The sequence below is a fragment of the Rhinichthys klamathensis genome, unplaced genomic scaffold (assembly GCF_029890125.1).
Source record: "Rhinichthys klamathensis goyatoka isolate OS25496 unplaced genomic scaffold, OSU_Roscu_1.1 h1tg000270l_1, whole genome shotgun sequence".
Taxonomy (NCBI): Eukaryota; Metazoa; Chordata; class Actinopteri; order Cypriniformes; family Leuciscidae; genus Rhinichthys; species Rhinichthys klamathensis.
The window spans coordinates 1,995,077-2,056,024 of record NW_026606790.1 but is presented as its reverse complement, the minus strand read 5'-3'; the positions used below and the strand labels follow the sequence as shown (position 1 = coordinate 2,056,024).

The 60,948-nt window shown below is 37.8% G+C and overlaps 6 protein-coding genes and 1 long non-coding RNA gene across 12 annotated transcripts; 2 read left to right on the top strand and 5 right to left on the bottom strand.

Moving 5' to 3' along the window:
- Positions 1-3,430: 3,430 nt before the first annotated feature.
- btc (betacellulin, epidermal growth factor family member) lies at positions 3,431-10,350 on the bottom strand. Its single transcript, XM_056268276.1, has 6 exons — positions 10,137-10,350; positions 9,635-9,739; positions 7,746-7,863; positions 7,517-7,663; positions 7,274-7,407; positions 3,431-4,364 (listed from the first exon to the last, which is right to left on the bottom strand). Exons 1-5 carry the CDS (start codon positions 10,174-10,176, stop codon positions 7,275-7,277), a joined length of 543 nt encoding a protein of 180 aa, XP_056124251.1. The 5' UTR covers positions 10,177-10,350; the 3' UTR covers positions 3,431-4,364; position 7,274.
- Positions 10,351-12,995: 2,645 nt separating this feature from the next.
- Positions 12,996-20,650, bottom strand: hpse (heparanase). Its single transcript, XM_056268271.1, has 12 exons — positions 20,408-20,650; positions 20,179-20,318; positions 19,515-19,643; positions 18,772-18,945; positions 18,476-18,647; positions 18,314-18,361; positions 18,134-18,227; positions 17,895-18,001; positions 14,340-14,454; positions 14,102-14,226; positions 13,855-14,007; positions 12,996-13,299 (listed from the first exon to the last, which is right to left on the bottom strand). Exons 1-12 carry the CDS (start codon positions 20,623-20,625, stop codon positions 13,140-13,142), a joined length of 1,635 nt encoding a protein of 544 aa, XP_056124246.1. The 5' UTR covers positions 20,626-20,650; the 3' UTR covers positions 12,996-13,139.
- Positions 20,651-21,003: 353 nt separating this feature from the next.
- helq (helicase, POLQ like) lies at positions 21,004-30,578 on the bottom strand. Its single transcript, XM_056268262.1, has 18 exons — positions 30,154-30,578; positions 29,494-30,073; positions 29,215-29,393; positions 28,820-29,020; positions 28,426-28,498; positions 28,234-28,331; positions 28,060-28,158; positions 27,826-27,971; positions 26,464-26,703; positions 25,986-26,127; positions 25,221-25,325; positions 24,923-25,133; positions 24,559-24,716; positions 24,018-24,116; positions 23,545-23,718; positions 23,001-23,114; positions 22,765-22,899; positions 21,004-21,212 (listed from the first exon to the last, which is right to left on the bottom strand). Exons 1-18 carry the CDS (start codon positions 30,346-30,348, stop codon positions 21,129-21,131), a joined length of 3,033 nt encoding a protein of 1,010 aa, XP_056124237.1. The 5' UTR covers positions 30,349-30,578; the 3' UTR covers positions 21,004-21,128.
- A 653-nt stretch (positions 30,579-31,231) lies between these two features.
- mrps18c (mitochondrial ribosomal protein S18C) lies at positions 31,232-32,451 on the top strand. Its single transcript, XM_056268278.1, has 6 exons — positions 31,232-31,357; positions 31,629-31,687; positions 31,796-31,879; positions 31,967-32,024; positions 32,115-32,174; positions 32,302-32,451. Exons 1-6 carry the CDS (start codon positions 31,285-31,287, stop codon positions 32,376-32,378), a joined length of 411 nt encoding a protein of 136 aa, XP_056124253.1. The 5' UTR covers positions 31,232-31,284; the 3' UTR covers positions 32,379-32,451.
- abraxas1 (abraxas 1, BRCA1 A complex subunit) lies at positions 32,383-36,174 on the bottom strand. Its single transcript, XM_056268277.1, has 9 exons — positions 35,956-36,174; positions 35,731-35,821; positions 35,591-35,627; positions 35,200-35,266; positions 34,889-35,085; positions 34,676-34,795; positions 34,043-34,127; positions 33,833-33,947; positions 32,383-33,116 (listed from the first exon to the last, which is right to left on the bottom strand). The coding sequence occupies exons 1-9, from the start codon at positions 36,040-36,042 to the stop codon at positions 32,740-32,742; spliced, it is 1,176 nt and encodes a 391-aa protein (XP_056124252.1). The 5' UTR covers positions 36,043-36,174; the 3' UTR covers positions 32,383-32,739.
- A 959-nt stretch (positions 36,175-37,133) lies between these two features.
- Positions 37,134-46,968, top strand: gpat3 (glycerol-3-phosphate acyltransferase 3). Of its 6 annotated transcripts, none has more exons than XM_056268251.1 (13): positions 37,134-37,228; positions 39,148-39,345; positions 39,651-39,717; positions 40,303-40,597; positions 42,354-42,428; positions 42,635-42,724; positions 43,305-43,398; positions 43,485-43,600; positions 43,685-43,740; positions 43,944-44,029; positions 44,109-44,237; positions 46,455-46,534; positions 46,786-46,968. In XM_056268251.1, exons 2-13 carry the CDS (start codon positions 39,202-39,204, stop codon positions 46,901-46,903), a joined length of 1,350 nt encoding a protein of 449 aa, XP_056124226.1. In that variant the 5' UTR covers positions 37,134-37,228; positions 39,148-39,201; the 3' UTR covers positions 46,904-46,968. The 6 variants fall into 6 exon arrangements, with proteins under 6 accessions (XP_056124226.1, XP_056124224.1, XP_056124223.1 ...); XM_056268249.1 differs by having other exon boundaries at positions 37,153-37,228; positions 39,145-39,345; XM_056268248.1 differs by lacking the exon at positions 37,134-37,228 and adding an exon at positions 37,635-37,674 and having other exon boundaries at positions 39,145-39,345.
- Positions 46,969-47,010: 42 nt separating this feature from the next.
- On the bottom strand, positions 47,011-47,516 carry LOC130102265 (uncharacterized). The gene is made up of 2 exons (XR_008809171.1): positions 47,185-47,516; positions 47,011-47,146 (listed from the first exon to the last, which is right to left on the bottom strand). It is a non-coding gene; the product is annotated as an uncharacterized LOC130102265 (long non-coding RNA).
- Between the last annotated feature and the right edge of the window lie 13,432 nt (positions 47,517-60,948).

Below are 60,948 nucleotides of genomic sequence, written 5' to 3'. Positions count from 1 at the left end.
AAAAAACCCAATATAATTTTCCATTGGCTTTTGGATTATTGCAGAAAATAAGCTCTGTGACTAACAAAAGATTATGATTCTTACACATTTTATTAATCAATAATCACAAATGAACAACTTTTATGAATTTTGAAGCCATAAAATCGGCAGAAGTAAAAAGCTAAACGAACTACTGTAGACCACGATCGCATGACTTAAACATTTTACCCAAATGTTTGAGGAATAATTTGCAAAAGCATGATCATGAACACAAGGCGGTAAAATTGGATTAGTGAGTATGAGGTGACCTGTTCGGTGTAATGACATTTATGTTCCTGACAATCTCTGTAGTCCCATTTAGCCACTTGTTAGCAACCACCCTTTTCCACACAAGCAAAAGCTTCAAAAAAAAATCACAAGGGGGTATTACTTGTCAGGGTTTTGTTTTGTTTTTTTAGTGTTCACTTTCTGTTTGCTGGTTTTCCCAAGTGTTTAATTGATTCATCTCATTCACCTGTTCCTTGTTAATTAACTCATTAGCTCCTCTGTACTTAAGCCCTCAGTTTCAGTCTGTTCCTTGTCCTGGATTGTTTTATGTCTATGTTGAAGTGGTTGTTCTACTCTATCTTCAAGTTTATCTCCTGTGTTTCCATTTACAATTAAAAGACTATTTAGTTTACTACATTGTCATGCACTTTCATTACAGCCACCCACCGTGACAGAATCCAGGACCCAACAAATACCTTATTCAGACGGGACTAGTTTTTTAAAGGACAATTGAGTTACAATTATCACTCAACGTCTGTAACATTTCATGTACTGATTCAGGCAGGACTAACATCTCAGTGTTTATTACAGAGGTGAGTGTGTTTTCTATATATGGGTGTTATACAGAAGGTCATCTGCTGTGCTTGTGTGAATATGACATATATGTATTGTATTATTTGTTCATAACATTTCCCTGAAAATAATTGCACGTGTGTCAACCAATCCAGTTCAAGCATTCAACTGCTCCGTATAGGCCTAAATTAAAATTTATTATAAAAACCCTATTTAAGTACATTTCACGAGTTCGTAGAAGTGGCTGTTTATAATAAACCCACACAAGTAAGCAGAGAAATCTAGACCTGACACTGATATTAAAATGGGTAGTCTTTGCAGTTTCCACGATTTGACTATTTATTAATTTTATGTTGTTGGTTTTTTTTCATCTGACAGCATCCATATTGAAACTAAATGAAAGCATGCTGAAGGTAGGTAAAAAACGCACGAGGAGAAGCGTTAGAATAATACAACATCAGCAACCACAGACATTCGCATTCGGACGGGATTAGATTTCTCAGAGGACTGTTGAGTTTGCCAAAAAACAGTAGGTAATTTGCTCTGGAATTTTTACAGAGGTTGTGTGAGGAAAAACACAGAGTTGGCAGATTCAGATGGGATTAAAATCGCAAAGTACGTCTGTGAAACATGAATTTCTCTAACAACCCCCTGGAAAAGTCCTGTCTGAATAGGGCTAAAGACTCAAGCATGGATCTTACTGAGGCTAGAAAGAGGGCTGAGGACCATCTCCTGTACACCATCTGCCAGAACGGTCAGCCACTAGAGCGGTATGTGGAGGACTTTTTGGAGTATTCCCATCTGGTGAGCTGGAGCAATTCTACAGTCAATGCCTGCTTTCGGATAGGACTGGATGATGATTTATTTCAGTTTCTTGCTCCAGCTAAATGTTATCTACCCCTAGTTAATTATATTAACTACATCCTCAGGCTAAATGGTTCTGATTTCGTGATTAAGTTAAAGATGACACTACACACGCTGATCCAGTCCCATCCTGAGAGCATATGGGCGCTCCAGCTCACCCCGAGCCTGCTACCGAACCCTCCACATCTCAACTTCAGGACCATCTCACCCATCCCTCCAGTCTCCCCTCAAGCCTGGAAGATGGGTTTGAACAGCACCGACCTAGCAAAGGTGGCTGATCCTGCAGTTATTTCCATCCGGCTGGTTCTGAAGACATCTTCCCCTCTCAGGTCCTAACATCCAGAGTCTGCTCCCAAGTCTGTTCCAGTGAGAGAAATTCCCGAGTCCGTTCCAGTGAGTGAAATCTCAGAGATGGTTTCAATGAAGGAAATCCCCGAGTCCGTTCCAGGGACTGAAAGTCTAGAACCCGCTCTAGAGAAAGCATTCCCAGAGCCTGCTCCAGAGTCCGCTCTGGTTCACAACCCCATAGCTCCTCCCAAGAAAATTTTGGAGGGGGCGCCCCCTTGGTTCCTTGAGCTACCGGCACCTCTCTGGCTCCTGTATCGCCGGTATCACCCTGGAGCCTTCCTAGCCTGCCGGCTCCAACCTGAACACCTGCCTGTTACCTTCCAACACTCCAGGTGGCCCGTCCTTCCTCCCCAGACTATTTTTGGCGCGGGGTGAAAAAACTTAAAGTAATTATTCACAAATCATAGTTCTTCTAAAAACTGTTCATAAGAATTCTAACTAATTGTTTTTTGAGTTTGTTTCGTCAATGAATCAGTTGATTCAGTTCACAAAAGCAGTCTGAGTGATTCTCACAAATCGGACTGATTCTCGAGTTCAACTTACTGTCTCACTGATGAAGATATCATATAGCTTTAAGAAGATTTTTTTTTTTCTGAGAGAAAAAAGGTGAGTGATCTCTTATCTCCTTCAGAAAGAGTGTTGTATCGGTTACCTATTTCATTCACTTTGAGACACACCTTACATTTGCGTTTCCTGCTGCTTTAGTTCAGGGGAAATTCAGCCAATTGAGATATTCGACACAGGTCATTGCTACAGGTGGAACAAAAGTTTAAATGGGTCTTAAATCATATGATCTATCACAGCTTTTACATCTTGCAACAAAAAAATACTTTTGAAAATATCAAAAACTCAGGCTTGAAATCAATGCATACTGTTGTCTGGTTAAGTGATGTTCTGTTACATTTGACACCGCTCTGATAAATATCATGGAAAAACTTCTGCCTCACAAGGTTCCACCAACTGAGGTGCTGGATTCCTGTCGTTCTCCAATCACTGACATCAAGCCAAGAAGAGCTATTTATGGCTGTGTTGAAACACGAGGTCTGCCCGTGCTGGTCACACCAGCCAGTTTCTATTGGCATCAGCACAGACTGAAGCTTCGAAAACTTATGAGTAATAAAAGTTCTTAAGACCTCTTCAAAGCTTTATCTATAATGATAACGGCAAAATAATCCCACAGACTGGATGTTTGAGGGCAGTTGAAACTAGGGCGAAAAACAAACAATTAAGCAGATGGAACATTTTTTTGGAAGCAGGGTTGGACGACAGTTTATTCTAACCAAGCACCTTTGCACATTCCATGGACATTTTCCACCTTGGCGTGAAGAAATGATCAGTTTATGTGCCACATTCACATTGTTTACAGAACATAATGCAACCATTTACATTTTACAAAAACAAATCCATCACTTAAAACCACTGGAGCACCCACTGAAAATCAGACTTTCTTGTGTAACAATACTCGCATGAATTTATAAAGACATTTTAGGGTATAAAGTAAATATAGCTTTGCATTTAAAGAAAATCTTAAAAATGTTTAGTGCTTCGAAATCTGAACAGCATTTGAAACATACTCCTAGCTTTACATCACCAGCGAATAACATATTTCCAAACTGTATCTAACCGAACACAAATATATACAATTATTCTTTTTCATTAAAAAAAGTTTATCAGTAAATATTTTTGAACAAATTGCAAATCTTTTTATTTATTTATTATACTTTTCTGTCAAAAAGCTCAATAAAGAAAACAAAAATACTTTTTCACATATATAGATGGTAATTTTCCTCCACAATTTACTTAATATATTCTTTTAAAATCAAACAAAGCAAAACATTTTGTATTTACATGTTAATAAATAAATCAAAGTTAATAGAATATTTTGGTCCGTTACTGTCAGGAGAACTACTTTCAGAAACTGCTTAAACTGTTATAATTTCATTTTTAATTTAACATTATATGGATTTTTTTTTTCAATATTCTGTGCTTCGTATGCAATAGAAATAGGCCTATATCTAAACCAACATGGATAGGCTTTGTTTGCATTCAGCATATTGAACGGCACCACTTTGTCACTACAGCCAGTCTGAAGGCATATTTGTTCAGTTCATCGACACTTTTTTTCTGAAAAGTATAAAAATCTTTTGTGGCATGAAGAATGAGGTAAACAGTAGCATACAGATTGGCAAAGGTTGCCTGACACACCATATCTCCCAAATTCATTTAAAGTCCACTCAGGATTATACTGTAAAGCACTGCATTCATAACTTGGCAGGACAAGTCCACATTTCCAGGCCATTCCCAACCCTGGCAGGATCACTTCCCTGTTTTTACTGAAACAAAAAAGATCATTAGACCCATCTATTTGAACTAAAAGTTTACCTGACTTTCTAGCAACCAAGGTCAGAACAGCGTCACAATATTTCCACACGTCAAACAAGCATTTCGCTTATTGTGTCCATACTTTCCTTTACAGAGCTTGCTGTGCACATCTAAAATGCTTTTGGCATGAACTAAGAGAGGATGACAAGTCAAGGTCCTTGAATGGTATGAACAAACTGTCATGCAGTTTTATAGAGCTTAGTGCAGAATACAGATCAATTTCTTATTGGAGCAAATATTTAATTTTATAATAAGATGGACATTTTGTTTAATAAGAATCAGAGAACAAGTGGTTATGATGGTGGATCAAGCATGAAAAAAAAATATATATATATATAAATAAAAAGACATATTCTCTAATTAAAAGGAGAAAACTGGCGTCAACACTTGTGGATCCAAATCCAATTTTGTGTTATTCTGATCTTTAATGCTCATAATCTTTCGTTTTGGATTTGGATTCGTTTTGGATGCTCATAAGTTTTGAATTGACATAAGGGAGAGTAAATGGTTATAGAATTAAAAATGTTTTGGGTGCACTATCCCTTTAATAAAGGCTAGACAAATTCATCAGATGCCAATATAGACGGGGCCATTTACACCACACCATTTTTAACTGAAAATGGAAAACTTTTTATGCGTTTTGGCATTTCATTTATACGAGAACGACGTTTTGAAAATGCAAGCTTTTGAAATCATGATGCGATTTTGAGAAACGGGTGATGTCATGCGCATGTGTATTATGTGTTTAGTCTATAGGCACGTAGTGTTTCTTTACAAAGTGACATTGCCAACTACTGGCCTGGCATGCAGAATACAGCGTTTTTAGCCATTTTTGCAGATCCTTGTGAACGGCGATCGTTTTGACAACGTTTTCGTCTGTACGCGAAAACAGCAAAGGAAAAACTTTTTCTGTTTTTAGTACACCGTTGTCGTATAAACATACCCTATAAAAAAATGTAACTAAACTATGTCAGATAAAAGAAGATATGACACCGATTTCATTAAATGCAGGTTCATTTTAACCTGGCCCTAGCCAGATGAATTTCGCTCCGCCTAGCTTCACTCATCCATCTGGAACCGATCCATTGAAATGGCGTTTCAGAAGGCTGGGCCTTATCAAAAATCCTTGCATATGATTGGATAAGCCACTTGTCTGTCATCTTTATCGACGTGCTATTTCAACCACTCACACCGAAGCCAACCCGTGAAAAAAAAAAGCCTTAAGAGCCGTTCTCTGATGTTCTTTTAATGAAACAATATTAGGTAGATTGGACAACACGGATGAAATAGCAGCATCAATGTTAAAGGAGCTGTATGTAAGAAATTTATTTCAATTAATCATAAAATGGCCCTGAAATGTCACTAGACATTAAGAAATCATGTACATTTCAAATACTTATATCACTGACAACAGTAGTGTGGCCAGGATATTGTCATTTAAAAAGTGCAGTTGCAGCCCTCAACTGATGTTGATGTTGTCATGTTGTGTTTTGGTCTGATGCTCCACCCTCCACCTATCTACCAATCACGAAGTCAGTAGTGTTGCGGCATCCGGGTTGCCAGCTCTGCTCTAGTTACCACAGCTGCAGCTCGTCACGTTCCTGCTGGATCCTGCAGCCGATCTGGCAACCTCGAGTGAGGGAGGAGGGGGAGGGGATACACCACTCTACAGTAATTTGACAGTGATTGCAGTGCTAGTTTTGGCCACAATCTTACATACAGCTCCTTTAACGCTTGTTTCCTTGATGCGAACCGCCATTGTTGTCTGAATCAAAACAGTCTCACGGTCGCTTCTCCACTACGTCACATCTATGAAACTCCCGCCCTGCGTCCTGATTGGCTAAACCATAAAGTTGGTTGGAGAAATCACTCTCAATGGAAGAGGTTCCAGATGGATGTGAGTGAAGCTAGGCGGAGCGAAATTCATCTGGCTAGGGCCAGGTTAGGTTCATTTAAAACAAAGATAAATGTGGTTTGTACTAGGGGTGGGAATCAGAGGGTACCTCACGGATACGATACATGGCTCACGATACCGATATCACGATACAGCAATTCTGCGATAATCAATATATTGCTAGACAATCCTATAATGACACATCACCATATCTGTCTAACTATGAAAACAAAATGCTTGTGAAAAGGTTAAGTGCAGGTTTTCTCTCTTTATTCAACTCCAAACTGTTAGAAAACAACACAAAATGTTCTAAAAAACTTTTTATGTAAATTAAACATTTTCAAAGAGATCAGGGTGATGGAGTTGCAAGTGGCTTTACATGTTCGTGGTATTACCAGTGCACTTTACTTTTACCAGGCAGTTCTTGTTTATTGCGTACTCTGTCGATTTTGTTTGTCCCATCGATGGTATAAAAGCCGAAGTGCGTCCAGACTTTGAACTTGAACGTGGCTGAGGCATCTATTATTTTGCTCGCACTGCTGTCTGCCATCCCGTTAAAAACCTCTTTTCGAGGAGCCATGAAGTAGTGATGCTAGGAGCAGGGAAATCTATTTATAGCACCTTGTTTTATTAATTAGAATATCGATATTTGGCGCCAGTGTAATGATTCTCGTATGGCATCGAGAAGGACAACGATATATCACCCTATCCTAGTTTGTACTGAACACAATGTGTTTTATGCAGTGAAATATTAGTTGCAAACAGCATGAAGAGACATTCAGAAACCAATAATAAACCAATTCATTAAAATATTTTGTTTTGTATGATAAACAATTTCGGTATTGCATTGGGATTTCACTTAAACTATAAGAACCACTGTTTTCCATGATCTGAACAGACAGTGGCCCTAATTCAATACGCGGTTAATGCAAAATGAATGAGGCAAATTGAAGAATAAATACTCACTTCATACAGCATTAGTGTCGCATGTGTCGACCGGAGCAGCTAAAGCTTCATGTGTGTTTAGTGAACTGAGCTTCTCATCTTCATCACTTGTTTCCTTTTTTCTCTTCTTCTTTCTACATGGTTTATATCGTTTACTGTGAAAAAGTAGGAAGACGGTAAAAAGAACAACATTAAAGATTAAATAAACACTGAAGACCGACACTTGAAGGTACAATGCTCTTAATAGTGCAACACATCACTCACTGTGTACAGACGTATATGAAGACGATGAGCAAAATCAGAAAGACCAATCCTGCGACCACACATGCGATGACTATTTTTCTTCGTTCTCCCACATGGTAATTAAGATCAAGATATTCGCACCTAGAGCCAATATATCCAATTTCACATCTGTGCAAAAGTATTAAAAAAAAATGATTCAACTTTTACTTGAGCTCTGATTGGTTGAGTGATGGACAGGTCAAAGTCTCACCTGCATGAAGGAGTGTTCTGTTCCTCCACAAAACGGCAAACACCATGGATACAGTAATGCTTATAGTCCTTTGGACACTTAGAGAAGTGACCACTCCATTTGTGGTCATCTTTTAAATCTGTATAGATTTAAAGCAGGGATACATATCACCATCAAACATGTAAACTAATGTTCAAAACTACAAGATCAATCATTTCTTAATGTTTTTGAAAGCTGTCTGTTATGCTCAACAAGACTGCATTTATTTGGTCAATATACAGAAATACTGTTAAATATGGTTACAATTTAAAACTGTTTTCTATTTTTTTTATTTTTATTTAAAGCTGAATTTTCAGCATCATTACTCTAGTCTCCAGTGTCACATGATCCTTCAGAAATCATTCTAATATGATGATTTGGTGCTCATGAAATATTTCTTATTTCTATCAATGTTGACAACAGTTGTGCTGCTTAATGTTTTGTGGAAACTGTGATACTTTTTTTCAGGATTCTTTGATTAATAGAAAGTTCGAAAGAACAGCATTTATTTTGAAATAGAAATTTTAAAAAAGCAATTAAAAGCAGTGTAATAGAAACAAAAATTCTGTCCAATAAATGTCCATGTTATTATGGCCGATTTTAATGTTATACTATTTTATCTGATGAAATCAAAAATAAACACCAAAAACTAAAATCAGTCAAGTGAATTTAGGGATTCATGAAAAAACTTTTGTTAAAGATTACATTTAACAGAGTTATTTGTGTTTTTAAAGGTAAACTTTGGCAAAGGTAATCTAAATGTAAAAATAACAGTCAATAACAAACATCATCTCAATGTAAGGCTGGTGCTTGGTTGGGCTCTTTGTTGTCACATGATTCCCAGTTTCTCTTGTGTTCATCCCATGTGCTTTTGTTTTCATTTGTTACGTTTTCATTGCGTTCAGGTGTTTATCATTTGCGCATCAGTAGTCTATGTATTTATAGCCCTCATTTTGCCATGTGTTTTAGTCTAGCTTTGTCATCATTTGATGCTGTAGTCCACTGCTGTGAGTTTCATGTCCATGCCATGCTTAGTCAAGGTAATGGTTAAGTTATTGCTTTGTTTGTACGCTTTTTGAATTATGGAATAAACTGCATTTGGACTCAGAAAACTGACTCGACTTTGGTGGAACCGTTACAGTCTATATATTGTGCATCCTTAAAATACAGAGTAATGTTATTAGGGTTGTCCGTTTACTCATTTACAATATTTTGTGTGCGTCGTTATACAAGGCACTGTAAAAGCCAAACTCCGTTCAAAGGACTGAGCTAGAAAAGAAACCGCTCTACAGAAACTGAAACTTGAGCTCTGACTTCAGAATGAACTAAAAGTTGTATGGGAAAGGATCTAATTACAACCTCTCTGGCCACATGCAACATGATCTGAGGGTTACCAGCTATACAGAGATGCTAAACTTGAGCTTGAGAGTATTATCTATTCTTAAATCAAATTACAAGGTTTGAAGGGGACTAAGAAGCTGAATTATTATCATAGTCCAATTGTCCTCAGTTAACAGATTATAATATCCTTCATGTTAAGCAAATGCTTTGACAGAATTGTGTGATCAAATAACACCAGCTTTTTAATGCTATACAAATATATTTTAATCTAATACCCTATTTATCTCCTAAGCTGGTGGTCATGCTATCAAGTCTTATGTCAGGCCCAGGGGACCTTTTTTTTTTTTTTTTTTTAAACAAAAGCGTTTCATCTCATGTCTTCAAAGTCAGTGTTAGTCGAACCCCAGCACAGCTTCAAAACACGCTTTCTGCATGAGGTGGAATGTTGAAAGAGGAGCAAATGGAAAATATCTCAAGCTTGGCTAGCCCATTATTTGAGAAGAACAGGTTGGGGTGCCATTGACATTTACCTGTGCAGTTGCTGCTGTTGTCATGGGGATTGCAGGACACAGTCCCATTCGCCTGTGCATTTGTGGTATTCCATTCAGCCTGGGAGTATTTGCATAGGACAACAGCTGAGGGCAGACAACAAACAAATCACAGGTGGCTCATGCATGTCTCCAGAACTGTGGGATTAGATTGCTTTGCAGGATTCCAGGCAAATGTTACACTGGGTTTATAGGCCTCTTAATCGTGGTTAAACTTTAAAATCCCTCCCTCTATGATTAACCAGTAGAAGGTCTTCTAATGTGATAAACTAAATTCCAGTGCTAAAAATAGAAACTGGCATAATAGTGTTAAAGAAGTTAGACACTCAACTCTTGATGTCACGAGCACATTATTAATAAATACAATAAAGAGCTGTAAGGAAAAGTTGGCAAACGGGTACTTCTACAATCTATAGCTGCTTTGTAGACAAACAGAGCACAGTTAAAGGCGTTGAATAGGCAAAGCAACAATGGTGAATCGTACCTGTGATTATTCCCCAAATCAACATACGCGTCCTGTCCATTTGTATTTCGCGTTGCGCCTCAAACTGAAGACTTCGATCCCCGTGTTGCTTCAGATTCAGTTGTCATGTCGTTCATTTTAGAGCGATTATTTTATTGAGTCGCTAATAACTTTTCAGCAGTCTTCCCAAAGTTTCCTTTCGGGTTTCCTCAAGCTTAGAGGAGAGACTGACGGATTGACTAAGGCGTGCGTGGGGAGGTGCTAGTGAGTTTCCCCCGCCTTTATGTGTGAATGACTTTGGAAATGTATTAATATTATGCCTTTTATTAGGCAAAGGATTCATATTGATGCATATTGCATAAAATTGAGCATTGCCTATAATGACACGTGGATACCATATAATTACTTTATGATGCTTATAGCCTACATTGCAAAAACATTTCACTTTCAATCACAGATTAGCTCCATTTAAAGATTACAAATAGGCTACATGTTTTCTTTTACTTTTTTTTTTACACGAAAAATAGTTTGATATAAAAAAATAAAAAAATTGGCATCCCTTACTGTAGTGTAGACCATGCATTGAAATCCCCTGGACTCCAAATATACATAGCAATATAGACAAAGAATGGCAGCAAGGTTTAGAGAGAGAGAGGCCAAACACACTTAGTCATTTTTTCAGATTTTTATTGAGTGCTGAAAATTTAATGACCTAGCATCACACCATACAATCTTAAAGTGGAGTACCCAACTCTGACAGCTTGTTGAAAAAAGAAGAAATCTCAGAAGAAAAATGAAAAAGAAAGAAGTCAGAGACAGAACGTTTTCAGATTATTGAGCCACACATTTTGAGAAATTTGAGAGAATACAAAGTTCTGTCAATGTTCATGTATTTTAAAGGCTAGCCTATGTTTATGATTTATTACATGTTTACAAGAACGGGAAAAAATTAACACACTTCATATGTGTGCCCTTGGCATCAAAAAGTTTGAAAACCCCTGGTTCACTGAGTCATTAGTGTAGGGTGACCCGATTTCTCGGAGTTGAATACGGGACAGACACAGAACGGGGGGATGGGGAACCTATAATATATAAAAAAATATATATTAACGATGAAATACGGGACAAAACATGATTTTTTCATAATAAGTCGGGACACTAAAATTAGAGTTGAAATACGGGACTGTCCCGGGAAAAACGGGACGTCTGGTCACCCTACATTAGTGTGTAGATACTTCAGTAGCCTAAGGGTAAGCCTGAGTCTCTGACGTTCCCTAAATCCCCTCATGTTTCCAGACGGCGCCTCCTAATGAAGCTGAGAGTCTATGGACACCACGCTGCTGGAGTGAGGCCTTGTGTTCATTGGCCGCATAGATTGGCCGTGGGATTTCTCGTGGGAGATGAAGAAGACGTGTGACTGGCAGGGGTCGCCAGAGTCTGCTCTCCCCGTCGTACACAAGCCGTGTATTACCAAGCTCCTCTGCAAACAACGACCCCTTCAGCAAATGCCATGCCCAACTTAGCACAGACACCGCAGAGTTCATGAGAGATGCATGTCAACCATTTTTTTCAGTCAAATGTGTAGGCCTACTCGTATAATGCTACAGACTGATGGCATATTATTTATTTATAATTTAGAACTGAACAAGTAATAGGCTACAAAAGACTAGATACAGTAACAACAACAAAGATATCTTGAAAACAAAGATAAAACCATGAAGAATATATTTTCACCAGCTAATTATGTAGCTACTATACTACTATACCCAAACTTTAAAAGTAAAAATCAAAGGGTTTTATGCTTCCGTAAATCATATTATAACATTATATGATACTAAATCATAATTATGAAGAAAACAGTCAAATTTGTGTGATAAAATGGTTATAATTATGACAAAAATTCAGATGTTTATTTATTTTTTATAAAATGGTCCATATTTATTTCAGAATTTTGACTGTCATACTTATGATTTACCATAGCATTTTTTTTTTTTAAATGTTTTATTTAATCTTTGGGGCAAAGGGTATGCCAAATAAAAGATAAAGGATTTATCCCAAACTAAAACCTCAACATTACCAACAATAATGCCTGAGGTCTTCATAAATACATGAACTGTAATGTGGCCTCCAAAATTATTCTTGACCAATTCAGGCTCTCAACAGTAGTAAACATTGCCACCAGTTGGGCAAAACCACCCATTGCAAGGTTTTTTCTTTATCGACTAATTTTGATTCACAAAATGAGCGTTTGAGTAATTTAACCTTTGCATAATTTTCTATTATTTGGAAATTCTCTGCAAAAATATTTTTAAATCCCCTTAGCAAACTGACAGGTGATACAATGCTCTTTAAATATTTGTTTAATGTTTAAATGACAAAACTTGTCATACAGTAACAACCCTCCTCGACATTTAAATGAATTGATTTCTTTCACAGATTTACACAAGCATCCAGAGTGTAGCATATTTATCTGTACTTATACCAGCTGTGTTCTCACTTAAGCCCAGATGTTTCAATCCTCTAACCGACTCTCTGCTACAATAATCACCACACACAGAGTAACAAGTGCTCTAAAGTCTGCCTTTGAGAGGATTCTCAAAATGTCTCAACCATTCAAGTTAGCTGCATGTCGTGCTTTTCACACATAGTGTGAATCACACAGACAGAAAATGACTAAGAATCAAAAGGCTTGATTGCTATAGTTGAAGAGCAGACACTCAATCACTTAGACATGTCAAACAAAATGTTCTGACAAATGAGCGCTTAGCTGAAAATCAGTTTATTTTAACAGATGTAAAATAGATTAAATCCAGTCTGTGTTGATCATTAAAAATAGTCGAGAGTGGTTTCAGCTCGATATTTATAATAAATATAAATGTTCATAAATAGAAAAGGCTGATTTCATATTGAGAGACTGATTAATTTCATTCAAGATTGAAGTTTCCTCACATAAATAATCTCAAAGCAAAATATTTTGTCGTCGCACATCCCTGATTCTCCAGTGAAAGCAGTCTTTATCGGAGCTCATTTGCATACTGGAGCTCGTGCTTCAGTCAGAACATAGAATGCAAATGAGAAGCCAGGCAGCTTAATGTGTGCTCCAGGCGGCAGCTCACGACCCTCCAGTGGAGGAAGTGTTCGGTCATCCACCATCTTCAGCACTTGCCCATTCAATTTGACTGACCTAGATATGGACAAAAAGAGGGATTTAACAATCTTTAGGTTGTTACTATGATAGTTGATGCACAACATGTTCAAATGCTTTCAGAATTTTCAACTCAAGTCACCTTTATTTATATAGCGCTTTATACAATACTGATTGTTTCAAAGCAGCTTTACAGTGAAAATGATGCATTTCAGCTGTTGTTCAGCATTGATTCAGTTCCATTGTAAAGATCATCAATTATAAAACTAGTTCATTTCTCTATAAAGCAGTTCTGCAAAAAAATGGTCAATGTCCAGCTCAGTTCAGTTCTCATAGAATAGCATCGATGCAGTCAGATCAATAAAATTGAATATTAAGTGTTGAAAGTCCCCAACTAAGCAGGTTCAATAAATGTTAGGTTTACATTTATATGAATAAATAAGGGAAATGTGTATGCATTAGGTCTCGTAGCTGGTCACAATTTATTTAGTGTTTTTCAACCATTTTTAATCACATTTCTGGCTCATTTGAACCAGTCTTGAGGTGACATTAGAAATAGTCCAGTCCAAACATTGTGAGATCATAAGACATTACCTGGAATAAAGGCTCTGTTCACCGGCCTCAGCTGACTGTAGCACAAATGCTTCAATGGTGCTGTTGGCCATATGGGCGGGCAGAGCAATTGTGGCTTCATTTTTGTTCAGGTTTAAGGCAAATAAGGTCACAGCACCTTCTCTGTAATATGTACTGGAAAGGATATATGATATGTCAAAAAGGATTAACCATTGTTTCTTTAAAAAAAAAAAAAAGTATTTTATTGTAAGCAGGAGATCAGAAGTACCTTTTTCTGTTAGTGCAGTGAAGGTATACCCGTATTGGTTTCTTTTGTCCAGAATTCGTATTAACTTCTGCTTTTAAGACTTCTGGACCAACAAGCCTTTTGTATAGCAATGATAGCCAATAATCCTGCCATATGTATAAAATAGTTTAAAATAAAAAACGGTATAATTAAACAGTCCACGTTCCTGGACTGATACGGACATTATGTAAGAAAGATCAAACACATAAGAAACACTTACTGGAAGGGGATCTAGGTTATCATCCACTAAATGGTACGTGCCGGAACCAATTAATACCTGTCTGATAACGACATCCAAACCAAGCTTAGCAGCAAGTCCCAGTTTGTCCAGCCACCTTTATTAAACGAAACAGATTTAAATATATTTTATTTAAAATATGCATTTATTCAGCTAGGATGCATTACATGGAGCAAAGGTGATCGTAAAGACATTTCTAATTGTACAAAAGATGTACATTTCAAATAATTGCTGTTGTTTTTGTACTTTCTATTCATCAAAAAATCCTTAAATGTGGCATGGCTTCCACAAAAATATTAAGCAGCACGACTGTTTTCAAGATTGATAATAATAAGGGATCAATAATAAGCACCAAATCAGCATATGATTTCTGAAGGAACATGTGACACTGGAGACTGGAGTAATGGCTGCAAAAACAAAAAAATAGTTTTAAAATGCATTTAAAAAGAAAAGGTTTATTTTAAATTGTAATAATATTTCATAGTATTACTGTTTTAATACTATGAAATATATTATATATATATATATTATATTAATACTAATATTACTAATAAATAAACATACAGTACACAAGAGTATACAAGCAAGAGATCGTTGTTAGTCACCAGTAGCACAGCAGCTCCAGACTAGGCATGTGCCGGTATCAAATTTTCATGCTGCGGTTAATTGATTGAGCTTTTATCACGGTATACGGTATTATCACAATATTTTAATTGCTCAAGAGAAACAGATGGATTGTGGGTATCTAAAAAAACAACAACTTGCATCACAATGTGTAATTGTGATTTTCAAAACATATGGTAACTAAACAGAATTTTATTAAGTTTAGTGACAACATGTTACAATGTTTACATGGTACAATGACTGGTAGGCTACTGTTTGTATTATTCAATTAAATTCTTGGATTTGATTTCAATCTTAATTCAATATTGACTCATTTGAATAAATATTAGGTAGGCTACAGTCTGCATGTTAATTTTTCATTATATACGGTTTTCATTATAATAACAATTATGTAATGACAAGTAAACATATAATAAATGTAATATAGTGCCCATTTGCACATATTTAGCAAAATACTCCTCGCTATTTTTTCTAGTCAACTAATGTGGTGGTCATTAAATGGCTTTCCTGAGGTAAATGTAACAGTCTGTGACATAACTGTTCTCTTGACCTGCAGTTTTATTGACCTCTTTCCGTGTTTGAAAAACACTGATTGATCGATATTATGTATGAGGCATATACCTTTCGGTAAGTTGTACTGTATCTTTAAATAAAAAGTAGAAGATGATCGGTTTACTTGAACTGAGGCGCAGCGATCTGTCACAATGGACAGAATCTAAGAGCTGATTTTTTTTTTTATATCAAAAGTAGCCTGCTCTGTCTAGTCTTTCGGTGTCAGTGTCCTCTTTGCTCCGCGATTTTTCTCTGCGTGAGAGCGTGTGCAAAGTGTCAATTGCGTAAAGCGCCTTTCAGACAGGACGCGTAATGCGTGGCGCTGGCCGCTGGGTTCAACGTTGCCCTTCAGATACAACGCGATTTGCTATTTTGCAAATAAAAAGTTGAACTATTTTGAACCTTTGACCCCGGCGTGCTTTGGTCGACGCAGCAACAAAACGTCCCCGCGCGTATTCCGCGTCCTGTCTGAAAGGCGCTTGAGTCTCAAGCTGAATGCGTGAGAGTTGGCAGCCCTGCGGGGGGTTAAATCGTCTGCAGCGTTCCTCCTTCCGCCATGCTTCTACTCCATGTGAGGATTGTTTACATTAGACTAGAGTGTACACTTCGCCGCATGCACACAGTGCTTATACATGTGTGGATTGTTTAGAGTGCGCACATGTTTTGCGCAGCATATACGCAGTTTAAAGCTGCTGTAGGTAACTTTTGAAAAAATGTATTTGCTAAAACTGTCATTATATCCTGACAGTAGAATATGAGACAGATAATCTGTGTAAAAATCAAGCTCCTCTGGCTCCTCCTGGTGGTCCTATTGCCATTTGCAAGAAATACACGCTCCCGGTCAGAAACAACCAATCAGAGCCAGGAGGAGTGTCTTAGCAGTGTCAGTCACGCTCGTGTACGCGCTGATCACACCCCTCTCTTGCACAGCGCGAGCGCCGGAGCGCGAGCCGTCATTCAAACTCAAGATTGCCGGCGTGCTGCAGCTGTGCTTATGACGGAGAAACAACCTAAACGGCCAATTCTCGAGTGACACCTGCTCATAAAACAAAGAGGTAAAAGGAAAAAGACTGATGACGATAAACAAGCGAAAAAGAAAGAATTACACAGAGCCCATTGACTCGGTGTCAAAACTCTAGCCGCATAACATGAAGATAAAATGTCACGCACTCTGCTAAGCAACAATTGAAACCTGCTAATTCACTGGCTTGTCATGTTGCTGAAATAATGTACTAGCACACCTCTAGCATTATATATCTAGCATTATATATCGCTAGAATAATTACTTGCATACTGTAACGTTAGTTACCGTTATATTGACGTTATCTTACTAGCTATTTATAACTTATAGAAAAAGTGCAACGTTATAAAGTTACATGTAGGCTATTGCAAAATACATAATGATTTGAGGACCAAGTTTGTAGTCAAAGTATGGGCAGGCCATAGTCAATGTAAAGCATATTGTTGACGTTTACTCCCTATTAGTGAATGTGCCATATAACTTTTTATCCACCGTCATCGGTGGGCCTGTTTACTAGCCTGCGCGTTCACGACAGGCTCCGCTGTGGAGGACGAGCTGTGGAGGGAGGGCTGTAGCGCAGCAGAGAGCAAGGGGGTGGGACCTGTAAGTTGTGCTTGTTCAAATTTTCAGGCTAAGTCAACGTTTTCTCAAAACTCCCTACTGCAGCTTTAAGCGGTTGATGGAAAATAAGCTAATGCGCGTTCTAAAAGTCTAAATTCGAATCTATTATTTTTCACAGTAATATCAATATCACAATATCGTGCATATTCATTATCGCGATTAATCGCATTACCGAATACCGGCACATGTCTACTCCAGACAAACAATGACCCAACATGTCTTGTTACTAAAGCTAACATTACAACAACAGCATATCTTAGTTCTGTGAAACATAGCAAAACTAATGTTATACATGTATGGAGAAGAAACAAAGCAACCTCCGGGTCTGTTTTCAGGCCCTCCTGCTTATGTCTCTTCAGCGCTGAAAAGCTTTTCTAATATTGACAAGGGTCCTAAAGCTCTTTGCCTGATCATAACCCTCCTGTTTCCAGTGATATTCCTCTGTGCTTTTTTAAAAAAATTTTATGTTTCTCAGCCATTTCTCTTTCTACAGTCTTTCTTCAAATCTCGCTCTCTCACTCACTCTCTCATCACGAGTGGACACGCCCCTTATTGGTGATTTGCTACAAGTGTGTTGTTGTGGCGCTAGCTCTGATCCACTTTCAACAGCGTTTCTCAGAAATTGCTTACTGCACCTTTAAATCCACATTAAAACATACTGGAAGCTTTAATTTACAGATGAACTTTAAACTGGTCTGAAGTGGAAAAAAATGACTTACATAAAACCAGCTACAAATGTGTCTGATAGACCAAAGGCACCTCCACCATATGCCGAGCTTGTCTCTCCCAGCCAAACCTTCTTCCCCGGAGAAACAGATTCAGTGGTCTGAAGGCAGAGTGTTTATTAGTTCATTTCAGTTCATTTATCTCTCTGATATTTCTTACTGTTGAATGTGAGAAATTTGGATACCACTAGAGAGTTCTTATTTTAATGTGTCATGCAGAATTACTCTGGTACCTCGAGGACCTCGTTAATTTTTGTTGCCAGAGTATCAAGCACATGAGGGTCAAGGAAATCCTCTAAAGATGCGTCTCTGCCATTCACATAATAGCTGTTAAGAAGGAAAATAGAAAACAAGTTCAGTACAAAGACTCAATTATTTAAGATTTTTGTGAAAGGAAATAAATCATAACTTACTGGTGCCAGGTGCATGCAGTAATGGCCTCTGCTCCAGACTCCAAAAACCTATGAAAGTGAATGTTCAACCATGTCACCTTTATTTGATACCCAAATCAATTAAGACAAGAAGCTACTCTGAAAATATATTTTAAAAAATAACTCTTTTCTCTGAACACAAACCCAGTTAACAAATCTTTGCGGTGATCTCGTGGCTGACCAATATCTGGTCCATATAGACCTGTTGAGTTGTAGATCGCGGATTCCTGAAGGATTTGATGCAAATGGACAAAATCCTGACCGAGCTGGTACCCATCCACTCTGATCCCAGCTTTTTTCTCGTAACTGTTGGGCTCTAAAGCAAGAGATTTAATGCTGAGAATTCAACTTAAATAATAAAAAAATAATAATTTTAAATTATTAGCTCATTCAAAATAAGAATGTCTAGCCTAATCAAAAAGAAATATCCCAAATCCTACCATTCCCCAGCTCCCAAGACATCACATACTCTCTCGACTCACAGTACTTCAACAGCAGTTCTGCATTCGCGCTGTCCCATGTGTTTTCACTGGTTCGAAGCAAAGCATTCAAACCAAAGATGAGGTCTAAACCAGAGCAGTTTGCAAAGGCATACAGCAGGTCGACAGCATATTCTGGAAGAAAGACAGACACTTGACTTTCTCTTTGACAGTTTTGATTGTGATATTGAAAATATGAATACATGGCTCAACAATAACGATGGCCTAGGGCCAGTCTGAGAGGGTTTCGGATCAGTTGACGGACTCACAAATGTTTTTGTGATGTATTGATCAGGTTGTTGAATTAAATTTGTTACTAAAGCAACTTTACAACTGATCATGGAAACATGATATATATCGTTTTTTATTAAAAATATAACTATCCCCCTATTTCACAAACAAGATTTAAGCCTATCCCACACTAAAAAGCATGTTTGAGCTGTTCTAACTGAAAGCAACTTGCACCAAATAATGTTTTTTTTTTTCTAAGGCATGCTTCTAAAAGCCACTTAAATGCCCTAATTGAACTAAGGCATAATCCTGGCTTAATCTAAGCCCTGTCTGTGAAACCAGGCCTTTATGTTTTTGGCACATAAAAATATGGGCCAGAAGGAAGGCCTGACATTTATGTGGTGCTAGTGTACAATGTCTCGCTGTACTGACTCATGATAAATTTCCCGTTAACAGAAGTGGAATAAACTTACCAGAGAATTTCGTATTTTTGTATTTTCCCTCTAGTTCCTCCTGAAGTAAAGTCTTTGACTGTAGGACCCATTCTTGCTTTAACCTATTTTCCAGCAATGGAGGCAATTCAAGTATCTTGCATACATTTCCTGTAGGAATGACATCAGATGTGCGTAATAAATAAATCATATAATAATATAAAAAACACAAAATGAGTAAATATTCATTAAGTGTTATTGTTTACAGTGGCCATAAAAAGTTGTATATTATCGCTTTATCATTAAATTAACTTGATAAAAGAATTTGGACACTTTCTGGTTGTCAATGTCGGATGAGGAACATCCAAGTTACGTGTTTAATCATTTTACTTTAATAAGCCAGTGTGAATGAACCGACTTACACTAAAATCAACTTGGACCCAGCTGGTTAAAAGCCCAAAGCTAAGGTTTAAGTGTCCAAATAAATTTGAGGGCAACGACAAAATTTAGATACAACAGGCTAGAGGCATTGTAGTACATAAGAAACAGTATATTTAGAGGGAATCAGTTTACCGTTCCCTCATTAAAGCAAAACTGGAATCAATGCTGTTAAAGTCAGATGACTTACACACCGCAGTCAGCTTTCTGGCTGGAGGATGTGGTTCACTAACATGTATTGATGCTCAGTGAAAGAGGTTAACGTTACCTAGAACAGCGCTGCTGCTGTTTTCTCTTGCTTGAAAATATCTTCCGCGTGGGTTGAATTTCATAAAATCTTGTTTGGTACCTCCAAATCGCAGAAACGCTGGGATCAAGGCTTTGGCAAGGGTTCTTAACTTCGGTGAACTACATAAACATCATATCACTTATTTTAAAGTTACATCGCAACTTTATTTATTTGAGGTCTGCTTTAAGATAACTTTTGAAGGACTTACTTCAGTAGGTTCATGAACTTCTCCTCGGCTATTAAACTCGCATCTATAGCCACAGAGAGAAACCTTTCGTCCACCCTTCGGACCACATTGGACAGATCCAGATCAACACGTATGGACTGAACATCTTCGACTGATATCACTATTTTGACGTCGGCACACAATGCGCGAAACAAAATAAGAGCGAATATCGTGGAAACTGCTGTGAATGCAGACTTCATCTGTTCAATCAGCTGGTGTCCTCATTCAGTAGGCTACTTGTTGATTGCATCTGTTTCACACTCTCATCCAAAATACATAGGCGAAATACATATATTTTTGGCACCGTCAAAGACCGACTTCCTTCTTTCTTGTTTGACTGTAAATAGGAACCAGTTTATGACAAACATTCATTGTTTGAAATATCTCACGCCAATGACTCATGGGCGTGGCTTTAGCACATTTATTTATTTGCATACCTTACCTGATTGGCTGAAACTCTCAACATGAGGCAGTGCTGGAATTGTAACACGCTGTTTGTGACTGACTGGTGGTTGTAAAATCGTTGGATATAAAATAACACATGATCATGGTAATCAGTAATAGAGATGTTACAAAAATCAGGGTTACTTCCATTTTTATTGCAGCCAGACATATAGGCACAAAATCGTTTACATAATGCCATATAGATTAAATTATATACAGACTATTTACAGCATATAAATAAAAAAATAAACATAAGAATTTACAAAGATGGGAGATCAGATGGCAGCATAAGCAGGTCATCCACCTCCTCCTGCAAGGCCTCTGCTTTCTCTTTTATTAACATCTGAAAATGAACATCGAGAAAGTTAACATGAATACACAAGGGTGTTTTCTTTTATACACCACCCAAAAATGAAATTTACACACCCTGGATGTTGTTTCAGACCTGTATAAATTCTTTCTGATGTAGGAGGAGAAATTTCCTGAATGGACTGGGATGCGTTTCTCAAAAGCATTGTGTGAGCTAAGCTGAGCGTAGAGACAATTGGTGTCAATGATTCTACGATTTACTTATAGGCTTACAAAGCTTTTAAGAAACGCAGCCCTGGTCAGTATTTTGCATGCAATAAATGTGAATAAGGACTGAGTATGTTAAGCCTCAAAAAGGATTCAAAAGTCATCATGAAAGTAGTCTTCTTGAGCCATATGATTGCGATCGTGTGAGGAAATACTTTGATGATTCCTTTTTGAGTATTTTGCATATTTTTCTTTTTTCTGTGAGTTCCACAAAAGAAATAAAGTAATTCACCTTTGCGCTCGTGCGGACGCGTCGAGTATAAACAAGGCTTTACTCCGTGTCAGCGCGCGCTCTGATCGGTAAAAGTGCACAGACCTCTCCCGAATCATCTCCAGCACTCAGCCTCCGAAGCACCACTAACTCCGCCTCCGTTTCCCTCGTAAGATGATATTAGTATTTAAACATTCTCTATGATAAAAAATGTTTGTAAAAAATATTTTAATAGCACGGTTTTAGCGGTTATAGAGTTCTAATGACGGTTTTCAACTATAACTGTTGGTCTCACGGTTATATAATAACCGTCACACCCCTATTGGTTACATAACACTTCCCTACTATTCGACTATGAGGTTCACAGTCAAATCAGACCTCTCCGAATCGAATCGTCGAATCCTCGACTATTAGAAGTCAGCCCTACCAAAAATAGCCATTTTTCTTATCTCCGGACCAGTAGGTGGCGCTGCGCCGAAAAGCAGCATGTAGCCTCAAGTAATGCTTGTGATGACATGTACCAAGTTTGGTATAAATACAATAAAGCGTTGCAGAGATACAGCCTTACGTCTGTTTTTGCAAGCACTACGTAAAATTAGTTTGCACGGTATTCAAGAACAGTTTGACGAATAAACTTGAATTGCATAACTTTTTGTCGACATGATCTGAAGATGATCTGGTTCAATTTTCGTGAAAATCGGAGCAACCATCTAGGACGAGTTCGAAAAAAAGTAGTTTAAAAAAAAATTTAAAATGGCGGAAAGATTTACATGACGGAAAATTACATGATGCAATTGAATCAAATTTTGTTTCTAGCCCTTATGGTTCAAAAGTTACTAGCGTAAACATGAGTGAAACTTTGGACAGTTGGTGGCGCTAGAGGTATTGAGTTAGAGACTCCAAATTTGCTATGGTGACTGTTCAGACCGTCTTCTATCAGTGTGCCAAATTTCATAACTTTCCCGCAAGGGGTTCTATGGGCTGCCATAGACTTCCATACGGAAAAAGAAGACTAATAAGAACGCCAACGATTTCAATAGGTGCCTATGCACTTTCAGTGCTTGGCCCCTAAATACAATGTTGCTATATAGTGCAATATTGTACTTACTTTTGCTGATGCAATAATTTGATTGGCTTGTCTCTTGAAGAGGTTTTCAATAGTTTGGACCAGAATTTGTGGATCTGCGTTGGCAAGATGCGCCAGTGTCTTGTAACCAGCGTTATACAGCTGCTTGGCACGATGCTGAATCAAAAGAGAATGAAGAATAAAATAAAAACACAAACTTTTAAGCAAATATTCTGGTCATAACTATTCTAGAGAAACTGAGCAGCAAGAACACACACCTCCATGACTCCAGCCACCTCCATGAGTGGAATGAGCTCAGCCTGCACACAGTAAGTCAATCTACGGGTCAGCTCTAAGAGAAGAGACTTATAGGCCCAAAACTCCTCCAGCTCCTGAAATGGACAGACAAATCTCATAGTATTCTAATCAATTATTGACTGCAGGATAGAACCAGATGTAGATATGTAGGATGATATGTCTTAGGGCATTTTCACACCTGGCGTATATGAACACAGAAATCATGTTCAGATATTCACCAAAAGAAATCGGTCCGAGATCGCCAGAACGAGGTGGTTTTGGGCCGCTTGAAAATGAACTCTGGAGCGGTTCGTTAGTTGTGTGCGTTGACCAATAAGAGGTTAGTTCCACTCACATGTGACTTGCATTGCATAAACACATTTTGGTATGCTTTAAAATATTGCCTTGTGAAAGCGAACCGAACCAAGAAGAAACTTGTAGCAATTTAAGTCTCTGTTTCAAAACAAAGCAAACAATTTACAGGTCTGAAAACGCCCTTAAATGCTGCTTAGATGTGCCCCAAACCTCAGTGAAGTGCAGCACGGAGGACCCAAAGGCAGAAGCTGAGCTGAGGAGAGTCTGAACAAAGCCTCTAGTCAGCTGGTACCTATCAGACACGTTCCACAGGTTTGTCTCCTTCAGTAGGGAGTACAGCACTAGGGCCAGATACAGCCTATTCACTACCACAATGTCCACAGACTGAGACACAGGTAGAAGAAAACAGGAACAAAATCCATCATTGTGAAATCAAATATAACTTAGGTCACAAAAAACTTTTTTCCCCTCAGAAACCTAAGTAGGGTTAAATGGTTAACACTGCAAATCTTTTAAGAGAATTAGGATTTAAGTAATACTATACTATCAATTCTCAGCTAATGAGATCTTTCTACTGTACTCTTTGGCTTATTATACCTAGGCTGTTTAATCCCAAACAAAAAAAGATCATGAATCACTCGTATGGTATTCTAAAGCATGAGAGGAATGCTGTTTTTACTAACCTTCCTCACGCTCTGTCCCGCTGCCTTTCTAGCCACAAAACTTTCAGGCACTCCAACTGCAGTGGCCATCTTCTGCTCAGCAGCCGACAAATTTGTAAACTGGTACAATGAAAAATTCAGATTCAGAATGAATACACATCACTAAGGAAAAGCACATTAATAGTCAACAGACAATATTAAAAATACAAACATTGTTGCACCTTGTATTTTTCAGAAAAAAAATTAAGCAGCAGCACAAGTGTTTTCAACATTGAAAATAGTAAGAAATGTTTATTGATCACCAAATCAGCATATTAGAATAATTTCTGAAGGATCATGTGATACTGAAAATTCAGCTTTGCCATTCACTCACAGGAGTAAATTACATTTTACAATATATAAAAATGGAAAGCAGTTAAAATTCTACTGTTGTTTTTGATCAAATAAATGGAGCCTTGGTGAGCATAAGAGACTTCCTTCAAAAACATTAAAAACCATACCGACCCCAAACTTTTGAACGGTGTATAACTAAAACAGATTTAACCAGATGAAAGCATCTTACCTGTCTGAAGTAGATCATCCAATCTGGCTTGCACTGACGCACCATGTCATATGGAGTAACCAGATACACTAAGTGAAGAAAACTATTGAGGAGTAAACCCTCCAGCCCCTTCGATAAGTCTCGGTACAGCAGATCGCAGTAGTTAAGGTCAACTGAACCTGAAATATCAAGTAATAATTTAAATGGAAAGCATTACATAAGGGAGGCTCTGAAAAAAACTGTAATAAATAAGAAAAATAGGCAGTAGTGATTAATTGGCTGATCTCTAAACAAGGTCATATTGCCACCCTGTGGTAAATGAATACATGTACAGAATAACTAAACATTACATTATTTAAATCCGTATGCCACGCTCTGTGTTTACCTTTGAATGTTGCTCTCCCAAGCCTGGTGATTTGGAGAATGGTTTCATTATGTACATCAGCAGAGGCTTCAATGAGGCTCTTCTGCTTCAATGTCTCTATGGACTCCACTGTAAGATCCCACAAACTCCTATCTGGACTGACCAGAGCCTCTTGCACACTAAGCAGTGTGCCTTTCATGAAATCCCTCACTTGTTCTACAGTTGTAGTTATCTATAATCAAAGGAAACGGTTTAGTGTTTGCACTTGTAGACCAGACAGAATTTCTCATTTATTATTACATCAAAACATTTCACATACTTTCAGGCCAATGAGTGACAGGATGAGACTGAGGAGGCCCCTCCCTCCATCATGCAGCAGGTTACTATAACACTTCTCCATTGGTGCAGACAATAGTTTTTTGGCCTGGCGAGGCAACATTTGTATAATATAATATAATATAATATAATATAATATAATATAATATAATATAATATAATATAATATAATATAATAAGTTAGAGTTATATGTCAAACCAAAAATTATTCAGACACCAGATACAATTTTTTATATTTTTGTACTAGTAGGTGCAGGACACTATAGTTCATTTATGTAAGTGAGGATAGCAAAATAAAGTAAACTGTGACATATTATACCCAAAAATTCTTCATACAGTGGACTACCAATAAAATTGATAAAAATTTGGGACCAAAATTTATTCAGACACTTTGACCAGACAATGTTTTGCTTAAGTGTTTTTTCTTTAATTGCTAATGCGAATTGTTTACACCACAGACTGAATAAAATTCAGCATTGCTTGGTAATTGGTTGACCTAAATTGGTATTATCTTATTGTGTACTTAAATGTAACAGCTGACACTGACAGCTATTCAACCTAATTCATTTGTGAGACAGTCTAACAGAAGGACGGCCAATACCAGTGAAATATCAACTGATTTGATAACTGAGTTCTTGTCATATTTTAATAGCATTTTCTAAATTATAGCGAATAAACTGTGATAATGTGAGAAATGTTGAAGGTGTCTGAATAAATTTTGGTTTGACTGTATATCTGTGTTCTTTACCATTTTTATATCTTTGTCCTGAAGGATCAGGATACTCTCACCCATGGCATCAATACCCGCTCGTCCTGCTCTGCCCACCATCTGTTTGTATTGACTTCTCTTTAAAAACTCTGCAGCTACATATGGGGACCTCAAAATCACCCTGAGAAGTGAAGTAAAGGACAAGTATGGTAACCCATACACACATTACACACACTGCAAGCCGTGGACACACACACGTGGAGCAGTGGGCAGCAATTCACTGCGGCGCCCATGGAGCGATTGGGGCTTAGGGCACCTCAGTCGTTTCCTTACGGTATTGAGAATCGAACCTGTGACCTTCGGGTTACAAGTCCGAATCTCTAACCATTAGGCCACAACACATGATTAAGAAACCCCTTTCAATACTTCAACAGTTTTTAAAATCTCTTTTAGTCCAGGTTTGATAACAATTTGATCTGGGACCACTTGGGTTCGAGATGCATAGGCCTAGACAAACCTGCGTGCAGGGAGGTTGATGCCAGCAGCAAGAGTAGAGGTGCAGGTGAGGAGGCAGAGCACCCCTGAGGAATAGGCCTCTTCCACCAGCTTCCTCTCATCACTGGTCAGTCCGCTGTGGTGGTAGGCCAGGCCAAAGGGCACAGTCTTCTGCAGCACAGGACACAAGGATCCATTCCCACTGCTCTTCAGTTCACCCAGAAGTGTGGCTTTCTCTGCCTGCTTGTGTTTCAGAAACTCCCTGAGAAAAAATGCAGAGGTTTCATTTCATATCAATGACAAAATTATGTAAAAGCACTTTAAAGGGGTCATATAATGCCATTTTTGTACAAGCTAATATGATTCTTTAGGGTCTGAATTAAAAGTTTGTAATATACTTTAATTAAAAATTCTCATTAGTATTGTAAGAAAACACTTATTTTACCTGGTCAAAAACAGCTCTGTTTTCAGCACGCCATTTCAGTGCATATGCCTTTAAATGATCATGAGCTGCGCTCACTCCGCCCCTCTGTTCTGTGCATACACCGTTTGTAGCACAATAACACAATAACGCGTTGTTCAGTATAAACGTGGAATTATGAATTATATTGAGAACGTCATACATAGAAAACATGCCGTAATGTACCCTGACTGAGTGTAAACCTTAGACGCATTCATTGTGAAGCGTGCAGCTAGCGATTTGCAAAGATTAATATATTAATATAAAGTTTAATAAAACGTTTCACTCACTTCCGTTCTTCTGGAGGTTCAGCAGGAACACGAATATCTGGTACCGATCCTTTTTAGCAAAGCTTCTTAGCAAATCCAGCTTTATACTGACCCTCGTTTATAAAGCAGTCTGGTGTGTGAAATGATTCGCGCAAACATGAAAGCATTGACGTTGCTCGTGTGGAATATTCCCTTCGAAAACAAACTCAGCCACTGCGTCTTCAGCGGTTCGGATTCAGGAACATTAAAATGACTGTGTTCGTTATTACACCCAAGAACAGAACACCACAATCGACGCCATTCTGCTCATAGACAGTGCTCCGGCACATCAACAATGACCGCGCCGGTCCGGTCCGCGCCGCGCAGACTATGATTGACAGCTACCTCATGTGCGAGGGCGGGTCTGTGTTGAAACGCTCCCGTCAATCAACAATCGTGGGAGGGGCGTCCGTTTTATTGACGTCACAAAAACGAACGGCTCGATTTGAGGCAGGGGAAAACATATAAGGAGATTAAAACAAAACCACTGGATGGATTTGTATCATTATATGATGTTTGTGTACAGGCACTGCCAACACACATTTCAGTACAATCAACTTGGAAAAGTGCATGTACCATTATATGACCCCTTTAAGGAATCTAAAGGTCTACGCACTTTTTTAAATACTTGCAGATCATTCCAGCTAGATTCTCGCAGTTCTTCTTGGTGGCGCAGAAAATGAGGCAGGACAGCTGTGGGATGACTTCGGTAGCCAGGGCTATGATGTGGTCAGGGTCCATCTTCTGCATTCCACTAGAGTACTGGAAAAGTCCATCACACAAAAGTTCAATGAGCTCAGCAGCTCGATATCTTGTTGAGTTAAAAAGAAAAAAACGCTTTGAAGAATACCTTGAAATCCAGGAGTCGTGAGAAACTGAAGCATGTCTCTTCCTTTGGGTCAACTTCATATATGGTGTCCTTTACTTTTACATACTCTTTCAGCTCAACCTACAAAATCACCAGTTATTTATTCAAATCGAATTTAAAAATTTACTAAATCAGTCACACAGAGGTCATTCTTACAGGTCGAAAGTCATTGGTGTAGTTTTCAGCATTCAGAAAGGTCTGAAGATCTCCCACGTTGCCTAGAGTTGCACTCATACCAATAATTTGAGTTGACTCTGTGGGAAAACAACAATGGGGTAATCAGAATATGTAAGGAGTGACCATTACAGAGGTGAAGTATACTGCATGTGTGAGTTTTAGATTACTCACTGCTCATGTACAGAATCTTTGACAAAGTCATTTCAAGAATTGCCCCCCTGCTCCCATCACCAAGCATATGGAGCTGAAAATAAAAAGCATACATTCATTTGAAAAGCTTATCAAATACACTACCATTCAAAAGTTTGAGGTCAGTAATAAAAAATAAAAAAACTTTTATTAAGCAAGGATACATTAAACAATGGAAGAAAAGGCCTTTACATTCATGTTACAATGTAACTGAAAATCCAGCCTGGTCATTACAGGAATAAATTTCAACTAAAAACATATTAAAATAGAATATGCATTAAAAATCTTATCAAATGGAACTAAACCTGAATCAAAACTAAACCAAAACACAATTTTAAAAAAATACTTAATAATAATAATAATTCGTGATACACACCTCATCCACAACAACCAGGCCAATATTGTCGAGGCGGTCATTTTCAATCAGTGAATTGACAAGACTGTGTCCTTTCTCAATGGTTGTGATGTACAGAGAGTTTTTATTTCTTCTCTTGACTGGAGGAAACTTCCCTTTACTACCAGCATACTCCTCGACCATGAAGTCCAACTCAATTCCAAAGCCAGACAACCCTCGAACCTAAAGGCAAATCAGTGCATCTATCATTCTATGATAAATGGATAATAATACAGAAATAATTGTCCAAAACTGCTTGCATTCTTCTAATTGTCAAACTGCGTAGATAATAAAACATAACTCATGCATATATATATATATATATATATATATATATATATATATATATATATATATATATATATATATATGCATACCTTTTCCTGAACCAAGGATATGTATGGCAAAATTAGCAGGGCATCTTTCTTTCTACACAAGAGCTCTTTAAATATGAGAATCTCTGCCACTAGAGTCTTTCCACCACTTGTTGGTAAAGAATAAATTAGATTTCTCCTTTGTTGCAACGAATCCAGGCTCAAACACGTTTTCTGCCACTCTGAAAGCAAAAGAGAATAGAAAATAATGATAGAGTTAAAACACTGATACCAGTTGCCGATAAGGAGAAAACCGAAATGAAAAGAATGTGAAATACTTACCATACAAGTCCTGGATTTCCTTGAACCTCAGAATAAGATCTTTAACTTTGGATGGGAGACCAAAAAAAGGGCCCAGGTCCCCCTCAGCTGATATGGACTCCATGGTCTGCATGGCAAAACTCATTTCTTCAGTCATCACAGCTTCCTTTTGTTGTACTGTCTTGGAGACTGTGCTGGATGTTGCTGCATTATCTATCAGTACTTTCTTAAGATGATCTTTCATACTTCTTCTGGCTTTTGAGGGTTGCTTGTTGACATTGAGATCTGCATGATTGATAGCTGGCCTGGGATAAATCAAATCAGGGGTAGAGGTGTTATGTGCACCCCTTGAAGAGCTTTTGTGTGGGGTTGTGACAGCTTTTTGAAATTCAAGTTGAGAGCTTGGTAAAGCTCTCAGTGGTGAGTCTCTGAAATCCTCTGCTAAGATAGAGTCTGAAAGATAATCCTCACAGAGGTTTGGAGCCTGCTGATCATGGCACTGCCTCATTTGGAGCTCCACATCTTCAAGCTTAGCCAGAAAGGAGCTGTCACACACAATGCTGTCATAACCCTCAAATAAGTCCTCATTGTCACTGCAGCACTGGGCAAGTACAGAAAAAACATCATTATGCTTGAAACCAACGTATATCTTTCGATGAAAATAAATAAGAGGCTGCTTACCAGCTCTGTGCCTTTATTCTCAGTCATGTCTTGAGCACAATTGTGTCCTTCACCGGAAGTGCATTTTGTTGATGTGAAGCTAGACCGCTTCTTGGCTGGAGTGATGCGACTTCTTATGCCATCCCTCGATCTTTTTCTTGAGGACGAAGGGTTGCGTTTTACCACAATGTCGTGTATGTGGTTGTCAGTATACATTACTACTGTAATGATACTCCACACGGAGATTAAAGCATTGTGTGATAGTACTGACGAAGGGTCAGTAACTGACAACAGCAACAAAGAGCCAAAGCTGTTTTTTCATCTAACGTTACTGTAAGACAGTCTTTATCATAGCTAGGTAACTGACCTTATTCAGTCCGTAAAAACCCTAAACAAATAACTAAATATCTATTATTGCACAAAATAACGGTGGAATAGCGAGCGGCGATACAGTAACAAATGTTTACCAAAAATGAGGACTTTCGAAATGATGAGTGATGGAGATGGCCAATGGACGTTCGCCTTTGGACCACGTGACTGTTAAAGTGTCGAGACGGGAAAAAGTAGAACAAAAGTCCCTTTAGAATGCAAAATACTAAAAACTGTAAAACCACAAAAGGTATTTATATAAATAGCATATTTTATTTTCTATTAATTCTGTATTGCTTAAATGTTATATCCACTTTTAAAAATGCATTTAAACGCCCTCTGTCTAAAAAAAAAGTGTTATATCAAAATATTTTATATCAACTATATTTCAATAACTAAAATTGTCAAAGTTTTTCCAAATGTATTTAAACGACCTCTTTCCAAAAAAAAAAAAGTCTTTCAAGAATGCAAAACTACTAAAGCTTTTTATACAAATGATATTCTTTTATAAATTTATAAAATATATTATTTTATAATTAAATTTGATTTTCCATTGCACAGTTATCATTTATATTCTACATCTGTTATGTTTCAATAATATGTAAAGGTCCTGTTTATTTCAAGATTTTATTTTAGATTTATTTCCATTTTGAAACATATTTTGCTTACTCCGATCCTGTAGGTGGCGGTAGATCGCAACACACCCATGCATTATAGCGGTAAGTGACTCTGCAGAAGAAGAAAGCAGAAACTGTCATGGTGGCCTCCTGAACAGACCGAAGAATGTTTGCCCTTTCTTTTAGTCGCCTGTTATTACAGGCTTTTCCCAAACAACCAGTCACCCCTAGGGCTACAGGTATCTTTGCAACACTTTTTTTTCGTAATAATTTTATATGCAAAATGATTTCCAGGACAGCTAACGTTAGTTATTCTCTTACTCATAGGACAAGTACATTTTCGTAAGCACTCTAATGAGAAGCCCACCGCTTCTTTATCAGTAGTAGACTTATTATTGAATAATGTGATTAACATAGACGTTAAAGCAAGATATAAGATACTGTCCTGATCTGTTTAACAAAATTTGATGCATGGCAGCATGTATGAATGTTTCATTTAATCTGTTCCAGCTCAATGCATCAGAAGTCTGAAAACATCTCAACAAGATCCACTTGAGAAAGATGATATGGCAAGCTTTTTTTTTTATAAGTGTTTCTGTCGGAAACTTGAATTGATGTTTTCTAGAACCATCTGAATAATTATTTGCACTAACATTGCAAAATTATGTATTATCCAGCCTATCAAAATGGAAAACCCATACAAGCAACCCCCTAAAACTTGCATCCTCTGCAATATAACTGTAGACTTCAAAAACGTTCAGGTTGGTAAAACGAACAGGAATATGAATACTTCTCTATATTTGTATTGTCATAATAATGAAAGCACTCTTTTGGCAATCTTTCTCCAGCTGTTGTCCCAGTTCATTTCACCACACACAGGCAGAGTATACGGCAGACATACAACAGGTGCGAGGTCTATGTGTTCAAATTTTCACTTTAATATTCAAAATAATTGTGATTGAGTAATTCAGGACACCGTAACTCTCTTGCTCACAGGCTTGTGCGGTCGAAAGCAGAAGGAGGTATCAAAAGCAATAAAGAAAGCTCGGTCAATGGGTAAGAATTTATAGCTTCTTTTTTTTTTACTTTGACAATGACGTAAATATGCCTATAGTAAAATGTCCATGGCATGTATATAGTCAAACCAGGATATTTGACTAACAAAGCTTTGTCCTATCCTCAGGTTTTATGTCAGTCACTCTGAAGAATCCCCAGTTTATGAAAGACCCTGATATTTGTGGTATCAAACACTTTGAATAGCCTCTGTATGAAGACTGTGACTCTGCAGGCCATCTTTGTGTTATTGTTTGTGTAAATCTGTAGTTTGTAAAAACATACCAAATGGTTTAAAAAAAATCTAAACAGTGAAACACAACTGATAATTTGATAAACCAGAAATTCATGTACTACTAAAATGAGAACATTAATAAAACTGATCAATTAAATAATGTGGATTCAACTTTTAATTTTCTAGGGAACATTTACAAACAGAGTTTAAAAAATGATATTAAAGAAAATTTTCGCATATCAAGATAAAGGTAACCTCCTGGTATAAAATGTGTAATGCTTTCCAGTCATGACTAGATTGATTTACAAATAAGAACATGCTTAGTTTTACCCTTTAAAAGACAGGAGAGTTACTTCTGCTCTGTCCATTCAACTCAATCTCTGTATCTGACCCGCTCTCAGGGGCCGACTCGCTGATATCATTAGTCTTCCTTTTCCTTTTAAGTCTCGGAGGAAAACCAGCAGCGAGGCATTTTTTCCTAAGTCTGGGGGCTGCGTCCTTCCTCCTGGTGAGTTGATTCTCCAGAATCAGAGGCAGCTTGGAGGAAATATCAATGTTATGGTCAGAATTACAGCACAGTTCTAATATGGGGAAGCCCTGAACAGTGAGGGTCTGTGTCCGTAATGAGGGCGCATTGGGGAAGAGAGTTCTCAGAGCTGAGCATAGAGGTATGTTCTCTTTGGGTTCTTCTGGAGAGGCACATTTGTGGGCTGAAATACAATGTTATTCATGAGATTACGATCTGTGATGACAAGCTTAAGTTCATAGTGTGCTAACTGCAAATGATTGGTAGAAAAATCAGGATATTTATGGTATCAAACACTTTGAATAGGTTCTGTATGAAGACTATAAGGGACTGTTTAAACGACACCAATTTCAACTAAAAACGGAAAACTTTTTATGTGTTTTGGAAGCCTGAAAACACAAATAAAATTAAAAAACGATTTCAAATTGCAAGTTTTTGAAAACAATAACGTTTTTGTCTCCGTGGAAACGTGTAGTTTTTCTGTGACATTTCCAACTACTGACCTGGCACGCATAATACAGCGCTTTTGTCATTTTTGCGGATCCATGTGAACGTGGATCATTTTGACAACATTGTCGTCTGTACGCGAAAAACTATTCTGCTTTTAGTACATCGTTGTTGTGTAAACACCCTTAATATGCAAGTTTTTTTATAAAATTAAACTCATAATAATCTGATAAAACATAAATTAATGTAGTATTACTATAATGACAGCATGAATAATATTCATCAATTAAATAAAAAAAATAGGCTACATTACAACAAGATCTGTATTCAAGCGCACACTAAATCACTGAAGCTCTTTTATGTTTTAAATCTGCCATGGGAAGCCTCAGTTCATAGTGTGTGATTGGCCTTGGAGGCATCAATATAAAGTGTACTAGAAATAAATGATCTTACATTCATTTTTCTCTGAGTGTCTCTTCTGTTTCCCGATTGCCTCCTTTAGCTGTGTAATGTCTTCTTGAAGTTTCTCAACTGCTCTTTCACTCTTCTCCACTTCCTTGCACACTTTCTGTATAAAACAGATAGATATGAAAGTTCATGATTACAGATATTCAAATCACAATGGAGAAACGTTCGCAACTAATGTGAAATGTAGTTACTAACCTGCATTTCTGCTAATAAAGCATCATTCATGTCGCTGACATTTCCGACCTCTTTTAAATCATCCCCTGTGCAGAAGAATTTGGTCCTGGCAGATAAAAAAAATGTATTCATCCCTTCTAAAGAAAAGGCTAGATTTTTATATTTTCTTTAGAAAATGTGAGTGGTGCTTGTCAGAGCAAAACTTTTTGCTTTGCAAGCAAAGTGTTTTAATTGTATTGCTTATGCTCACCAAAGCTGCATTTATTTAATCAAAAATACAGTACAAATAGTAATATTGCAAAATATTATTGCAAATTAAAATAACTTTTCTATTTGAATATATTATAAAATGTAATTTATTCCTGTAATGTCAAAGCTAAATGTTCAGCATCATTACCTCAGTCTTCAGTGTCACATGATCCTTCATAAATCATTCTAATATATTTTAATTTGTTAAAATAGAAAACAAATATTTTTCATAGTAATAATATTTCACGATTGTACTGTATTTTTGATTAAATAAATGCAGCTTTGGTGTGCATTAGGGACAAAAAAATGAATCTTTCCAAACTTTTGGCAGGTACTATATGTGTGTTTGCCTTGGCAAGCACAACTAAACAGCGATTGCAATTACAACTTATTTTCTGAATGTACCTGTGTTGATTAACAGCTTGACTCTGTCCTAAAGATGGACATGTGCCTGACACTCTCCAGTAGTCTTGTTGTTCAAGGTTTCCCAGGTTGCTCACCAAGATGGGGATATTGTTGTACTGGCTGCATGGAGATAATAAATACATTCAATTACCTTAGTTCTCTAAGCTTCAAAGGTCTGGTTATGTCTGTGTGCCAGAGTTGAGAGTATCTCACCTGCTGTGCCATAAGAAAGCAGAGAACTCAAGGCGATGTGTGGAGCCTGAAGCCGTTGCCTGAGAGGGTGTGAGCAACATGAAAACAAGTTCCTGACTGGAGAGAATCTTTCTCATATTCTGATGAATCACTTGTTCCATGAAGGTCATTTGCTGTTTGGTATTTCTTCGTTGTCTATACCACCCAATCACATTCTCCTTGACACGAGTAAATGTGTAGCGAGAAAAACACGATTTGTTAATGCAAATCACGTGTGGATTTATTCAGCAGTAAAAAAAAAATAACCAAATTATTTAGAAAGTGGAAAATACCCTTTTGTAATCTGACAAAATCTGTCTTATTTTCTGCTCACTCACATCGCCAGCATTACCGTAGAAGCTTTCAAGAGGATTGAGGCAATGGTAAAAAGAAGAAAAAAAGTCATCAGTTTTTAAAAACCTCTATATCAGTGGCCAAAAATAGGTAAACTGCTAAATGTAAATAGTAAAACACTGTATACATGTATAAACAATTTTGCAGTTCAAAATATTTGATTATCAGTACATATTTAATCATTTCTTTATAATAAACAATTTTGTACTGTTTTGGCTAACTATTTGATGTCCAAATGTACAATCCAGGCCCTAAAGTAAAACCAGTTAAGAACCACCACTGCTTTATATGAAAATAGGTTTGTGGGAAAATCCTAAACAATTCACTTACCTATGCAGTTTATGACAAGGGATGTGTTTTTGAATATCTGAAAAAGAGAAAACATCATGACTCTAGGGTTTTGTTGTGATGGCTATCATTCGTCATGAGATATTGGTTCCTTCTGAGCACACTTAGTAGAGTCAACTTACTTATAGTGTGTTCAAACTGTATGTGATCAATTTGAGAGTCTGTGATCCTACAGTTCTCCTCTCCTATACTCTCTCCAAGAATAAGACCTTCCTTTAAACATAGTACAAATGTAAATAGAAGTTATGGGACCGAGGGAATGCTTAGCGGACGCAGTTGACTTCTTAGTTTGCTATTTAATGCAAACCCAGTCATATGGTCACATTAGAACCTTATTTGCCACTTACCACATCCGCATCACTGTTCAAATGATGAAACATCAGTGAACTCAACACGAAACCCGATATACGGACAGTTGTGTTGAATTCCTCCATGCTTTTGGAATAAACCGTGAGTTAATTATCGCAACATCATAGTTTTCAGTTAGAGTTACTAGGCTACATGTATAACTTTCTGCGCTCGTAGTTTTCGTTTAGTTGTTCTCTGCGCTCGAAACGACAGTTTACAGCTAAACACTTCTTATGCTGCCACCACGTGGTGCGGAGAAATTCATAACCACATAGATATTTATACGTAGATGCCACATTCGAGCGCCTCATTGCAGTACACAAGATCCAGGGGGCGGAGTTGGATCCAGATCTAAGGGGTGGAGATGAGTGGGATTAGGGGTGGGGTTAGAGATCAGGGGGTGGAGATGGGTAGGATTAGGGGTGGGGTTAGAGATCAGGGGGTGGAGATGGGTAGGATTAGGGGTGGGGTTAGGGATCAGGGGGCGGAGATGGGTAGGATTAGGGGTGGGGTTAGATCAGGGGGTGGAGATGGGTAGGATTAGGGGTGGGGTTAGGGATCAGGGGGCGGAGATGGGTAGGTTTAGGTATGTAAGGAGGGAGGAGATGGATCTGGATCCAACTCCTCCCCCTGGATTTCGTGTTCTGCAGTGAGGACCATCTCACGTCGGCAGCATGGCGAATAGCAATGTATACGTAGAATCACATTTCACCGCTGCAGACACGTAGGCGCGCCCGCCATCTTGCAACGGGCAGCGTGTCGTCAGTAAGAAATTAAGAATCCATGATGCCACAACATAGCGCAGCTTATTGATGTGAAACCGCCGAGATTTTAAATCCCGAAGAAATGGGATAACCTTTCACTGGTAAGAATGTGTTGGTTTGTGTTTTTATAAGTATTAACTCAATATTACATGTGTTTACGTTTTAACTATGGGGACTTTTTACGTCGTGTCAGCTGACGCCTTCGCCTTGTGTTAGTTTAACAGAATCATCTCATGTGGTCTATTTGATATTCATCATACATGCATCTTCTAACTACGTTGCAGACGCTCAGTCAACTTGCTCTCGAATGTTCACTGACCGCTCCAATGTGGCGGACGGCTTACGGCGCCAATGAGGTATCTATCATATGAATCTATTGCTCGACGCACCCACCACCTTGTCGTCACACTCGTGTCACTCACAGTCATGATGCCACAACACTGCGCAGCTTCTGGTTGTGAAACCGCCGAGATTAAAATTCCTGAAGAAATGGGATAACCTTTCACAGGTGAGAATGTGTTGATTTGTGTTTTATGCCTATTAACTCAATATTACTGGTTTTCACTATGGTGCGTTTTAATGTTTTTACTATGGTAACATTTTAATGTCAGGTTAGCTGACGCCTTCGTCCTGTTGTATTGTCAAAATCAGCTGCTGGAGCATTGCAGATATAGATATTCACACATGCGGCATCTAACTTCGGTTGCAGATGCGCAGATAACTTGATCTCGAATGTTCACGGACCTGCGTTAACCGTTCCAATATGGCGGACGGCTTACGTAGAGCGGCCCATAGAAACATCTGCCAATGAGGCATCTATGTATACATATATGAGACACTAGCCTTGAAATGTGTATTTCTCTTTTTTTTCTCTCTCTCTTGTGGTTTTAAGTATATTTTGTTTTGAAGAAAACAACGCTGGTGTTTGTACTTCCCTAAAAGGCTGAGTTGTTTGTGAGTTGTTAAAGTTGTTTATCTATTATTTACTGAAAATGTGTTAGAATAATATAGAATATTCTAATGAGAGATAGAATATGCTTTTTTAAAGAAAACAATCATAAAAAATATCACCTAAAATATTATTGTTTAATATATTTGTAACATTTTATGTCACATACAAATTGCCAATTTTAGTTTCTTTTTATGACCAATAGATTAACTTTAGCGTTTATTAGGGCTGTAAACAACACGATTATGATAAAACAGTTATAAACGTGACACCTTTGTTTTTACCACAAGGAGGCGCTAGTGCATGATTTAACCATATTATGTGTCCGAACTTTGTAACCAGTCACACGGGAACTTTTTCGGACATAGTTTCGGGATTTGGGACACAGTGTATGAAACATCAGCTCCAGACGTCGGGAATGAAGAATTGAATGTTATCCTGGTATTGTGAAGGTGTGTGTACTGAGTCTTAACCCTTGTTTGGTTGCTGTTGTTTTACTGTTCATCGTATGCCACGGTGGTTTCTAATAACGGAAAAGAAACAGAAGGACAACTCAAGTTCTCGATGATTACTTCATATGTGCCATTATAGTTCGTCAAACTCATTCAGCAGAATTATAATTAGATAATATTATGTCGTTTAAGGAGCAAGTTAAGGGGGATTCATACATTACGGAGACCCTTGCGTACAGTTTCCGCCTAAATACCATTGTTACAGCACAGCTATGTTAGACACAAATTTCAATAACAAGTAAAAAAAAAAAAGTTACTACAGATAGAAACCATAAATGTCATAAAAAATTAAATAGAAAAATACCATAATTACTCCAGCTAGCCACAAATATCATATCTAAACATAATACAGCTGTTAGCCACAGATGTAAAAAAAAAAAAAAAAAAAAAAAAAAAAAAATGGCACAGCCACAAATAAAATAAAAATAATAAAAGTGACTAACTTACAGCTATTGTTACTCAAATAAACTGGTAGGCCTATTAGCTGCCACTATAATAAAAACTTTAAAGAAAATTATATGAAATAAAATGACAAAAATAGGTTCTTATAAGATGTTTGATTTTACATAATAGTCTAGTTAAGTAAAATCATAACAGATATCTGTGGGAACATATTAATAACTTTAAAAAGTACAATGAACATAATAGGTAGGAACATTGGTTAGATTTGTTTTGTTCTTTTTTTTTTAAATAAGGCAACAAATCAGCTGATATTTTCCACCTGATTGTTTTAAAATTGATTACAGTGCATTTTGTTAAAGTGAACTCTGCAAAAACGGGTCAGGCACATAGACTGTAAAAAAAATAGGTCAGGCTCTGTACAGTAATACAGAAGCAGGCCAACCACATAAAAAAAATTTTTTTTTAAAACCCAGACCAGAGACAGTATTAACACATTGATTACAACATGGCCTTTTAAACAAGCACCACCTCTGTTTTGGCTTTTACCTTCACCCATTTAAGCAGATGGCCTGAGCCCAGAGCCCAGTCCCATAGACTGACAGGAAGGAGAGCAGAGAGATGGAAGGTACTTGGGACGTCGCACTTGTTCTCTTCCAGGTGTGGCTATCCATAGTAGTGGGCCTCATCATGTTACCTGCCATGTTTGGCGTCTCCCTGGGGTTCACAGATATCTACATCAAGGTTCTGGTTAAGATACTAGAGGTAAAGGCTATAAGTCATTTCTAAAGACATATGACTATTAATTGCTTTCCATGCCTGATATAATATTTCAATTAATTGTAGTTGCAAACTTGGAAAGCTTTTTTACTTTCTTTAGACATGACAGAAGTCGATGATGCCAAGATAAACTTGCAAAAGAGGGTCAAAAGGCATGAAATCCAAATAAATGTAATTTTCAGGGGTTTTGTTTTTAGTATTTATTTCAGAGGAAGACATTGCACTTTGACTTGTGGCTGTAGAAAGCATTGTGTTAAAGGTTACCCATAAATAACTTATGTCCTGTTTAGTGGGCGACTCTCAGGATCCAACGAGGACAGAAGGAACAGCCAACACTGCCATCACAGTCAGCCAACGGTGAGTGAGGGTGTCTGTCAAGGAAAAATATTTATGACTATGAGACTATCATGTGCATAAAACACAAGCATTTGATTTCAAGAAAACGTCATGTGAAGGCTAGCCATGGCTTCCTCTTTGGTGTTTTTGATGCTGCATATTACACAATCATAAAAATGTGTGGATTAATTTGCTCCCTTTTGTTTGTCTTATTTAATTATTCATTGCTCATATTTATAAGTCTTAGTTGAAGTTAACTCTCTGTATACGAAAATAATGTTTTAAATGCTTTTCTTATTTATTGGCCTGATGCCTGTCATTCATGGTCTGTTGAACACGCTGTGTTTGGTATTGCAGCAAGTGATGGATTTCATAATTTCAGTTGATCTTATTTATGACCTTTACCCGGTCTCAGGCAGGGTATTTTCGCTGATGAACTGTATGAATCCTGATCTCAGGACACACATGAAATCATACTTACATTAGAAATCATACTTGCTCCAGAAAATAAAGAAAGTAAAGTATATAGCAGCAACTGTGTCACAAAAGCATTGTGTGCTCATGTGGGATCCTCAAGAAAAGAACTCATTTCAAATGTCTTCTCAGGGATAATCGAAAAAGAGGACGGTTCTATGGAGGAGGAGATCGAAGAACTGCGACGGTCCCATCCCAAAAATCTGGCGGGGGGAGACTTCACTCTATGTGATGTCTTCTATTTCTGTAAGAACGGCATTGAAAACATTGTCGAGGATCAGGTGACTCAGCGCTTCACGTCGGAGGAACTGGCTTCCTGGAACCTTCTCACACGAACCAACAACAACTTTCGCTACATCAGTGTGCGGCTCACCATCATATGGGGCCTGGGAGTTTTTATACGTTACTGTATTTTATTACCTCTCAGGTGAGCTTGGACTTGTATTTCACTCATTAAGTGACATAAATTAATCAAATATGCATTATAATTATCAAAAGTGACAAAGACATTTACGTTGTTGCAAAAGGTTATTTTTACTTTCATCGAAGGTCACTTTCTATTCATCAAATAATCCAGAAAAAAAATGATTACAGTCCCAAAAAAAATATTAAGCAGCACAACAGTTTTCAGCAGAATTGTTTGAACACCAAATCAGCATATCAGAATGATTTATGTAGGATCATGTGACACTGAAGACTGGAGTAATGATGCCCAAAATTCAGCTTTGACATCACAGGAATAAACTACATTTTAAAATATATTAAAATGCTGGTGAGCATAAGAGACTTCAAAACATAAAAAAAACGTATATAAAGACTTCAAAACATTAAAAAATTGTATATACAGTATATATATATATATATACACTCACCGGCCACTTTATTAGGTACCCCATGCTAGTAACGGGTTGGACCCCCTTTTGCCTTCAGAACTGCCTCAATTCTTCGTGGCATAGATTCAACAAGGTGCTGGAAGCATTCCTCAGGGAGTTTGGTCCATATTGACATGATGGCATCACACAGTTGCCGCAGATTTGTCGGCTGCACATCCATGATGCGAATCTCCCGTTCCACCACATCCCAAAGATGCTCTATTGGGTTGAGATCTGGTGACTGTGGAGGCCATTTTAGTACAGTGAACTCATTGTCATGTTCAAGAAACCAATTTGAAATGATTAGAGCTTTGTGACATGGTGGAAGTAGCCATCAGAGGATGGGACATGGTGGCCATAAAGGGATGGACATGGTCAGAAACAATGCTCAGGTAGGCCGTGGCATTTAAACGATGCCCAATTGGCACTAAGGGGCCTAAAGTGTGCCAGGAAAACATCCCCCACACCATTACACCACCATCACCAGCCTGCACAGTGGTAACAAGGCATGATGGTTCCATGTTCTCATTCTGTTTACGCCAAATTCTGACTCTAACATCTGAATGTCTCCACAGAAATCGAGACTCATCAGACCAGGCAACATTTTTCCAGTCTTCAACTGTTCAATTTTGGTGAGCTCTTGCAAATTGTAGCCTCTTTTTCCTATTTGTAGTGGAGATGAGTGGTACCCGGTGGAGTCTTCTGCTGTTGTAGCCCATCCGCCTCAAGGTTGTGCGTGTTGTGGCTTCACAAATGCTTTACAACCTCGGTTGTAACGAGTGGTTATTTCAGTCACTGTTGCCCTTCTATCAGCTCGAACCAGTCTGGCCATTCTCCTCTGACCTCTGGCATCAACAAGGCATTTCCGCCCACAGAACTGCCGCTCACTGGATGTTTTTTCTTTTTCGGACCATTCTCTGTAAACCCTAGAGATGGTTGTGCGTGAAAATCCCAGTAGATTAGCAGTTTCTGAAATACTCAGACCAGCCCTTCTGGCACCAACAATCATGCCACGTTCAAAGTCACTCAAATCAACTTTCTTCCCCATACTGATGCTCGGTTTGAACTGCAGGAGATTGTCTTGACCATGTCTACATGCCTAAATGCACTGAGTTGCCGCCATGTGATTGGCTGCTTAGAAATTAAGTGTTAACGAGCAGTTGGACAGGTGTACCTAATAAAGTGGCCGGTGAGTGTATATCATTACACTTAAGCACATTTCCCACCTTCTCATTCTCATTATTGTGACCTGGCCATGTTTTTTTGTGATTCATCCATATGTATATGAATCATATTATTGCTCTGTCATAGGATCACTTTGGCTGCTATTGGATTGAGCTGGTTGGTGATAGGAACTACTCTTGTTGGACTGCTTCCTAACAGCAAGTAATTAATATTGCATGCCATAATTACAGTAATTATACCATATTCTCTTGTCCTCCGTTTATGGACTGACTGAATAAGATATGTTCAACTTGAACAAAAGTATTTTCAAATATGTTTGTTATATATGGATGGAATGATATTTTAATATTTTTTTGACTGAGTCTGAAGAAGCATTTCTTAAAGGGAAGGGTTTGTGTCTCTTTCAGTGCGAAGAACTGGCTCAGTGATTTGGTTCACATTACATGCTACAGAATATGTGCCAGAGGCCTGTCTGCAACCATCCGCTATCATAATAAGTGAGTCACTGCTACTTTTTTTATCCCAGTCGTTCCACTTTGATTGTCGTCTCACTGTTTTCAGTTTCCCCTTGCTTCTCGAGTAGCCTGGCTAACGTCAGACCACGTCTCATTGAGAATAAAATCGCGCTGCGCAAAGGCAGCATGGGGAAACCCAGGCTACTTCTCGAGTGTTTTTCTCCAGCATTCTCCCTAGCATGCTAACATAAAACACATACACAAACTGGTCACGAAAACAGTGGCGTACATCAAATATCATTTACTGTGGACTTTATTATATCTGTTTTTGCATTTTGCAACCCTTTTAGAAAGTAAAACATGTCAAAGTAACTAAATAAATAAAAGAAGCTAAAGGACAACTGCTGTGGATACAAGCAATTCAGCGACAAGATAGGAGTTTTAGTTAGAATCTCTAGAAATTACAGTGGCTTACAGTGTATTTGCTGAGATGGATAAGGTGGTCGTTATTATGTCTCATCGTCATTCTCGGCCATGCATACACATCTTTTTCTTTATAACACTCCCTAATATAGTCAAATGACCATTGTTTCTTATATTTGTCTCATGGGATGCATAACAGAGAGAATCGTCCAAAAAAAGGAGGTATCTGTGTGGCCAACCACACCTCCCCGATTGACATTGTCATTCTGGCGAACGATGGATGTTATGCTATGGTGAGTCACGCTGACTTTATCAGATGTGTGACATTGTGTGTCTGTAGAGGTCTCAGGTGTCCTTAACTCAGTTTTATTCTCCTCAGGTAGGTCAAGTTCATGGAGGCCTCTTGGGGGTCATTCAGAGGTCAATAGTGCGATCCTGTCCTCATGTTTGGTTTGAGAGATCAGAGATGAAAGATCGCCATGCGGTTGCCAAAAGGTGACAAAGTGTGTATTTATTAGTCTGTCGGAGTTGTTATGTCCTCGCTTAGAACATAAAGCCTTAGTTTTGCTTTTCCCGCAGGTTGAAAGACCATATCGCTGATAAAACTAAGCTGCCAATCCTGATCTTCCCAGAGGGTACAAGTTATATTCATGTGTCCTTCTGCTTATAGTAAAGCATTAATTATGCAGTAAATCTACTATAAAAGAAAGTATCAAAAATCATAGTATGCGTATTTAATTTATATATACAAATTTCACATATTTATTTGAATATATCTCTATGCCATTTGTTATCCTATTCCCAAACTCCCTATGCTCTGTCTTTGTGTTCATTTTAGGAACTTGCATTAATAATACATCAGTCATGATGTTCAAGAAGGGAAGCTTTGAAATAGGTGGAACTATATACCCAGTTGCAATCAAGGTATCGAGTGCTAACAAGCCAGTGTTTTCCTACAGGCACCCTCTGAAAGGGACACACCTCATGTACTTCTCTCTTTCAGTATGACCCTCAGTTTGGAGATGCCTTCTGGAACAGTGCCAAGTATAACATGGTGAGCTACATCCTCAGAATGATGACAAGCTGGGCCATTGTGTGCAACGTGTGGTACCTCCCACCTATGACTCGACAGGTAAGCAGAAACATCTATCTCTGTCTGTCTGTCCGTCCGTCCTATGTAAGGTTCCACGAATGCTGGAGCCTAAGCAGAAACATTTATTTTATTCATTGATTTATATTTCAAAACTGTTTAAAAGCATCCCAGAATGCATCAGGTAGAGCTGCACGATTCTGGGTAAATTGAGAATCACGATTTTTTTGTTTCAAACAAAGATCACAATTCTCCCACGATTCTGTACAGACAACTAAACAAAATGATATGTAATTTATTAGAAGTTCTGACAAAATGTTAATTGCTGCAGTCTATTTTAAATATTTAATTAATTTGAATGAATTATTTTGAAAAAATCGGTTTGGATGTCTCATTGTTTCATTGCTGGATGAATCAGCCCTTTTGAACAAATCTCTTAAATGAATGATTCAATGACAAATACATTTTTTAACAGTCACTTTTTTGACACCCAGTGGCGTTACTATGTAATCTATACAATCGTTATTTGAAGCGCCAATTTACTTTCAAAAGGTGATTTGCTCTATTTTGATCACTGCTTATATAGACATCAGTGTTTATATCTGACCTTTAAACTTTTATCCCAGTACTTGTATGCTAATTTTAATATTTGGAACACAGAAGCAACGATTCTGTGTAGTTGAAAATACTGTTTGTGAAGACGTTTTTTTGCCTATACATGACAACTGCTCTCTGGCTCAGCGGCAGCGCGAACACTGATTTGAATGTTCCACTGTGATTTTGTCAAATGTTTAAAGGTATTGTAGGTAGGAATTTTATAAAAAACTTGTTTCCAAATTTGTTTAAACTTTCTGTATATATCAATGCATAATTAAAATGTAAGTACTCTGAAAAAGAAAGTATAAAAATAAAGTGTCTGTAGACCTCTCACGACTGTTTTAAAGACAGCTCATTATTTCCATTCACTCCACCCTCTCCCTTCTGGGCTCCTTCCAAAGCCACGCCCCAAAAACACATGAATGCGCGACTCCGACCGCTGAGCTGAAGACGCATTATTTACCTGAGACGAGCGGAGAGGAAGGAGCGCAGTGCATGTAGTGACATCATGTCAGAATCACATGTAATAAAAAAATCATTATGAAGATAAACAAATAAGATGTATTTTAGTACTCACTATCAAGCTAGCATATTGATATTGGTAAAGTTTAAAATATATATTGATTCGCTAACGAGCTAGTTATCTATAAGGCAAAGCTAAAAACAGGTTGCATGGTACACGTTTTTCCATTGCCATCATTTACACTGTGATGAAGATGAATTTCGTGTAACATTCATAACATACCGTATATGGTGTTCTGCATGTAAGAGTTTCCATGATGAAAGCATTGTTGACTCTGATGAGGACTACACTCCAGAGACAAGTACCGCATCGTCAGCTCGAGGACAGATCCAGGGTCGTCACAAGGCGTCACTTTTCATCCCCTTGAGGTCTCTCAGTTCTCGCCATCGCTGGAAAGCCACACCGATATTGACACGCGTTTTATTTCGTTGTTTATCCAAAGACTTTTTGTTCATTACCTTTTCTAGTAACGTTACTGTGTTCCTTTTTTTTTTTTGCCTGGTTAAGGTTTGCCTTCGCGAACTGCATTGTGAATTTTGATTGGTCTTTCTCTGCCATTGTTTTGCTATTCCTAGGTTCCGTGCCTCTTGAATTCCTCAAATCAAACGGGTACGCGCAAGTGGGCAGGTCCTGTGTGGCAAAAGGGTGGTTGCCATGGTTGCGAGAGAGTGACAGTCGCCTAAGCCAATCCTTTATTTCGTCCCGGAAGGAAATAATGAGCTGTGTTTAGTGCAGATTAAACGGTCTAGAGTCACTCGATTTTTATACTCTTTTATCAGAGTACTTACATTTTAATTATGCATTTATATATACAGAAAGTTTAAACAAATTTGGGAAAAAGTTTTTTATAAAATTCCTACCTACAATACCTTTAATTGACACACACTAAGGCGAACTGTTGTCACTAGAAATTAGATCACGTGGGTGTTTGAGTCGAGATTGCGATCTTTTAACGATTAATCGTGCAGCTTCAGAGCATGCAGAACTGTATTATAAGCACAGGGTGACAATTGCCCACTTTGATTGTGTTATTTCTTGTTATTTCAATTACTTTTATGAGCATTTCAGGTCTATATAAACTTTTAACTGGTAGAGCCTTGGTTCCTTTATTTCATTGTATCTGAATATGTATTTTGTAGGATGGAGAGGATGCTGTTCATTTTGCTAACAGAGTAAAATCAGCAATTGCATATCAGGGAGGACTGGTGGATTTGTCCTGGTAAGAATATACACTTATTTTTTAAATAAATTAAATATGCATATTTTATTATTTAATTTATTTTTGCTTTCTCTGGAGAAAACATTATTCATTATTTATTCATAATATTTAAATGTCCATTAAAGTTTTTAGCACTAGTGTAAGGATGATTAATATGAGTGGCAATATAATCTCAAAATGATCAACTATTAGCCTGGCAAGTCACAAATTGCTATAGATTTGCTATAGATTAAAGTATTATTATGTTCCAGGGATGGAGGACTGAAGAGAGCAAAGGTCAAGGAGTCATACAAGGAGGAGCAACAGAAGATGTACAGCAGTATGATCGTAGGCTCGGACTCTTGCGAAGCCTTTGCTGATCCCATGTAAATTTCAGCTCACACTATTTATGAACTTGATCTGAAAGTAAGAAACACATCTAGCTCAGCCACCGGAAAAAAAAATAGGCTCAGTCCCGCTGCTGTGCAATGTTGCTCTTTTTGATTCAGCTTTTTTTTTTTTTACTGGAAAATATATTCTTGAGATCTGAACTTTTCCTTTTTTGTGTACATAAATCTTAACAAATTGTTGATACATAGCTACAATACTCGCTGAAACGCGTTAGATTTTCACCTTGTTCTCAATCATTGTTGGGTTCTAGTCCCCCCCACAATACAGTGTATAGATTTGCATGTTAAAATATTCACTTTGTGCATGTTCACATTTTATTCCTGTTACATGATTTCTTAAAGCTCTTTCAGAATGTGAGCTGCACACACTTTTCTCAGGTCCAGTGGGCTGTTCATGTGTGGACACTAGAGGTCACTGTTACCAAACATTTGAGCCACATCAAGACAGCTCACTATCATGATTGTCTTTCCTAATAAAATAATGAAATGAAACATTCATCTTTCAAAGCATTAATCATTTTCATTGAGACGATATTTAGCAGTCAACCTGTAATATTCACAAAGTACATAATGTGAGCAAAACCTGTGTAGAATGTAACAAGCACATAAAATATACAATAATTACATTAAGCCTGCGGGCACTTTTCAGGCCTCTGCGAAAAGGCAGATCTGTCTCCCTTGTGTCAATTAGTGATGGGTGATGCACAAAGCACCATTGAGCTTTAATTGCACGAGCACCAGCTCATTTTACTTAGAGCTCCATTGAAACGTCTGCCATTATAAAGTCATTAGGCGCTAACATTTTGCTACGGAAAGTCGACAAAGTTTCCCAGCACGGGGGAAAGGAGAGGGTGCAGTCACGGTACATTCAAAGAGGAGACGGTGAGCAATATGTGCTTACTTCGATGGCAGTTTAATAAAGAAAGCATAGAGTGTGAAATAGAACATAGTTATTCTCTGGCACAGAGGGCTGAAGCAGGCTTAGCTGTCCCTCGCTCGCTCTCTCTCTCTCTCTCTCTCTGACCGACCGCACATCCCCAGACGATCCTCCAGCCCCCGCCGCGAAAAGCAGCAGCGGGCTTTAATAACAGTCCTGCAACTTAAATTGCTTGAACAGAAATGTTTGTTCTCCCCTAACAGGATTGTAAATTATTAATCGGATCTGAAGCCGATTTTATAACCTGATTGTTGAGGTGGGATTCTCCACGAGCAGTGCTCTGGCACACCATTTACTGTGATGTATGTGTCTGCACATCTTTATATCCAATTTAATGTGATTCGGATAGATTTCAAAGCGACATCATAAAAAGCATGGAAGTGACCCCGGCAGAGCCTCGAATGTAGACTCTGTGCGACAGGCGGCCACGTCTCTGTATTTTGATTCGATTTTCCCGATTTCTGTTTTTACCCAGATGTGATCTATACAAATGTAATGCCAGGACACTCAGTAAATATGAATAAATCACTAAATTAGATCATTTTCCTGGAGAATGTAGTTCAAGCTGGACATCATTTTAAATCACAGTTTGCCTGGAACTGACTTGCTTACCTAATCAGAAGGGTAAATGACCTCGCTTTTGCCGAGGACCTGCCATTAGTTAGAGCCGAATGTTTTTTAAATACATTGTTCTACCATCCTTTCTGAGACTCGAGTGGACCTCCTACACTAATGCATGAGATCTTGAGGTACAATATGTCTCTGAGGGAAAAATCAATAGAGGAATACTGGAAGAAGTCTCTGCAGACTCTCTTTTCTCGAAAAGCTCGGCACCTCACTAGGAGTTTTAGTGTTCGAATGTTCTCAAACACAACCCTATTAAATATAGTCAGTTTTATGATCAAACCTGGACAAATAAAACATTACTCAAGGTTTGAAAGCATCTGCTAATTTATAGTGGTTGCTTATGCCTTTCTTTACAGTTTAACTGCATAATTTACCTTATTTAGACAATTAAGTAGCAGTTTTAATCCTGTTTGCATGCCATATTTTTTGTTTATTTGAGCAGTGCACTTAACAATTGATGCTTCTTTGCTTGTTTCCAGCCAGACTGAAAAAATTGGATTACCAAAAACATATACGGTCCAAATGAAAAGGCTGGCTGAGGAGAGGAAAAATAATACAATGAAAGAAGTTTGCTCGGCTTTTGTCATGGTCTTAGACATGTCCTCTCCTCGACCATAGCTGGAACCAAATGATGTGCATGATGCCTTAACATGGTACACTGTGAATCTGGGGGGGGGAAAAGGCTTCCTGCATGTTCCTTTGATTTTATAACTTTATAATTTAACTTTAAGTTCAAAATAACGTGTGATTCAACAGGTGAGTTATGCACTTGATCCATCCAGCAGATGTCAATATGCTTGTAATGGTTTATCAACACCGTCTACTGTATATCGGCAGCGTACAAGAAGAAAAATCATAGGCCCAACTCATTTGCAATTCTACCTGATTAACATACCTTAATGAAATAGACTATAATTGGACCACATTGATTTTTTTTCCCTTTTTGATTGAGCTAAAATGGAGTTGGAAGTTCTTTGAGCCCGAGAGCTGATTGATCTGCTGCGAGATTCAAGACTATTCAGTTTGAAAAATAATTAAGTTCTTATAATCAGCTGGAATTTTTATACAGCATCATTGCTCAAGTCAAATCTTTTATTTCAGGTCTATTTATAAGTTTCCAAAACAAAAGACATAGAACCAAGCAGGTACAAATGATGCAAGTAATCAGATTACTTTTTTCAAGTAACTAGTAAAGCAAAGCATTATTTTTACATTTACGACAAAATATCTGAGTTACTTTTTCAAATAAGTAACTCAAGTAACCTTTTTTTCCCATGACACTTCTCTTTAGGTGCAGTGCAGAGGCGTAAACATGGTAGTTAGTTCTACTAAATGTGAGCATGCATTTATCTTCATCGAACTTGGACCAAAACAGATTCAGTATTCCTCAAAATGAATAAAAACAGTGAAATGCAAACTCAGAATTTTACACTGCAAAAAAAGTTGCTGCCTTAAACATTCAAGTTGATTGTACTTAAAAACTTAAGTAATTTCAACTTAATTTACACAAATCTTGTAGGCAACTTTTTTGATCAGTTAGAGATGAAATTACTGAACTTATTTTGATGAGTTAAAGCAATGTAAAAACATTTGCTTTCATAACTTATTGATCATATTTTTTGTGTACTTTTTTTAGGGTGTAACGCAATATTGTAATAGATTACTTTAAAAAGTAACTTTCCACAACACTGGAACCAAGGCTTAAGAATCAAACAAAACTTTAGATGCCATACATTCTTTCACGTGAGGGGTTAAGTATTCAATTGAACTAGTTTTAATATTATGTGTCAGTACTGGGTATTGAAAATAACTTCTAGGACTTTCAAAGAAACCAGACAGGTTTGAAATGATTCAGCTCAAGTAACAAGATCATAAATTGTTTGCTTTCTGTGCGTATGTATGTTTCTCTTTTTATGGAGAGGGAGGCAGAATTTCACCTTGAATGCGAGAGCTGTCGCGGTTCACCGTTCCAGGCGTTTTACCCTTTACTGTGATTGCTTTTGTTTTTCGGGTCAGCTCTCATCTATGCCTGCAACTTTTCCAATTTATCAGGACTTGTTATATGAAGACAAAAGCTACAGTCGGACGGCAGAGCAGGCGGATTGAACACGGAGCCATTTAAGAAACAGCAACAACGATCCGGAGTGGCACACGTTCATGCTTGGTGAGCAGTGCTTATAATCACACCTCCGTGAAACACACTGTGCAAGTTCATCAAATGAATAATGAAATAATGGTTGTGGTCCATTAATAGAAAATTATCCTGCCTCATGATTAATTGCATTAAACTTATGAAAGTGTGTTTTTTCTACAAATCAAAGGCGGGAAATGATGGATGATGAAGAGGCATGATGAATGAAGAAAGGCTGTGAACTAAATTGAAAGTGTACTCATCCGTTCTCCGCTCAAAACTAATGATGAATTGACCGTGTCACATTGAACAATACACATTGAGCTTTAAACATAATCCCTGTTTGAAAGCAGACACGGCCACAGCAGGCACTGGTCTTGAATCACAGTTGTACTGGACAGCATGCAAAAGATTTCTCTTCTTTTTCTGATTATTGATGTTATTTCTCTTTAATTTAAAGTCAACAGGACTGATTGAACATTTTAATATGAATGATATATTAATATATCAATATAACAGATTATCAAGTAATTATTTTTATGAATGCATTAAAAAGTATTGCCCAAATATAAGCTTGAAATGACCTGCATTTTGGGGTCAAGCCAATAATCCCTGTAAACTGCTCAAAAACATACTAAATAATGTTTTAGGAAAGTCTAAAAACACAAAAAGACTTTGTGTTAGAGTTAGAAAATAATATCCCAGTATAAAAAAAAAATTAAGTCAAAGGAAATTATGTTTGGAAGGGGTTATGGGTGGTTGATGATCCATGGCCATTATTAGTTATGAATTATGATATTAATAACCCTTGTTTAAAACTTTTTCTATTATACTTATCTGTTTTGATTACCCTTTGTCAGTTCCCTAAATCTGACTCTTTGTATCGGTTTACAAAGGAAGATGGGAAAGGCAAAAGAAGACAGAAAATAAACAGATTGTTTTTTTTCTTCATATTGCAAAAAAATAGACTAATTGACAAACTGCCAAAGTTACAGATGATCAAATCCATATTAAGACAGCATCTGGCCAGGCTCCAGGCAACATTGTGTATTGTAAATAATATTGCCATCTGTGAGGTGCCGACAGTTGGGAATTAAGAAATTACATGATTGTAATTAATGTTGAGAAGATAAAAGACGTAGAGTGTGCATAAAAGTTCCTCTCCTTGTTTGGTTGATTGCCTGCCGTCATGTGACCAATCGAGAGCCATTCTTAAACTCTCAAACTAATCAATGTGAAATTCAGTGCTTGACATTGAAGGAGTGCATTAAAGTGCAAACCAAGCATATGCACTATTGTATTAAATATTACATTGTATTAAAAGTTTATCTATTTAAATATGAAATATTTCTTCAATATACACTAACACCCTTCAAAAGTTTGTGGTTGGTAAGATTTTTAAATGTTTCTGATATCTTATGCTCATCAAATATAGTGAAATATTATAACAATTTAAAATACCTGTCATCTATTTTAACATATTTTAAAATGTAATTTATTCCTGTGATGGCAAAACTGAATTTTCAGCATCATTACTCCAGTCTTCAGTGTCACATGATTTGGTGCTCTAGAAACATTTCTTATTATGATCAATGTTGAAAACAGTTGTTCTGCTTATTATGTGAAAACCAGGATTCATAGAGGATATTTTATTTAGCATGTATTCACACTGCAATGATGTGTTTTTCCATTTCACATCCAAACACAAAGGCCCTTGTTAGGTCACAGAGAGACAATGATGGCAGTCACACTATGTACTTCTTGCACCAGGCCCAACTGCTGATATTGAAATGCACCGCTTCAATTTCATCTCCAAAGAGAGAGAAAAAAATGAAAACTATATCAGCTCAGTGAAGCTGCACGCTGCAAGTTCACACAGAAATGAATATTCTCTTTAATTTGTCGGGCTGCGACGGGTTTGGAGCCCCCAAGACAATGTTGATGGATGATGTTTTAATGCTGCTGAATGTTATTTTTACCGAACAGGGAAAACGATGAATTTTTACTTCATTGGCAATGATCGTGCCCTACACATAAAAGTGTGGCAGGCGAGCGTCGCCCATGAATAAGCACCTCTCGCAGCAGATGTTACTTCGCTGAAAGCAATTCTTCAGATAAGATTTGCAGAAGATTAATTGTGTACAGCTGTTTCATGGCCCGGTGCAATCTTAATACATTTATGATAAGTTTAAAAGCTCACTAGACGCAGCAGACGCTCCCAAGTGAGACTGCACGGAGAAAGGCGAGCTTTATTCCCACATCTGGATTCATATCCTCCATCATATTCATTATTGCCTTTGTGCCAGCCGACGACGGCAGCGCGGCTTATTATTGTGCAAAGTGCAACAGCGCTCGAGTCCTCTACCCGATTCCTTTATCGCCTCTTTCTTTCTCCTCGCCCCATATTTTCTATTTTTTCAAGGGGGCAAATTATTCAAATCTGTGCAAATGAGTTGTTTCCATTTCTCGCCCCTCTGGGTGGAAATTGAAAGTGACCCGGGTTGACCTTCCTCCATTAATCGTGGCAAATTGCAGCAAGTGCACAATCCGGATCATAGTAATTGTACAGGGGCCCCCAATGACTCATTAATGAGGGAGATATGACCCAGCTGGATTCTCTCACTCGCACTAGTTAAGAACAATCGTAGTGTTATGACCCAAACCAGGGGTCTTATGAAGTAGCATTTCATTTTTCCAAGGACGAATAATCGGCGTGCTCGGCCTGGTCTGTATGTCAAATGTTCCACGTAAGGAGCCAGTTATTCAAAAGAGGCTTTTGAGGTCCCTGAGTCAAAAGAACAGCGGTGAGAGGATGTGATCTGGCAAATGTTTAACCTGGAAAGATGGCAGATCCCCTGAGGATTGCAGGGATTTTATTTCACCTAGCATAATAAAGGTTGGAAAAACTAACTCAAATATATGGTAATAATGCCATTTTCTGTCAGTCTTCAAACAAATGTAAGCCAAAGCAAATCGCAAAAAAAAGTGAAACTGGATTCTAGCACTGCCACATAAATTCACTCATTTCAATTATTTTTTTTACAATAATGGCGGAATGATTTATAATTAGGACATTTTCATATTATAACAGGTAACTGAACTAAAACCATAAAAACCACCGTCATTACTTTAAACAAAAAATATGTTAACTGAAATAAAAATAAATATATAAATAATATTTAAATAAAAACTATAATAGTATCTCTCAATGCTATTTTTTTTTAAATACCATGAAATAATCTCAGCAATCAAGAAATTACAAAAAATTAATTAAATAAAATATAAAATTAAATTAAATAAAAATTGTGGAAAATGATTTCATGACCCTGAGGTCTTTGAGAACCCAAAGTAACAGACCATAAATGTTAAAAATGAGATGCATCTATGTATTGTGCACAGCTCTAAGACTAATCAGTCTCAGATAGCATTGGTTCTGCCTTGCTGTCCAACACATCTGTGCCATCATCACCCTCATAACTGCGCTTCATATTATTACTTCCTTGCACATTAAAGTGCAATAAAAGCCAGTTGAGTATTAACTGACAGATACGTCATAAATAACACGGACTAACCTTGAGTAATGTCTCACTTCACGGCCACCTTGTGCATCGAACATGACTTAATATGGTGCAATAAAATGAAACCTTCACTTCATAAATTTGCATGATTTATATGGGAGGTATTAAATTAATTTAACGCTATGAATATGCAACAACATGAAACCGATGTAGCCGCATAATGTTCATTTTTTCCCAATATGATGAGGGAGGACTTAATTAGTGATTGGTTGCTATTTCCTTCTCCTTTTTGCTCAGGAAAAAAAATAATTAACTTAATGAACTTAATTACTCGCCTCCACCAATGCAGTTTGCATCTCATTTCACTTGCCGGGGGCGAAACTTCCATTTTATAAATATGTGGAATTATTCAGTCCAGATTTATGTGGCTTACTATACGCTTTTATGGTGACCCAAGATGTATGAACAGGAAGCCAGAACACATTCAGCAAGATATTTGCGTTGTACATCTGGAGAGGGTACCGAACCATTCTATGCGTCATCAGTGTTAAATGATGATCCAGTTTAGGATGTAAAATGTGCCAGACTGCATTCCCAGCAACCAGCCACCAATAAATTCTCCTTCCTCTATAAATACACACGGACAGAGAGGCTGTGAGACTCTGCATCCACCGTCCCTAATCTGACATCATCATTCTGCTCCACCTCCCATCCCACCTGCACACCTTCACTCAGATAACTGTCACATATGAAAAATAGGATGCCTCCTTAGCAAATGCCTCATTCTCTGCAGATTATTTACTTTTAATGGGCGGGGAATGAGAAAAGCACTTAATATGTGGTCACTAAAGATGTGATTTATGGGGTCAGGGGAGCGATAGTGGCACACACCGTTTTTGCTCTTTTGTTATAAATCTATCAAAGCCCAGGGATTTTTATAACAAATTGTGTTACAAACATTCCTTCTAGAGACAAATCGCTCAACAGAAAATTAGATTATCTATTTCTATTTCTACTGTTTTGTTGTACAGATAGTACAGAATAGACCTGCTTAATATGGGAATTTAAAATGAATGGGCGTCATTTGCTGTATTAAAAGGAAATGCTCAGAAATCAAATATGTTTTTATATATGAAAGCGAGTCATCTGTTTGACATTGGAAAGCAAGCAACGTTTTCTGCATGCTTCGCTGCCGAATTTTTACCTTGTTGTGAATGACATCACATTGAATATGATGCTATAAAAACATTGCCCATTGCGAAGTAATGGTAAGAAACGTCTTTCTATTGAGTTGTCCTCCAGCCGGCATGCAAACAATATTATGAACGTGACCAAATTCATGCTGGCTCTTTTTAGTGAATCAAATAGGCTACATACATCGTAAGCAGTTTGAATCACGAACAAATGACTCTTTAAATGATCTGCTTCTTTTTAGTGAATTCAAAACATTCAGCAAAATAAGAGTAGTCTTTCTTCTAGAGCTGCTGTATAGCCAAAACAATCTTTGTTGCATTCATTTCCTATTATCACTGTAAAGCTGCTTTGAAACAATATGTATTGTAAAAAGCGCTAAAGGAAGGTGACTTGACTAGTCCAATTGACTTATAGCCGGTTCTTTTTTAGTGAAGTCTGATTACCAAACAAACAAGCTGATTGGTCTAAATAATATAGTTCAAATAAGACATGCCAGTTTCAGAATCCTTCACTAAACTGAATCTATCAGTGCTGTTACTGGATCAACATGTGGCTTATTTACTGAACTACAAGTTATCATTATTTTCAAATATGTCCATATCGATACAAAGCAAGTTCATGTCAGTATAGTTGCTGGCTGAGTTCAACGTAGTTAAAGATAGACAGTTGTGACAGAGTTAATAAATATAAATAAAAGTAGTGAACTGAACAGAATTCTGTGGTAGGAAACACTGACATAACCATAATTCTGCAGTACTGCCATTATACATTCAGGTATGTCTGACTGCTTTGAATTTATTCAGCTTTCAAATGATTGGATGATTGACTGTATGAGAATTCATAATTCTATTATTAATATCCTGTATAGTGATAAAAGAAATATTAGCTTATAAGTCCTATTTAAACACAGAGAGATGACAGTTCTATCGTTTGTCTTATTTAAATATCAAATAATATCACTTCATAAAAATGATTAATTTTCTAGACTTTTCTAAGTGTTAAATAATCACATCAATTTTACAAAACCTTAATCAAAACTAGGGAAAAAAAAGTCATCAATCTTCTTAAAAAAGCTCTATAGGGTCATTTGAAATTTAAATTCATTCCCTTTGGATTATGACCCATATTTTAGATGGGAATAATTCATCACCGACAAGGAAGATCTAATTGCATTGTGCCATATCAAAGTTAAAGAGAAGCTCAATCAAATGTATGTTTTTGTGTCTCCTCCCCATGTTTAATAGTCACTCGTGAAATCTCACTTTTTCTCTGCATTTCTTGTGCAAAGCCTTGTAAAATTCCCTCTCGTCCTGATAAGAGTCACTTTAGCAAAAAAGGACAGCTTGTAAACTGACACTCAGATCAAAGCTTTGATCAAGCCAAGGTCTAAATCATCTTCAGACAAGTGCCATCTGACAAGAGGAGGGACCTCACAAGATAGAGAGTGCTTTCAAAAGTCTTATTATTTGTGTGAGAGAGAATATTTGCTATATATATAGCTTGTCACAGATTGAATTTCTTCACATCTAGTTATAACCTTCATAAAGCCGATCAATTGAAATGCATCAGCGATTGCTGTGGCGAGTACAGGATCCCTGTGTAGTAAGTAGACTGAGAATGTGATGTGACTAATGTTTGTGTTTAGAAGGTGAAATGGACAGAGTAGCTCATTATTGGGGACTTGAGCCCACTGCCACTTGTTGATGGGCAGGGCGAAGATGAATCACTAGATTATCTCAAGGCCACGCTCTCAGAAGATGAGAAAAAGGGCATTTGCCTGCCCATGTGGCTGCATTCTCATCATCCTTTTAATAACCTGTAATATTGTAGCGGGAGATTTTTCTCAGCATGAATGTGATTGATGGCCTTTAACCGTGAAACATCACAGCGGCAGCGTAAATTGACCAAACAGCTAAACATACAAATGATTAAAAAAGGCGGGGGTCCGCTTCAGACCTTTTATTTAAGATCACGCCATTTCCAAGAGCAATTTATAGTCTATTGACTCGAGACAGTTGCTTTTCAGGTGCGGAAATTGTGTTACATTGCAGATGAGATGCTGGCGCTGAAATCACGGGCATTGCACGAGCAAACATCGCATTAAATATCCAGGAAGGGGAGAGATTATATCTGGCAAAAAAGTGTTGTTCGGGTCACGCTGCAGACCATTTTAGCCCCAACGGCAAACAAAACCAGCACTTGATCCCCGCCTGACCACACCAAGTCAAATATTTAAGATGACCAGGAGAGAAAGAGAACAGCATGTTCCTCCCGAAGCCGATTCAGTTACCGCCAAGCGAGGAAAATTTTCAAGTGCCGTTTCTCATTATCTCCCAGCCGCTGATGTCTTGACAGGAGAAGATCCTTCTCTGCCACTCAAGTCTATCAATGTCAGAAGGCGGCTTAGGAACAGACTCATACATTTGGATTAAACAGTCAAAGTCATTATACAGAATGTAATTGACCTTTTAAGATACAGCAGTAATAGCTTTCCTCTCCTCTCGCCTTGTCGGCCTTAAATGGCAGTTTTCTTATGAAGTCCCTGCAGGATTTTCTCTCAAATTAGAATTAGATTTTTTCAACTGGGAATGTCAGTGCACCATGAGAAAAACTATGAATTGTACAAACAATTAGGATTACAAGAAAGATCTCCAATTTTACGGCAGCTTGCTGTGCAGATCTGGTAGTTTACGCTACGCTAGCACGACATAAGTGACGTGCTCATGTGGAAAATCAAAAAAGGAGATGCTACGACAGAACATTATTTACCTCACCATCGCTTTCAGTGATATTTTGCGGCACATACCATATCGTGCTCGTATAAGTGAGTGGGTTTGTCAACATTTAGTATTTCCAAAGACCCTCAAAGACCTCTCTGCAGCAATATTCAGTACGATACTTTAAGTTTTGGGACTCGCGTGAGCGATCGGCAGAGACTCTCTCACCTGTCTGCTATCAAAGCCGAGCCAGTTATTCACCATCTCATCAGCACTTGCCTTTTTTCAATTTCAGGCCCAAGGAAGCTACAGCTCTTTGTACAAGCGGCTGGCGTAATTGAATTTGCCGCAGAAATGGCAGGCTCGAAAATTTCATTTTCTGCGCGTATGAGTGTCGGAGAGGACCGAGCAGACAGGCGGCCCCTCTCTCTAAACTTATCTCCCCTCTCGCCCATCCTCCCATTATGTTCTGCACTAGACTCAGTTCCACCGCTTGTGTTTTTCTCGCGTTCGCCCTCCCTCAATCCCTCTCTCTGTCTGCAGGGCACGTTACGCTGCCGAGGGACAGACTGGATCCCCCTTCTCTCATCCTTCTCTCTGTCTTTGTCCAAATCCTTGTCCTCTGATAATCTCTGCAAGCAAGGGGGCTTGTCAGTGTGGCAATTCCCCCTAAATGCCTTCCACAAATAATGGTTTTCAGAATGAGCATTAACAGGTTTGATTACACGGAATGGCCCTTTTAATTTACAGCGGGATTCTATTGATCAGAGGAGTGCAGATTAAAGCGTTCAATGAAGCCAGTGATGAGGTATTAAGCACCTGAAGCCCCTCAGGGGAGCCGCGAGGAGCAGGAGGCAGGCGCGCGGCCCGGGCTGTGTACAGTTATTCCCCTGTAATGAAGTGCCTCTATGCGGCGGCATGAAGCACAGGAGGGAAAAATAGATTGGAGATGATGAGCTCTTCAAAGTCATTTCTCGCTCTCTCATTCCAACGCATGCTCCCATTCTCCCGTGCCACTCCTTCGGCGAAATGCCCCGGATTTACTCAGCTGGACCAATGCAAGTTTTATGACCTTATTGCTTTTTTACCATGGTAATAGTTTTGAATCAATTTATCAATCTGCAGGAACCATCAGGCATGTTGACCTCAAAGATCAAGTCCAGGTCATTCCATCAATTCACTGAGGAGGACATAGATGGAAAGTGAAAAAATGTGGAAAAAAAATCCCTTCCCCTCCCACAAGCACAGTCTGCTATAAAAGAAGGTGTTCAGAAAACAAGCTACTCTCATATCTGACCTGCGATGAAGAAAAAACTATAATTGTGGTTTAATAGGAGTAACACCCCATAAAATGTTGTTGTGCATGAGTTTAGCGAGGGTTGGGCCCTTTATGTCTTTGAATTATAAATGTAATCCTCGCTGCGTGCACTTTCACGAACCACTTATTTTAAAAACATTTTCTAGTGTGTTTGGTCATTTTTCGAGGCTGTGTTAGTCCTTGAAGATTTATTCTCTGCGTTTGAAAGTCTTTTAATTTGGTAATATTCCCTTGGTGTCCTTTGTTTGGCTTGAACAAATGCCAATTAATGTTCCATTTCCCCCAGTCAAATGGGATCTGAGCTCCCTAATGCAATTCAATTGAATTATCTGAACTGGCTACTGTACACCGAGTAATGGTAATGCAATAATGTGATAATGACAAAATAGCTTTTAAGACCTGCCTTTCAAAACGAGCTGCATTTATCAGTAATTACAAAAGCATGCATTGTTATTGGCCTGTTTTTAAATCACATTTCATAAACATAATTTCATTCTCTCTGATCATTTTAATATACAGATAATGGCCTACGTTTAATCATTAAGAACTGGTTCCATTAAAAAAAAAATACCGGAACCAAAGGGCTTTCACACGTTCAGACTTTCGCTGAGAGAATATGTAGGGAGATACTCACGGAGAGAATATGTAGGGAGATACTCACGGAGAGAATATGTACGGAGATACTCTGACAGAGTATAAGAGGCTACTTAATTTATGGCGTCGCAAAAATGCTACTGAATCCACAGCACGAAACAGACAGATTGAGCAGTAGTTCATTTCATTTCAGTTTATTTATATAGGGACAGTACAAAAAAAACATGATCCCAGTCAAAGCTGGAAAATATGTATTGTACATAGAGAGTATAGCAAGAGCTAATTTGCATCTCAGGTCCCTAGAAAGGCTTTTTTCTAATAAAAAATAAATAAAACAACAAATTACTACTCATAGAATAAAACTACCACAATATGTCACTTATAGACGTAGATGTCACTCAAATACCAACCAAAATTTATACCAGAAATGAGCTTACAACTGAAGCATAAAACTTCACATGCACTTTTACATTACATTACACTCTTACAGTGCATTTTAATAACATTTAAAAACTTTTACTTATACATATTACAATTTTACATACTAAAAAAAAACAAAAAAAAACGCTCGTTCGAGTCTCGAATGAGCCATTTCTTTTTAGTGAATCAAAAACATACAGCGCAAACAAACTGGTGTGATTCCTGAATAAATTATTCTAATGAGATGGTTCTTTATAGCGTATCAACAACATGCAACGATGTCCGACTGGTGTGATTCCAGAATGAATGACTCTAACAAGTCGGTTCTTTTTAGTGAATCAAACAAACAGCCAAAGAATGACTCTGATTAACAAACACACAGATTTACAACTAAATTTACAACAAAAATTAAGTTTAACATTTATTTTTTAAACTGATCTAATAATTTGGCAATGGAAAACGTTAATGGATCCATTAACCCTCTGGGGTCCTTCATTTCAGAGTCACACTCAGGACCTTCGGGTCCAAATGGGCCGGAAGGGTGGGATTAATATTTATTTAAAAAAAAA

Coding starts and splice junctions, on each gene's coding strand:
- mrps18c (XM_056268278.1), top strand. CDS start 31,285: ATGTTTGCCCTTTCTTTTAGTCGCCTGTTATTACAGGCTTTTCCCAAA. Junction 31,358..31,628: donor AGTCACCCCTAGGGCTACAG/GTATCTTTGCAA, acceptor AATCTGTTCCAG/CTCAATGCATCAGAAGTCTG. Junction 32,175..32,301: donor AAAGAAAGCTCGGTCAATGG/GTAAGAATTTAT, acceptor TCCTATCCTCAG/GTTTTATGTCAGTCACTCTG.
- btc (XM_056268276.1), bottom strand. CDS start 10,176: ATGGACAGGACGCGTATGTTGATTTGGGGAATAATCACAG. Junction 7,664..7,745: donor CAGAACACTCCTTCATGCAG/GTGAGACTTTGA, acceptor ACTTTTGCACAG/ATGTGAAATTGGATATATTG. Junction 7,408..7,516: donor TTCATATACGTCTGTACACA/GTGAGTGATGTG, acceptor ACTTTTTCACAG/TAAACGATATAAACCATGTA.
- helq (XM_056268262.1), bottom strand. CDS start 30,348: ATGTATACTGACAACCACATACACGACATTGTGGTAAAACGCAACCCT. Junction 29,021..29,214: donor TATCCTTGGTTCAGGAAAAG/GTATGCATATAT, acceptor ATTTGCCTTTAG/GTTCGAGGGTTGTCTGGCTT. Junction 26,704..27,825: donor ATCTGCAAGTATTTAAAAAA/GTGCGTAGACCT, acceptor ATTTTTTCTCAG/GGAGTTTCTGAAACACAAGC.
- abraxas1 (XM_056268277.1), bottom strand. CDS start 36,042: ATGGAGGAATTCAACACAACTGTCCGTATATCGGGTTTCGTGTTGAGT. Junction 35,267..35,590: donor CCTTGTCATAAACTGCATAG/GTAAGTGAATTG, acceptor TCCTCTTGAAAG/CTTCTACGGTAATGCTGGCG. Junction 35,086..35,199: donor TTTTGTCAGATTACAAAAGG/GTATTTTCCACT, acceptor ACTCGTGTCAAG/GAGAATGTGATTGGGTGGTA.
- gpat3 (XM_056268251.1), top strand. CDS start 39,202: ATGGAAGGTACTTGGGACGTCGCACTTGTTCTCTTCCAGGTGTGGCTA. Junction 39,346..39,650: donor TTCTGGTTAAGATACTAGAG/GTAAAGGCTATA, acceptor TGTCCTGTTTAG/TGGGCGACTCTCAGGATCCA. Junction 42,429..42,634: donor GGACTGCTTCCTAACAGCAA/GTAATTAATATT, acceptor TGTCTCTTTCAG/TGCGAAGAACTGGCTCAGTG.
- hpse (XM_056268271.1), bottom strand. CDS start 20,625: ATGAAGTCTGCATTCACAGCAGTTTCCACGATATTCGCTCTTATTTTG. Junction 14,455..17,894: donor ACATTTGTAGCTGGTTTTAT/GTAAGTCATTTT, acceptor CGTTTAATAAAG/GTGGCTGGACAAACTGGGAC. Junction 14,227..14,339: donor ATAACCTAGATCCCCTTCCA/GTAAGTGTTTCT, acceptor TACATATGGCAG/GATTATTGGCTATCATTGCT.